Raw genomic sequence first — 72089 nt, forward strand, 5'->3', positions numbered from 1 at the left:
GGGTATGAGACAAATGGTCAACCATGTAATGCTGCTTTTCTTTACGCACCACCATGGAGAAGTCAAACTCCAAAAGTAGAAGAAATCATCTAGTGATGCATCCTATAGCACATAGTTTGTTAACAAGATACAACAAAGCTTGATGGTCAACAAACAAAGTAAAAGGTGTAGCCAAAAGATAATGTCAATATTTCTTCACAGCAAACACCATGGCCAAGCCCTCTCTCTCCGTTGTTGAGTAATTTATTTTGGTATCAGTGAGTTGTCTGCTAGAGCAAATCTCATCGGGTAACGCAGGTTGTGTTCACCGGGTTGGCACAACACAGCTCCTATGGTGAATTTCAAAGCGTCGATGTGCACATAAAAGGTGAGTATTCAATGTGGGGCTCATAGAATTAGTGTCGTGGTCATAGCCTTTTTCAGTTCCTCATATGCACGTTTGCATTCCTCAGTCCATTCGAATATGATCAACAGCTTGTATAGAGGTCTAGCAATCAATGCATAATTCAACATGAACCGTCGATAATACCCTGTGTCTCCTAAGAAGCACTGAACACCCTTGAAATCAGCTAGGGTTGAAAGATCGACAATGATCTTGATCTTCGAGAAATCTGTGGCAATGCCATTCTTTGACACCATATGTCCTAGGATACATCCATGCTTCACCCAAAATTGGCACTTCAAGGGGTTCAAGGAGATTGGGCACATTGGTCATCTCATCATCTCCTGTAGTTTGGTTATGTCCATCCTAATCTCTACTAGCTCTTGTTCCGAATCAGTGCCCTTCCCTTTGTCCTGCGCACTTGGGCTTGCTCTCTCACTCAGCGTTGAGGCTCTCTCATAACTCCTAGTACTGGACTCTTCTCGATTCGAGCCCCTAGATCTTCTTTCCTTGAGCTGGTCATCCACTCTAATAGCTTCCTCAAAGACCCTTGCCAGTGTGTCTCGCTACAAGCTCGAGTTGCCGGCCAACGCTTTGTAGAGCTATTCACTTTGTATTCTATTGATGAATACCATGGATACCGCTCTTTTGGTTGGTCTCTCGCCCATTGGGATTCTCTTAAAGAGGCTCCTCACGTGGGTCACGTAATCTCGAATATCCTCTTTCTCTCTCTGCCTAATGTTCATGAGTGACACTAGCAGGTTATCGAAGTACCCAGGTTCAGAAAATCTCTTAATGAAGATATTTTTCAAGCCATTTAAATTAGCACGCTCTGCAGCATCCAAACTCATGTACCAAGTCTAGTCCTTGTCACCTAAGCACAGTCTGAAAGCTTGGGAGCATTGAGTAGGATCGGTAAGGTCGTTGGCCTCGCAAACCTGCTCAAACTATTCCACAAAATCGTATGGGTCATCATTTGCTTGGTATTTGTCCAGCTGCTTCACTACAACATGAATTTTTAATTAGCTCTTAGAGCCTTGGTTAACCCCTAGCCCTGCTAGCATTGATGTTGCTAATGTTGCAGCACTTTGCTCTAATGTTGTGTTATCTAGCAGTCACTTCATTAGAAGCTCGCTCAGTATGAGGTCTCCCTCTAGTGCTCTCTCACTCTTAATCGATTTCTGCATGCTAGGGCTAGCACTCTATGGATCTCTCACATTTCCATGCTCTGGCACAAGCTCCTAGTTTGCTTATCCTAGTTATATGCGGCTAGGCCGTCTTGTAGAGCTTTGCGTGCCAACTTCCTCTCCTCCTCGAGATCTACTCTAATGTCCTCTACAGGTCTACCTCAGTGTTCTAGGCGGGTTTGAACATCATATTTGTGCAATAAATGTTGGATGGTTGTGCAATAAATGTTGGATGGCCTCAGGAAATTTGCCTAGGTCCAGCTCTTCATTGCTTCTACGGCCTAAGCTACCCTCTTCCATGTACAAAGCTTTCTATTCTGCCAAGTTGTCGATCAATTTGATAAGGCCACGTAGATCCACTTCCACGATAGTGCCTATCCTTGTTGCGTCCATCTTTTTGGATGTGTTCTTCGCTTGGGCCTACCTTTGGGGATTCGATCACCCTTCTATGTCTTTGGGGATTCTCTTACTGGTGGGTTCCTTCAAGTTCTTAAGTCTATGTGAGTTCCTTGTTCATTACAACCAGTCCTCAACTTACCCTCACTCTATGCGTGTGTACGTGTGTGTGTTCTTTTCCATGCACTATGCGAAATCAGGCTTTTAGCTCTTTTCAAGTGTGCTTTGAGGGCTCGAAATCACAGTGAGTGAAAAAGCAAAGTATCTGGATGGTTGTAGCACTCTCGCCGTGGGTTTAGCTTGATAGGCTTGTACACTCATCCTCGTTGGTTCATAGGGTTCGCTACTATGCCCTACACTCAGTCACAATTCGTTAGCGCTCTACAACTCCGCTTCATGTGGCTGATAAGCTCAACTTATTTTCCTTTAACAGACACGATATGACCTAAATATTAAATTTTTATTTGAAAGAAAGTTCTATTTTTTGGGTTAGTAAAAAGATGATTTTATTTTAGTAAACTAAAGATTAAAGATAAATGATGTTCATGTTCGCTTTTAGTTTTACTAAAAACAAGGATATCGTCGAAAAAGACAATAACACAATGCTAAAAATTTAGAAGTATTTGATTCATCATCCTCCTGAAAGTAATAAGTGTATTAGTAAGACCGAAGGGCATTACTAAAAATTTGTAGTGACTAAATTGGATCCTAAAGGTGGTTTTAAAAATGTTAGGTGTAGCCATGCGGACTTGATAAGAGTCAGACTTAAGACCAATCTTGTTAAGCATAGTAACACATTGCAATTTGTCTAACAGGTCATCCACACACATGAGGAATTGGATTAACAATAATTTTATTTAAAGCTCATTAGTGTATGCACATATGATAGGTTTAATTCTTTTTCTTTACTAAAAGAATGGGAGATCCAAAAGATGAACTGCTAGGTCAGATTAATTTTTTATTTAATAGTTCTTCAACTTATTTTTGGATTTATTTTTGTTCTACTTAATTATGGCGATAGGGAGCTTTACAAGGAGGTTGACTGCCACGTAGAAGGTCGATTTGATGATCCTCGGATCGTGATGGAGGAAGTTGAAGAGGCAAGTCAAAGAAAAACAATAATAAAATTTTGTGGTATTATGGTTAACTTAGACTTAGAGACTTCGACTTCATTAATTAATACATGAAAAGCTTTAGATTGTTTTTGAATGGCACGCTTTGCCTAAGTGTAACTAATTAATGGATATAGCTTAGTGCCTATTAGTTCTTCAAGAAAAAGAAATTTAGCTTCATGTTGAATATGTATCGAATGTGTGTCATAATCAATGTTAGGATTAAATTGATGCCACCAAAGTATACCTAAAATTACATCAATAGATTGTAATGGTGCTACTAAAAAGTTTTATTTTTTCCTATAAGATCCAATACAAATTTCTAATCCATATACTTCTTTAGTTCCATTACATTGTTGTCCTAAAAATACAGCCTTTATTTTATAAGTGGACAGAATAATTTGAAGTTGCAATTTTCTGACTACCTTTTCTGAAATGAAGTCATGCACATGCTAGTCATTTCATTATTATGGATTTTACATCTCATTTTCAATAAAGCGTGGATAGAAATTTTATCGACAAGTTCATTAGTGTTGTTAGAGTTTTCTCCCATGAGTGTGGCTTCATCAAAATCATGTATCACTTGGTTTTCAGTTGCTTCATCATCTCCAAGATAATTTAAATGTGTAGTACGCTTTTTCAATCACACAAGTGTTGCTCATAGAACAACGACTCATAATGTCATTAGAGGCATTGCATTTATAACAAACTACATTCTTGGAATTAGTATTTGAGACACTTGGATTAACATGTTTAGGTTTAGACAACTTAGGCACATTAGAAGGCCAAGTACAAATCTTGGGATTAGAATTTGAAGTAGAGTGGCCTACATTATTATAAAAATTTCTCATCCAAGGTCGGTGAGTAAGACGATTCTTTCCAAATTGATAGTTGGAAGAACTAAACGAATTAAAATGAGAGTTGTTGTTATCCATATTATTTCCCATGGTGGCTGAAAGTTGTAGCCGATCTTTAGTTTGTTTCTCTTTAGTGTAATGTGCCAAAGAGATAGCCTCATCCAATGTATTGGGTTTAAACATATTGACTTCAGCTTGGAAAAACGGAAGAAGGCCAAGCATATACTTTCTTTTAAAAGTCGATTCGGCTACATGCTCAACCATTTAAAGTTGCAGCAAAGTGCTCCAGAATCTTTCAGTATACAGAGGAATTGTCTCTTGCTCTCACTACATAAAGACATCCCATTGTTGTTATATGCGAAGCTCGAATTGGGTAGGAAGAAAATTAGTGGGAACCTTCTTATGGAATGCCTCCCACATAAGAGGACGGTCAGTGCTATTGTGCGTAACATCCCACCATAAAGAAGCTTTGTCACAATAAAATAATATGAAACACACTTGATTTTATCATTTTCATCATAACTTTCATTATCAAAATATGAGCCGAATTAACTTAGCCATGATAGAACCTTACGACTATCTTTAATACCATCGTAAGTATTAAATTTAAAGGTATGTTTGCTTATCTTCACCTCTTTGCAGGTGGATTGTGCTTCAAGGGTGGCATTGATGGTATGGATCATAGTGTCATCAATAGAGGAAATTTGGGATGCAAGATGCTTGAGAGATCGCATCTCTTGCTCTAGTTGGGCTTGATGTTGGCTCTCTTCTTCTAGTTGCATGGCCAATAAATCCATACATTGCTCCATGGTTGGTTCAGGTTACTCAATACGGTGGCCAAAAACGGGCCCCTCTCCCCCCGCCCCCCAAAAAATTTTGATAAAAGCTTCTTAAATCTTAAACTAAGCTTTAAACAAAAAGCTTAATCTTTAGTTTGCGACAAAAGCTCTAGTATGATGGTGCCATGGTAAGGGGATATGATTTTTCAATGTTGGACTAGATTGAGAAATTTCTAGGCAAAGATAGGTGGTTTGGGGTTTTGAAGCCCTAGGAATCTAGCTATGAAGTCGATTTGGACAGAGATGGATCATAGAGCATGTTTGCTCCAAAGAGCTCGCCTTCGTATAAGAGGATAGGTGATTGGAAGCCTAGATGTAGGTTGGGCCACTTTGATACTATTGTTGCATAGATCGGATGCAAGGCTTTGCACGTAGCAAGCAGAAGAAGCTCTCCCTCACGCTCTTTTACTCATAAAAATGAAAGCACGACTCATAAAACTCAAAATAGACTTAAAGAAGAGTAAATTTGGGCAACACACTACCCTCGAACATGGAGTGGGCATCTCCTCCATGCCATATTTATATATGCATCCTCTAGAATCTAGAAGAGGAGCAACTAGAATCTATGGCGGCCTTGGACATCCCACAAGTCAAGGAGTTGCAACTCAGATTGGTCTAGAGCAAGCTTGGAGGGTTATGTCATAACTGTGGCAAATAGGGACATTATATCAAAGAATGTATAGAGCTCAAGAGCAAAGAGGACAAAGATAACCAAGCAAGGAATCCCTCATGGGTGGATGTGGCCACCTATACCTCTGGCAAAAAAAGGCAAAGACCCATTAGGGCAAGTAGGCAATGATGGAGATAGTTTGGCAACAAATCAAGAGGAGAAAAGGCAAGTACTCCCCACCACAATCCAATAATCACAACTCAGAGGCTACTATCTCTAATCTCAATAGTATTTTAAGGGGTTTAGGTATAAGGCATCCATCCCAAAGAAATTGACATGCAAGGCTAGCTTTTTGGCCCAACTCAACAAAATACCTCTGGAGGAGCTGGCAAAGGAATACTTTGGATTGGATGCAAAGATCCGAGCCACCTTTGGGGGGGAGGGGGGGGGATATAGAGACCAATTGTCAAACAAGAACAACGACTAGTTTATGGCAAAGCTCCAATCACAACACAAGACAACTAGAGACACCAACACCAATGGACTGCTTGAGGAGCTAGCCAACTAGACTCTAGGGAGCAAGGGAAGGAGGCTACTCAAATTTGTCACAACTGCATTGATGGAGATAAACAAAAAGGAAATTAAACTTCTAGCAATCAATTTCAAGGGCCTAAATGTAGGCCAAAAGACATTTCTTCTAGAGCTAGGTATACAAAAATGATTTTGATGTTGTCTTGGCACAAGAGCATAAACTTCACAAGTGGGGGGCTCATGGTTTTCCTACAAATACTACAAATGCTTTGTGAGTGGAGGCACAAGTATTTATTCAAGGTGCATGAAAATAGTAAAAAGCATTTGGAACTCATTCCCTAGCCTTTCAATCATAAGAGGCTAGCATATTGGAAATCTCGATTGAATGGGACAAGGAGCCCCTAACTTTGATCAACATCTACAGGGAAAATGACCGAAGAATAAGAAATCTCCAATGGGAGCAATTGGATGACATCAAAGTAGGTACCAACCTAGATCAAAGGGGACTTCAACATGGTGGCCAACCACAAGGATGCCTTCATTGACCCAGCAGTAACACATGGGGAGGAGTTAGTAGATTGGCACTTGGTAGTTGTTGACAATAAGGGTTTGATAGACATGGTGGATTATCTCGACTCTCTATGTCCAGCATTCACCTATAGTTCACTCTCACATAAGGAATACTCATCCCAACTACCCATGGTATTGCTCGCAAATGGGGGAGTGGCCGTCCGATGTGGTAATAGGGGATTGATGCCAACTACTTCCTCTCAAACCACCTCCATGTCACCATCAATTTGAGATCATTTTCTCACTCTAGAATGATGGGCAACCACCCCACAAGCATCTAATAGCAAACCCCAAGCATTCTAACCAAATTCCATTCCAATAAATGCTTCTTGGTGTTATGACCAAGCTGGTGACAACTTGAATGCTAACAACCAAGACCCATATGGGGATTTCATAAATATGATACAACATTCAATCACTCTCGAGGGAGTCTGGTTAGCATCCAAGGAGCACAAGGAGGAGGAGTGGGAAAATGAAGCAATAGCCACTCTATCTATTGTTGCATGTCACCGGCCTATGCTACAGGAAGAGATCAAGTCATTGGCCAAGGCTCAAAAGATAAGAAATGCTACTCTAGAGAGGGAGATGGAAAAGATCAAGAATATTTGGTAGGAAACTCATGATGGATCCAGACTGCACCTCCCCCCATTTTATCAAAAGCCTTTATAAGATAGGAAGGCAAGGCTAGCTAGACAATGGCCTCTAGGTCTATGACCAAATGCAAATCCATGACCTATGTAGATCTATGTAGATCCACGAGGGTATTCTACCCACCAAGATTCCAACCTTGTAACTAGTATTTAGGGTTCGAGGATCCCATCCTCAATCACGAAGGGACTCGTCAAATTCTAGGAACAATGCTGGATTTACAGCCAGAGCCCCCCTTAGCACCCACATTTCCTACTACCCGAGACTATCCCTACGGACAAACCTTTCGCACAGAGCCGATCTAAGCCTCTCGACGTGATAACCATGACCCCCTTAGAGTAGGGTCTCACAGCTAGCTTGCAGGTAGCCTAGCACAACCTTTCCTTTTATCCTATTTTTAATTAGAGATCTAGATTTTAGCAAACACAAACAGTCCTTTTGAACGTATATCAAATGATGCAATGACAATCACACCATTGTGCATCTCACAGCTTCCATAGCCAAGGTAGACCTTATCCTAAGGCAACCTTACATTCTAATGAGGACTCTCCTCACATAAAGAAGTGTTGAGTACATCTCTTACAACACATTAAGCAAGGCATAGATCTCTTACAACACGTCAAGAAATACCAAGAAATTATAAGTAAATTCAACATTGAGAAAATCCACAAACTGCTAGATGTAATCTCTTCACTCACTGATCTCGAAGAAGGAGAATAGCCAAGTGACCTATCCCTTCATGGTAGATGAGCTAGAAGGGGCTTTCAAAAGCATGGATACCAAGGAATTTCCAAGTCCCAACACCAAGATTATAGTCAAATTCCTACACTCCAACTGGGAGGCTCTCATGCAAAGTGTATATACTATGATAAACAAATACTAGAAAAGGGGGAGTTTCTTGACTCCTAGCTAGAGAGTACAATCACATTGGTCCCAAAATAAAAGCATTGTCCACACAGCTTAAGGATTGGAACCCAATCTCTCTACTCAACTTGGTCTACAAAACTTTTGCCAAGGCCATGGCAAACAAATTGATGCCCCTGCTAAGCAAGCACACCAACAAGCACCAATTTGGATTTATTAAGGGTAGGAGCCTAATAAACAATGTGTGTAATGCCACGATCACCTTGGACTGGAGAAGATCCTCTATGTAGGAGGTAGTGCTACTCCAACTAGACATTGAAAAGCATTTGACTGAATTAGCTGGCTACACATTGAGATGGTGCTAAAGAAGATGGGTTTTGCTCAAGAAATTTATAAACTTCCAAAGTTGGTGGTCAATCAAGCCTAGAAAGATATCTCTCTTAATGGCCTATTACTAGACCACCCTTTTTGAGTCTCCTATGGTGTTCAGCAAGGATTTCCCTTTAGCCCCCTATTGTTTATTGTAGCCACTCATCCCCTATTTTGCACCTTGGAGAAGTTGGCAGAGGAAGGGGAGTTTCATGGCATCCACTATAGAGGTAAGCAATTGTTAGGTCAAGGGCTTGTTGATGACCTTTTGATGTCACTGAAGGACCAAAAGGAGAATCCAGAGAAGGCCATGGATGTTTTATGCACCTATGAGCATGCTACCACGTTTGCTGTTAACATCAACAAATCCAAGTTAATTGATGTGTCAAAAATTGATATTTTTAGTCTCCAATGGAAAGGCAACACTCTGGGGAGGGGTAACAAATACAGATATTTGGGAGTACCTTTGAGGTTGGACACCCACAAGTCAAGTAGATCCTCCTAGGTGCTCAACAAAGTTCAAGAGAAAGTAAGTAGTTGGGAAACTACTAATTGGCCCTTTCATGTTTGGCTCAAGATTCTCTCTAGTTTTGTCTATCCAATGGTCACTTTCTAGCTGCCTTTCATTTAATAGGACTTAATAATCTAAAAATTTCTTTGGGGGGAACAAGGTAAGGCTAGGTACTCCACACCCATTGCTCTTGATAAGATCAAGACTCTTCTCTCAAAAGGGGTCCTAAGCGTTTGGGACCCTTCACGGGAGGTCCATGCTCTAAGGGCCAAGTTCCTGAGAGGATGTTGGCTCAAGGATCTACTTGGACATGGTTTCTGGGTGGACATGCTTAAATCAAGAGATTCCAAATTTTGTAGCACCTGGGGGCTATCAGTCCCCTGATTTGGTGCACTCACATGCCTTAACCAAGATTAAAGCCCACGGCCTCACTCTAGAATTGATGAAGTCCATTAAAAAAGAGTGGCATATCCAGTTTCCTTTGCTTTGTGGAAGGGAGGAGCCTCTCCAACATGTTTTCTGGGATGCCTGCCTCTCTAGTAAAATTTGGGCACTTGCTCTTAACCACTTCCCTTAGGTCAAAGAGAGAGAAAAATGCTTTCAATTTTGCGCGTTGGGCCTCATTGACCCCACTAAGAAGCAAAGATATCTTATTGCCCAATCAATCAAGTCGGTGGTGTTGAGCTCCATATGGATTGCTAGAAACTAGTCGATCTTCCAAGGCTCCATTAGTTCTCCCTCCTAGACTAAGATGATCTCCAAAGTTTGTAGTTTTTGGGAACAAGTAGGTATTCTTAGAATACCATGTAGTTATGATGTGGCCACAATATTATCCTTTGTAAGGCCCTAAGGTTTTGTTACATAGGCTATTCCTTTGTTGTCAATGCAAATTATTTTCACATGTAAAATCTATGGCATTCTTAAATAGCTTATCAAGATGCTCAAAATATTGTTCCCACCAATGGTCTAGTGCACAATGGTATCAAGTCAAATAGAGTAAATTTGTGGTGTCTAGAAATTCCTCTATCATTTTGTGCTAAAGCGAGACTCACCTTTTCCTTGTGACTTACTAAAGTCACTAGTTTTTAGACAATAATGAGTTTTTGGTTTCTATTATGAAATTTTTGATCGACCATGTAAATGTTGTCCATCACCAGAAGCTTATCAAAGAAACCTATCAAGGGATATGGGATTGTAAATTTTTGTTTCAATACATTTTGGTCTCAATGCTAGCTAGACCACTTCTAGCAATGTTTTTACAATATTGGGTTATTTGTTAAGCATTGATGTCTCTTCTTTTGAATAAAGTAAATGAATATTGCACAAATTTGAACAATATGAATAATTTGAATTGTCTAGCTTGGTGTTATACATACATTAGAAAATTATAACAACTTACTTTTGGATTAGTCTTGAAGTGCAAATGTTAGAATTATGGCAACTTACATTATTCAATTATTTATTTATTATCATATTTCAATGGAATGGCCTATACCTATATTAAACATACTTTATGTTGCCACGAGTTCTACCTTTACATTGTCCAAGGCAAAGCTAGGTGATCTCATTTATACATTTCTTCCTCACTCTTTTTATTATCCTCTAGCCTACTAAAAAGAAGAGACCAATGCTGAAATTATATTCCAAACATGTAAAAGTGCTACAACTTTGTGCTAGAAGGGTTTTAACTTGGACACATGAATTGTTTTTTGCTTCTTTCTGTTGAAAGTGATATGTGAATGTAATACAATTAGCCATAAAATTTATTAAATTGGTTGTTTACCCAAAGTGTCAATCTCAATAAATCTTCTCTCATAAGCATCATGGAAGAGCATTTGGTAAGTATTGGAAGGAAAGATAGCATCATAAATAGAGGTAAGATCTTCCAATATCTATGCATCCTCATTGATGTAGATGTTACGGAATCTCTCAAACTAGCATGGATCCTAGATAAAATCAGAGACAAAATTAGTTGTTGGAAACTCACCAATTGGAGACTACATGTGAAAATGAAGATCTTGAATCTCTTCTATTCCCTATGCTTTCATTCTAGCTACCTCTAATCGAGTGGGGTAGGCCTGAAAGAACAAAAGCAATGGGGTTCTATTATTTGGGACTTCTTATGGGGCAAGATAGGCAACAACAAGTATCTTGCACCAATTGCAACCAAGACACTCACACTCCCACATGTTCTGAAGATCTAAATCTACTCAATCACATTGAAGAAAGCTACCTTAAGAGCTAAGCTATTAAAAAGGTGTTGGATGCATGATACTTCATGGGCTTGCACGCTTGTCAAAAGTTTTGCAAAGGCACTTTTAGGACTAGAAGTCCTTCAGTCACACACATAATCAACAAGTTTAAAGCATCATGGCTTTTGAATTTCCTTTTAGAAGATCGAGCATTAATCTTAAGCAAATCCAAAAGAAAACCAACGCCTAAATGCATAGTCATGGAAGAGAGTGTCTTCCATTGAAGCACATTGACCCCCCACTAGCAATAGTACTAGGTAGAAGGGGGATCCACTTTGTCAATGCTCGTTTCTCTTAATTTAAGCATTGGATGTAGGGAAGGCCATGCATTCAAGTCATCTAACCTCTCTAAGGCACTCATATTTGTTATAGAAATTACATAAAAACAAGATGATGATTTCTTTTATCATTTATTTTGTGGATTTTTAGCATTGTTTAGTTTTTGCATGATTATAACTTGTTGTACATAGGCCTACGTATATGACACCAGTTGCTCATTCTTGATAGTTAAATGGTAGGGACTAATGTGATGTGTGCTTGTTATGGCATATTACTAGGAGAATGTTTTATTTTTGAAGAGTGCTTATGGTGTGCAAACGATAATTAATTATTTACCTTGAAGGCCACAAAATCACTCTAATCATCTTCTCAAACTTCAAGCCTGCAACAACAACGATAATGTCACCATGTCTGCAACCTCAAAGGCTCCAAAATTTCTACCAGGCTACACAAACAGGAAAAAAAAAAGATGTACTATGCCTATGATCAACAAAGGCATAGTCACTGAAATCTTGGATAAAGGCCTCATTCGTCCTAGCTCATTACCGTTTGGATCACCTATAGTTCTTGTGAAGAAGAAAAACAAAACATACCACATGTGTATCGACTATAGGGCACTCAACAAAGTCACCATCAAAAATTTATATCCTATATCCTATGTCAATGATTTGTTGCATAAATTAAAGGGAGCCTCAATTTTTAGTAAAATTGACTTAAAATTAGAATACCATCGAATTAGGATGGACTTTGTTAATGTTGTTAAATTTACTTTTTGCACACAATTTGGTTATTATGAATTTGTTGTCATGCCTTTTGGTTAACAAATGTAGTCGCCACTTTTGCTAGGCTTATTCATAAAAATTTTATTGACTATTAGCATTTTCTCATTGTGTTTCTCAATGACATTTTAGCTTTTAGTAAATCAAAGGCTAAACATAAAGAACAACTAAAAAAGTTTTTGATTTGCTAAAAGTTAATCACCTTTATGCTAACCCTATGCTAAACATGTTTTCTTTCAAGATCAAAGTGAATACCTAGGTCATATTGTTCACAAGGCATTAGTATAGATCCAAAAGAAAGTGCATACTATTAATTAATGGCCTATTCTTAGAAATGTGCATGAAGTTTGTTATTTTCTAAGATTAGCTAGTTTTTACAAAAAAAATGGTGTGCAATTTCTCTTTGATTACTTTACCTTTAGCACTCTTGATGCATTAAAATGTTACTTTTCATTAGGGGGCTAGTCAACAAAAATCTTTCAATTCTTTAAAATATTTCTTAACTCATGCTCCTGTCATGCAATTGTCTGATTTTAACCAACCTTTCTTTTTTATTATCACTATGCCAATGGATTAGGAATAGGTATTGTCCTCATGCAAAATGACCACCCTATTACCTACAAAAGCCACAAGCTAAAACCTTTCAAGTAGAATTATAGTACATGTGATAGAGAGTTATTAGTTGTTGTCCATGCCTTAAATATTTGGAAGCATTACCTTATGGGTTCAGAAGTCTTAATCAAAAGCGATCAGCAGGTCATAAACACATTTTGTCTCAATCATTAACACATTTTGTCTCAATCCTAAATTTCTAATAGGCACATTACATGGGCTTTCTTTATCCAGAGTTTCCATCCTGTGATTTAGTATCAACCCAAGCATGCTAATGTTAAAGCTAATGCCCTTAGCCATCACCCTTATGATCGTCTTTCTTCTCATCATCTCCTTGATTTTGATGAAAAAAAAATGGTTATTTAAATCATGTTTCTTTGGTAATCATTTAATCTTTTGATTCCATGGATTCTACTTATGCTATTGGCCCTAATTTTAGTGATATACGGCACCATATGCATGACTCTAATATTACTATTTCTAAAGCTTATACTTTTATCAATTGATTTTTATATTTCTACAAGAAGGTGTGTGTATTTGTACCATTTAGAGTCATGGCTATACACGAAATGATGCACCACTCTATATGGGCCATAAAGGTATTCAATCCACTTTAATTACTTGCAAAGAATATTTTTATTGGTCCAATTTAAAACATGATGCAGCTCAATTTGTGTTTGAATGTTTGATTTGACAAAGGGTTAAATGGCATCATGGAAAAACATTTGGTTTACTTATGCCTTTACCCATCCCTATCGCTCCATGGGATCAATGGTTGCGCATAGGAAAGCATTGATTAAAATCTATAGACAAGCATCCATAGATCAAGTTGACTCCTCATTATTACAGCCTATTCCGTATTATGCACAAGATTAATGATAATGCTTTTTGATTGGGTATACCACCAGATTGGCAAATCCATAACTCTTTTCATATTAGTCTATTGAAACCTTTTAAGGTACACCTCCCATAACTCTTCTTGAGGATCCTCCTTTGTTAGATGATTATATTGATATTTTAGTTCCTAAAAAGATAATAGATCATGATTTGAATGCTATCTGAACCGCTAATCAACAGCATAGATATTAAGTCTAATGTAAAAACCATTCTGTCAAATAATCCCAGTGGGTTCAAACTCTTCTTTATCTCCAACTTATGATTCCTTAATAGCTGTGTATTATACACATTCACGTTAAATGTCTGAAGGTCACAGATTCACTAAGGCAATGACCTATGAAAATCCATCATTGTCTTATTTTCCTTTGGGAGAATGTACCAATTTGTCGTATTGAGACAATACATACTTTTTTTTTTCCCTCATAGATTTAAGTGACGCTTTGCCGCATTGAGACAACACTGGCATGTAGTCAACCATCCCTGCATTTATTTGTAGATTTTTTAAAATCAATTGAGGACGATTACTTTTTAACTCTCAATAATATTATACAAATTACATGAAAATAAGACAATTTCTTTTATTATCTATTTTGTGGATTTTCAACAGTGCTTAATTGCTACACAATTATAACTTGTTGTGTGTAGACTTGCATATGACACCAGTTACTCATATTTGGTTATTAAACAACTGGTACTAATGTGATTTGTAATTGGTATGGCAATTTATTAGAAGAATTAATTTTTGAAGAGTGCTTATAATGCACAATGGATATTCAATTATTAAGCACTTGAGTAGCACAAAATAATTATATTTGAATGAATGTTTTGTGGGGTAATGATTGTATGCACACAAGCATTAGTGAACTATTTAAATACTAAATTATAAAAAGCTTAGAAACCTTACTTTATTATTATTTTCATGTATATTTTAAAATAGATTAAAATTATCTTTTTTTAATGTTACATTTAGAAAAAGTTAGTAAACCATGCAAAATAAAGAAATGTATGAGCTTATTTTGAGATGTCTTTTGTATTTTGAGCACCAAGATAATCAAATTAACATAAATATATACATGGAAAATGTGCTCACCCATGCATTAGGGAAAATTATACCCAATTGGTCTCTTGTGCATAGTCTTTCAAGTCTTCTCTTGCAATTAGGTGGTTTTCTCAAATTCCTTCAATTTTGGTTTAAGCTATGGTGAACATATACAACAAGATTGATTAACTTGGGATTGGATAACCCTACAATGCATGCAACTAAGCTCCTCTCAACACATGACAAGGTCACGATATCTTTATACTTCAACAACAAGAGGGCAATAATGCTTTGAACATTGAGTCTTGCTATGTAGGCCTAATGAGTACTCATGGATCAATTAGGATTGGGAAAGTAATTTCAGCAATGAGATATTCTTGGATTGCTTTGGCAAAAACTGGACTTGGAACACAAGCAACCACATTTCGAGTCATCAAACATATGACTCTAAAAGCATTGTGTCGAAGCAAGAAATACAAAATTCTTCTCAAGAGCCACTTTTGGAATTACTTGGACCAATATAGCTTTTAAAGCTACATGGTTCTTAGAAATGTCGTGTAAATTTGGTGATCTAAGCAAGACTGATATGGCCACAATTTCAGCCCATATGAAGTAGCCCTCGATATTTAGTAATTTATCTATATCTTTTCACGTCTAAAATTTGAGACGCCTAGCCAAGGATGAAGCATCTCTCGATTGCATGCGCAGATGCCTCTATTGCAATTGCATGGCGCGTCTGTCATGCATGGTTGATTCTGCACGAGTTAGGCTCGAATCACCAGTCGAGCATGAAGCTTGAGTGTCAGATTTTTGTATTTCTACCTCGAATAGAATTTTTTTGATTCGATGTCATCACGTAATCACGGTTATTGTGAACTCACCTAATTTGGCACGGAAAGATTCAGTGTAATCAGTGCGTAATGATACTAATGAGGCATGGCAACCTTCTTGGCAAGAAACATTGCTCTTTATCAGCTCAAAAGACTACCCCTAAGCTCCTTCAACGGACTTGACAGGAACGTATCACCTTTAGTTTGAGAACGCACAATCAATTTTGTTCACGAGTTAGGTTCGAATGACGCATTCATATTTGCTGGAATGCGAAAAAAATTGGTAGTATGTTGGGCAGATGGATGAAGTTAATTTATTTCAATACTTACAAACGCCTTTCTTTTTACACTCACCTCAAATGTGGAGGTACAAATGCCTGATTGACCAAAATCATCAGGGATATATCATGGTACAAAAGCTCTATACTCTCTCAGGAACTAGAGGAGCCTCTACAACAGATGTCTCTTCTGTAAATAGCAGCGGGGCTTACATTCAGTTGATTCTTGCAAGCGGAGCTCGTGGTATTAGAGACTCAGTCAATGGCAACTGCTTGCTCGCAAGATCCCTGCTTATAATATTTTCCTGCTGAATGATCTTTTCTTCTCTAGCACTAACCCTCTCCAAGTATTTCCGCGTCATGGTTTCTCCTTTAGAAGCACATAATCCTTCTATTGAAGCTTTGCTGGGGACATAGACTTCACGTCTTTTAGGGGTACAATGGGTGGGATAATCGTCCTGTCAATCAGATAAAGAAGAACAGTTAAATGTCTTGAGAAGAGCTTGGTTTTGACTGCTGGGTGAATTAGATGTACTAGATCCCTTAACCTACTTTGATATCGTCTAGGCAACGAGTTGAAGATCTTTGCATCTCTTCAACTTTAGTGTAGTGGGAACTCCGTAAATGGGCAAGTAACTGTGCCTGAGTTGCAATGCTGCTCTGTAATCCAGACTCTGCTTGGTTATCAAGGTTTGAAGCAACTGCAGTCCACAAAAGACAGTAAACATCAAACATTAACCAATCGCTTTAAGGTCTCGGGATTTTCTCAGTAAATTATGGCTCTTTTTTGAAGGGCAAGACTTAGTTACCCTGCATGTGAGCAAATAGACCAGCATGAAAGGCGTCGATTTCTGCTTGAGCTGCAGTGCTTTTCCGATTTAGATCAGTTCTCAAACTTGCATTCAGCTCCTTTGCCTCTCTGCACAAAGTAACCACCACCAGCAATATAAGTGGAGCATGCATTGAGATATGCAGTTCTAAAGGTGCAGTACACAGGCACGCAGCTTACTTCTATTAAACGCAAAAGAAGAATGGAAATGTGAGAGTACAAACAATGGAAATCTTGCAAGACACACTATCGAATTGAACTAAGTATGATTCAACATCTATTCTAGTGTATTTGCGTATGTAAGCATGCCAGTGCACAAATGTAGAGTGTTCATCAACCAGGCTTGTACGCATGTGTGCATCTGAACTGATCAATTTCAGGAGGATATATTCAAGTATTCGGACTCGATGGGAAGACCTGATGGTGGGAATATTCTCAGGATTGAAATTTCCGATGTAATTAGGTATTTTCCGTGGCCAAGCCTTCTCATCTAGTATGCCGTTACATTTATAATTGTGAAAACGTTTTGAATCCTAATGGTGTCTGTGTATGCATGCGTGTGTTAGGACTTCCCCAAAATCATGCAGTGTCGAAGAAGGGTTGTTTCCAAAACTGCCTCTGCCTTCCCAACCAACCCACATTCGTACAATGATAGATTTTTCATTGTCAATCTCACATTCCTATTGTGCTTAAATCTATTTCAACATCCCAAGTGGTTGTGTTAAACATAAGTACCAACAAAAATAAAGTTATGAATGAACCTGATGATAGCTTCGATCTCTGGGATCTGCTTCTTGGTGCACTGCTCTAAAGAACTTTGAGCCAATCTCCATTGCTCCGAAGCACATGCTGTCCCCTGAATACTGCAATTGAGAAAGATAAACAAGATTAACTGGTCATGTCCAATTGAGAAATATGTCAGCTTTTAAATTCAGGGCATATGTATATTCCCTTAGTATACTAAGCAAAAAAAATATTGGCTCCGAATTCGCTTGTTAATACATTAAACGTCTTACCCGGGTGTGGGTTAGGAGCCTTGCGAGGCCGTGGGTTTCGATTCCTAGGTTGCGCTCTCTATTTAGGTACCCTCTTAATACTGTTCAAGCATCTAGAATACAGTAAGATTCTGGAAGCTCGAAAGTCCCCCCCACCCAAAAAAACCAGAGTGGGGAGTAGTGGGATTAATCATTTAGCAAGATTTACAAGGTTAGAAGGGCCATGACAGGGCTGTAACCCGTCTAAGGCGCTGTTGCACGCAAAAAGAACATAATCTGTACATGAAATCTATATGGAGCACAAGAACGAACCACGAAACGCGGAGCCTAAAAATATTGCCAATTTATGCTGGGTATTTATCTTTTCCGCAAATGTGGTGGAAAATCCATTATAAATCCGATCGTTGGCCTACCCTGTACAACTGGTAAAATCCTACGACAAATGCCACAAAGGCCCTGGCCAAGAGCCTGGCATTGTACTCGAAGAGAATGGCCCAAAGGGCCGTCAGAGAGGCAGAGGCTCACTTTGTAAGTGTTAACCAATCAAAGTACTTGGGGGGCATTCGCAGTCGTCCGGATGGGACTTCCTACACGGGCATGCGGCTGTCGTGTCGTATGGAGGTTTCGTTAAACAGGTATCCGCAAATGGAAAAGTTGACCGGCCTATCTTCCTTGCCCAAACTATAGGAGAACTACTTTCAAATTACAGAATTTGAACCCTCACAGAAACCTATTATAAGTAGCGCAGCTAATTCACCAAGCCTATTTTAGGGTTGGTAATTCAATAAGACGAAGAATTTAATTGTGATATTTCATCCGGACATGTGTGAATACGAAGGTACCCTTTTTCAAGGAACTTCTGCCCACCTGGGCGTTACACACCAAAGAAGACACAACCTGTTGTTTAGATGTTTAATAGGTGAACTCCCCACCTACTTTCGGTCGGGAATCTCCCCCGCCTGATTTGTAAAGTGATAAACAAAGATACACTTTTTGCATTTTGCAACCAATCAAAATAATTATAAACATATTTTTTTTACTTTTTTACAAAATGTATCCTTCTGGTGTGTAAAGGCTTTGTGCTCATGTCTGCAACCAATTTCAAACATTGCATGCCCACACTCTAGGTAGGGGTTGTCAAAATATGGGACAAAACAAACAGGTGGTAGGGTCTGTGGGGTATACGGCAAACAGTGTATGGAGTGTCCACCGAAGCCAAACCAAAGCAGAGAAAAGTGTCCACTGACAACTGCAAAACACAGCCAACAGACTGACACCTAGCACAAGGAGACTGCCACCTAGTGGAGAGGAGCCTCTGAATCTGCAAATGCGAGCAAAGAGCTAATGCCAGATGCTATGGATGTTGACACCAAGAGAAGGAGGTGATGCCAAAACACAGATGTCTATAGCCCAAAACCTGACACCAACAATGGAGGATGGTCACCAAGCAAATGATGCTGATGCTGGCAAGAGCTGCCACCAAAACGCAGGCCTGAAGCAAGGCGCCTAGCAAAAGCAGAAGGGAAGAAGAGCCAACCACGAACTGTAATATCCGCTTGGCAAGGGTACGAACAATAGTGGAGAGGCTGAGGAGAAAATAGGTGTCTGATGAATGAGTAAAAATGTGGGATGGTGCGTGAATGGGTGGAGAGGTGGGCTATAAATAGACCTCAGCCAATCTAGAGTGGCTCTCCATTGTATAGGCACCCCACTAAAAACATGCCCATAATATAGGCACCCGCCCGTTTTGGGGCTCAGTATGAAACCCTAAATGAAGTGACTACACTGAATAAGTCTCAACACCCCTCTCTAGCCCAAAAAGAAATAAAAAAAGAGAAGTGAGGAGAGGTGAGGAGGAAGAGCAAAAGATTCCTCAGATCCAAAATTTCCACCTAAAAGGTGACATGTACAAAGAACAGTAGACATGATGAATTGTAGAATCTCACTCCATCTCAAGAGAGAAGCCACTAGCTCCGTTACTCCGTGCTAGAAGGAATTCCAAGGCCTCGTCACCAGGTCACAACTGAACCTCCAAGGCCTCAATCTAGGTGGTACCGGAAGATCCTAGGTATCAATAAGAGAAATGATTCCTCAAAGATAGCCATCCCCAAAGAGTAAATAGTGTATGAAGAACTTCAAGATAAGGAGATACCCCTTTTGAGGCTAGATATGTATGGGCCCCCTCTAAAGTCAAAAAAGAAGTAAAAGCCCTTACGAAGGGCTATAACAATCTCCAAGAGGTCATAGCACCAATCAATACTCCTTACACTCGGAAGGATTTAGTGCGCATCGAATGCATCTTATTACCTTGAGCATAAAAATCTGATAGCCAATGCAAAATAAACTTTGTGGCCCCAAAGGAAGAGGTGGCAAGAGAGCCTAGGGGTAGACGATGTCAACGAGCATCTCTGGTCTGTCTGATGCTGCCACAATAGGAGCAGCCAATGGTCTGTCCATCTGCCTACTGTAAAAAGAGAGGGTGGAAGGGAGAAGAGAAGGATATCTCTCGGTGATACAACGGGAATACGGGGAAAATCAATAGATTATGCTAAACCCACAACCTATCTTTGCCTTCTCCAATGTAGAGGATCTTCACAGCTCTCTAAGCACTTCTAGCTCTGATACCGTGTCAAAATTGCGACAAACCAAAGAGATAGCAAGGTTTATGAGAAGAAACACTGTGTACAGCAAACACTGAGAAAGAAGAGAAACTCAAAAAACACAAAAGAAGAAGATGATGAAGCACCGAATCATGCTATGTAAAGAAACATTGATACAATGAACCCCAAGCTCAAAAGATGATTGCACTATCTTGTCTAAATCAAGTGGCAACACCTAAGGGAAAAGTATACAGCGAAGGGAGCGAATCGCAATCCTCTGAGCGAAGGGGTAAAGGACAATTGTCGAGGGAGTAGAACATAGTCCTCTGATGCCTTCGAAGAAGAGAAAGATGATCACCAACAACAGTCGATCTCTGGTGTGCATTAGACAAACATAAAGACAGCCAATAGGAAGAGTAAATGCAGCAAATAGTAGCCTACTAGCTGCAAAACGCAGCCTCCAAAAGGGAATGGAGATGTCCGCCGAAGCCAAACCAGGAAGAGCATAGCTGCAAAACACAACCAACTAACACCTAGTACAGAGGGAGCGCCGCCTAGTGGAGAGGAGCCTTTGAATCTGCAAATGCAAGCAAAGAGCCAACAACAGATGTTGTAGATACTAATGCCAAGTGATCCCAAGCTGTCAAAGTGTCTATTCATCCAAACCTACTCGAATAAGGCTCTCAAAGGTGCAACCAAGTGAGTTGCATTAGTCTCAAAGAACTCATTAGTGATACCATCCCACCCCAAGCTCGTCTTTAGGCAGACGCAACAAAATATCCATCACCTCATCTTGTGTAATGTCCATATCTAACCTATCAACAACATCTGGTGGGACTTGATCTTTAACCAAGTCCAAAACAATGAGCAAGCCACACCGACTATATGAGAAACAAAGGATTGTGATCCAAGAAAGTCCATGAAATAGGTCTTGCATACTTGCACAATTGCTTGAGGACCTGTGACCATTTCACCCTCAAAGTTACTCGAGAGAACCACATTTTCCCTAGCAAAGGAAGCGGCAAACCCTCATAAAATTTATGCAACTAACAATTATTGTCTTGCAATCCCTTTAAAATTGCAGCAAGTTTAGCGTACTAATATAATCTCTTTTGAAAAATATCAAGCTATGTCAATTTTGTAGAGAGAGAAAGTAAAAGGGGATCTTGTGGTGCATCCATCAAAATAGAGTGTGTCTAAGCTAAGAGTTGCTTGATAGCTTCCTCTAATAGTAGGATATCAAAGGTAAATGTTAAAGGGCAAAGGAAACAACGGCCAACTGTAGAGGGAGCAAAACACAATCCTCAAGAGCTATCAGATATGAAGGATATGCAAAAACCTCTCCGAGATGATGGCTGCTATCAAGGCAACTACTAGGCAGCCAACTAGAAAAGAAAATGCAAGAATATCTAATGAAGGTCTCTCTATGTAAGTGGCTGCAAACATGCAACTACTTGACAGCCCTTTAAGGGTGAAGAAAACACAAAAACACAAGTATAAAAAGCCACGAACCGGAACATCCTCCTCGTAGCTTGTGAATAGCAATGGAGAGAATGGAGAAAGGAGAGAAGAATATGGAAGAGTGACAAAGTGCCTGGAAGAATGAATGTGTGGGATGAAGAATGAGGTGATAGAGTGTCTGAAGGAATGAATGTAAGGGATGAAAAATGAGGGAAGTCAATGCCATATTTATAGGCACAAACTATCTTGAGTGGTGCCCTAACTCTTTCAAGTGGCACCCATTGAAGTCTCTCCAATGGTGCCCCAACTCTCTCAAGTGATGCCCTAACACTAAATAATGATCCAAATAAAGTTTTTTTGGGGTTGTGAATGGAAATCAAAATAGGAATGAAGTAAGAGAAATGTACCAAAAGACTTGGTTTCTCAATACCCCCTCTCAAGGCCCAAAAAGGAGTGAAAAAGAGGAGTGTGCAAGAGAAGAATATCAACCCAAGGAGTCCAATGCTCCACTTGTAAGGTAACATGTAGTGAAGAACAATAGACATGATCAACTGATAGAACCCAAAACTTAACCTCAAGAGAGAAGCGAGAAGCTCCGTTACTACATGTTGGAAGGTATATGCAAACCTATAGATCCTAGGTATGAATGGTAAAAAGAGGATGAGTAAATAGATCAAGAAATGGGGGATGAAATGGATGATGTGGCATAGAGATGCCAACCACACCAACAAGGGTTGTCGATAAGGTGGGTAAAGAACTATAGGATGAGAAAGAATCCCCTCTAAAGCCGAAGGAATGGGATCCCCCTTTGAAGTAGAACAAAGATGAACCCCCTGAGAATCCCCCTAAGAATCCCTTGCTGAAAGAGATAGGGAATCAAGAAACTCATGGATCACAAGCTCCAAACATCAAAAGAAGGAAATGCTGCCAACAGTGCCAAAGAAAGTAATGGAACATAAGTCAAAGAACTCCCAAATGTGGCCTCTCAAACATGAGTAGAAGAGGGTGGGGAGCAAAGGTCAAAATGTGCCAACACAACAAAGGCATTCGTTCCATTACCAAGTGCTTTAGAAATCAAGGGCTAATCCACATCCACTGTACTACAGTGCAAGTATCTACGATCCAATGGAGAAATGACTTTACCATGCTTATCAAAGGCCAAATGCTTGGGGATAGCATGGAATGGCTCCTATTGAGCCTAGCTCTTGTCGAGCCTTAGGATTAGAGATAACCTTAGTGCTCAAAGGTGTAATACTAGCACCTTGGGACAAAGACTTAACCTTGAGGCATGTATAGATACACAAGACATTCTATGCATCCTCCAAGGATCCAATGTTCTCAATATCATTTCACTTTTATCCCCTTTTTTAACACACCTCTTGCCAAGCATAAGCACCATCAATGTGAGATGAAAGCAATTGTTTGCCTTTGTCCAAGTTACCTCCCACAAGTTGGGCATCTATATGCACGTGCGAGGCAAAACCATCCTGTCGTACAAGAACATTTGCATGTATTGTCTCTTCTTTACTTTTAATACATTCTATCATAAAGTGACCTAATTGTCCACAATTGAAGCAATGTCTCACAAAAGCTCCCCTTTTGAGACAAAAGTACAATGTGTGCATACCAAGGGAATTTACACGTTGCCAAATGGGATGCTTGCGAGAGGTATCCCAAAGCATGCATATTTTTTTTCTATTGGTGGCTTGCGTATTCAAGGGTATCAGCACTTTACCGACCCTTGTAATGGCATCAAGCAAAAGAGGCCAATACACAACTGGGCAACCCTCCACTTCCACCTAAACCAAGCACTCTAGCTTTAGCAATTCTATGAAGTCCACCATTGGCCGCGATGGAACAACATGCACTAGTTTGTGATCATGAAGCAAAGGCATCTTGCTTAAAAGCACATCACACTGATGAGGGGATTGGAGCAGGACCTCATGAAACCCCCTTGAGCCCACAAAAATATCCTCCACAAAGTCTTCTTACAAAAGACTCATCAAAGGAGAAAAACGAGCGCAGTACCTTCTTTGTATCCACAATAGTGACGATTACATCACTCTTCAAAGTCACAACAATTATTATAATTATGTTGCACATATTCTCTGACCAACATGTTGGCAAAATCCAAAAGATGCTCCCAATCCAAGACTAGACTAGTGCTTAAGCATAGGACAAAGTGTGACCCATTTTTGAAGCACGAGGCAATGTTTGTGATTCCCCGCAAGGCAATGCATTTGTCCTGCTCACAAGGGAGGCTTAAACAAACTTGGAGCACTTGGCAACAGGCTCAACATGTTCCATATCAAATTTGAGACCATTTCATCCTCACGCATTATTCTCAGTCCTACATGAGCCTGTATTGTGTTGCACAACCTTATTGTTGAGGACAAGATCTCTCATTGGGTGCAAGTATGTTGGTTGCTCAATCGCAACTACCATTCTGATCCAAACAAGGCTTGAGGCCTAACAGGTGGCGCACTAGCAAGCTTTGATCTGAAAGAGGCACACAGGTGAATAGGAACACCCACGGGCAGGGACAGCAAGCGAACAAGACTGCAAACCCTAGATCTACACAATTCATAGTTCCTCTCCCTCCCTCCCTCCCTCCCTCCCTCCCTCCCTCTCTCTCTCTCTTTTTGCCGACAATCAGCCCCCGTCACTGCCAGCCACATCAGCCCCCGTCATTGCCGATCACCCCCTGTCACGTTAGACATATTGCCGCCCGTCGCATCACTGCCCCGTCAATGATCACTGCGCATGCCACCTATTACCGTTGCCACTACCCCATCACAATCGATGTCACTGCCCCGTCAGTTCACCACATCACTTGGCTGAACGTCCAATCATGTCACTATCGAGAGACCACGTCACTGCCCCGGCTCGTCTCTGCCACGTCATTGTTTCTCACATACACTGAAATGGTTACCCTCTATTCTGAACTCTGAATCGAGCTCCCCCACAAGCCCAACACAACAAGACAGAGTTTGCCCCCAAAGTGGAGAAGGTCCAGATAGAGCAAATGATTACCAATGCCATCAACAAAGTCAAGGAGTATGACAACTGACTGAGCATAGTGAACAGGCAGCTGAACGATAAGATTAAAAAGCTGGAATTGAAGATAGAAGCCCAAGATGGGGAGATTCAATCACTTAGGTAGCTACTGACTGACATTCAGCTCAGCCCCAAGCTAGAGGAAGGAGAAATTCAAACTAGCATGACCGAGGAGCTCACCCGCCTCAAAGAGGAAGTACAACAACTCCAAAAAAAGGAGGAGACGACGAAGGAGGCTGTTTCTTGGGCAAAGATGCTCAAGAAAACCCAATAGCAAGTAGAGGAGGCAAAGCAATGGATTCAAATTGCAAAGAAGAGGAAACACCTAGCACACGCACCTACAACAACCATAATCAATGACACATTAGAGGAACAAAAAAGGAAAATGAGAGCACTCCATGTTCGGGTGACGGGGCTGAAGATGCATGAAAAAGTAGATGAGGACACCAAGGTGCTGTACACGTTAATGAATATTAAGAAAGACACACATGTCTCCGCTTGGAGAGTGGGCAAGAAAAGCACAAAAGGGAGAGCTCAAAAGAGCGTGAACTCATTCTCCGCTTCCCCACCATGGAGGCTAGGAGAGACTTCCTAGCCCAACACCGTACATTGAAGGGAACCAATGTGTTTTTGGGTGACGATCTCACACCAACCCAACTAGTCCACATGAGTGAGTGCATGCCAAAAATTAAGGCAACCACAGAGGAGGGCAAACTCGCCTTCTACAAAGGAGGAAGAGTGGTAGTCATGTAGAAGCGCCACAAATGACGGCGTGAGACCTATGGGACCAACCTTGCAGTGGCAGTTTGGAACTGTAATGGAGCCCTCCGATTGGATGTGGGAACTTTTGAGGAGACATTCAGAGGGAGAGATATAGTATTCTACTCAAAGACACATCAAGGGCCACATACTACACTTCCACGGATGACAGGTTATAGGTGGGAGTCAACTTGCAGGAAGGAGACATGCATAGACCACAGTAATTGCAGATCAAGAGAAGTGGCAGTGTTAATCAAGGAGGAGCTACAACAGATGATCCAAGTAGTCCACAAAGATGAACAGGCCAGATACATGTGGGTGAGAGTACACGGTGAGGAACGCACTTTGTATGTTGCCATATGCTATTTCCCCCCTATGACGTCCCGATATGCCCCACCTAAGGGACAATCACCATATGTGGCTTTGGATGAGGATATTTGAAAGTTCTCAAAGGAGGGAGAGGTTATCTTACTAGGAGACTTTAATGCCAAGATAGCCTCCCATTAGGTGTCTTTCTTTAATGCATTTGAGGAGATGCTAAAGAAGCATGATGTGTCAGAGCTACAGCTGGAGAGGACATCTCAAGATATAGAGGAAGTCACCGAATATGGGAGATACCTTGTGGAGATGGGCACAGCACACAGGTTGGCCATTCTCAATGACCTGGTTATATACCCCCTATCCGGCGCCTTCACATGTTATTCTCATCGACACGATGCCAGCACAGTGTTCTTGCCATAGTGACAGGAAACGGACGGAACAATCCCCCCAACACGTGGAATCGCCGTCCCCAACACAAATCCGTCGTGGATCGCATTTTGAATTGATGGAACGTTCCCTAGCACACAGGTTGGCCATTCTCAATGGCCTAGCTATATACCCCCTATCCGGTGCCTTCACATGTTATCATCATCGACACGGTGCCAGCACAATGTTCTTGCCATAGTGACAGGAAACGGACGGAACAGTCCCCCCAACACGTGGAATCGCCGTCCCCGACACAAATCCATCGTGAATCGCGTTTTGAATTGGTGGAACGTTCCCTGTCCCGTTTTAGACAAGGAACGCAGCAAGCAGCAAACGCGTTCCCTGCTGCGTTCCCTGTCTGAAACGGGACAGGGAACACCACGTGGCACCACTTATCTGCGGCCGGCCGCCCATTGATCCCACCAATGATCTGCAATTGCGTCCTGCTCCCGCTCCAAATCGCTTGTGCCCACTCTAGTTCGCCTACGCCCAGTGCCGCTGCTTCCGCTCCAGATCGCCTGCGCCCCCCCGTTCCGTGCTGCACTACAGCCTGTGCCAATCCCAACCGCCTTCTTTCTCTTCCTTCTTCTATCTTCTCTTCCTTCTCTTCCTTCTTCTTCTTTTTCCTCCCACCTCCAACCTCTTCCTTCTTCTTTCTCTTCCTTCTCTACCTTCTCTTCACTTCTCCCTTCTCTTCTTCCTTCTTCCTTGAACCTTCTCCCTTCTCTTCCTTCTTCTCCTCTTCTCTTGAGTCTTCCTTCTCCAAGTTTCAAGTTCTTTTTTCTTCTTCTTCTTCCTTCTCTCCTTTTCCCTTCTCTCTCGACTCTTGAGTGAGTCTTGACTCTTCAATCTTCTCCCTTCTCTTGAGCCTTCAATTTTTCCTTCTCTGGACTCTTGAGCCTTCAATTTTCAGCCTAAAATGGCTTCATCTTCCCACCCCGCTCGTCGGGTTGGTGGTCGAGAAAGGTCTAATGATTAGTCATGGTGGGAAGAAGTAAATGTTGACCGCCCATTGAGTGCTGGAGGATCTCGACCATGGACTTGCAAGCTTTGCCCATACAAGCGAACTAGTGGAGCAAACAAGGTAATCCATTGAGCCAAGCATTTGTATTTCAAAATTTTATTGATTTTAATTTTTCAAAGTTACTTAAATATTAGAATATGGAATACCAATTGTCACTTGTTCCATTTTAATATTTATGCATAATCAGGTACGAGCTCATCTCCTACATGAGCCAAATTCGGAGGTACAGTTTTGTCCGAATGTGACCTTGGAAAAGCAAAGGAAGCTTCGTGACCGTGTAGCAAGTCAACAAGCTTATCTTGCATCTAGACCACGACATGTTGCAGTTAACCCTGCAACTTTTGTGACAACATCCCCATCAGATGTATCTAGAGCAAGGTCAGTATCAAGAAGTGCTACCTCCACACCTACTGCAGGCATTGCATCGGCCATTGCATCAACAACGCAACATCTTGCATGTAGACAGAGCACACTTGATGCTAGTTGAGATCCCAAGAAAAAGGAAGAGATGGATACATCAGTGGCACGCTTTTTTTATCATGACCACATTCAGTTTCGTGCAGCCAGGTCAAAGTATTTTAAATTGATGTAAAAGAAGATTTGTGAGTATGGCCCTACATATGTACCTCCATCATCAGAGACCTTATACACCACTTTGCTCGACAAGGAAAAGCGCCTTGTTGAGCAAGCAGTAGTGACTAGAAAGAGCATGTGGGCTAAAAATGGAGTTTCCTTGATTGTTGATTGTTGGAGTGATACACGCAAGCGATCCATTCATGATATGGTTGCTTATTCTCGTGGGAAAATGTATTTCATATCTTCACATGATGCATCAGGGATAGGAAAGTCAACAAATGTACTTGCAGCAGAGTGGGTTATAGGTGTTGAGCTTATTGGCCCATAGCATGTTGTGGGATTTATTGCTGATGGAGAGCCCGCAAATAGGGCAACAAGTGCTATTATCCATGGATATTATCCGCATATCACAATTTCATATTGTATGGCTCATTGCTTGAACAACCTACTAAAGGATATTAGTAACCTGTCATGGATTGCACTTATCATAGAGCAAGGAGCTCAAATGGTTAGCTTTGTTTTGAATCACCATTTTCTTCGCCATCACTTCTCTTTGCGGTCGAAGAAGACACTTTTAAAATACTCTAATACTGGATTTGCCTTTAACTTCTTGATGCTAGGCAGGTTAAGAGAATGCAGTGATGCCTTGAGGCAATTATTTCTTAGTGATGAGTTTACCTCATCAACATTGGCAGATACTCCTACAGGTATCTTATGCTTGGAGAAAGCAAATAACTCCACTTTTTGGGATGATGTAAAGCGAATAGATGCTATGGTATCACCTATTGTGCATTTACTGAGGGTTATGGATGCTATGCAACCTTGCATTGACAAGGTATATGAGGCTATGGATAGGCTGAATGAAAAGTTGCAAGAGTTAGCACCAAATGATGAGGCGTATGAGGAGATACGCCATTTAGTTGTGACGAGGTGGAACTCCTATAGCTCACCCATGCATGCAGCTGCATTTGTTGTGGATCCTGAGTTCCAAGGCAAGGGTCAAGAGAATGGCACTGAGGTTATGGATGCATGGAGACTTATATTGTCTCGTCTAGTGCCTAATTATGGCACTAGACGAAAGATCAGAGATCAGCTTTCATGTTATAGGACCTTTCGGGGTTCTTTTGATGGAGATGCTCAGGAGGATCGTTGTAAGATTGGGACAGCTTTGTGGTGGGAGGACTATGGTTCGGATGGTCCTGAGTTGCAGCAACTAGCCATCTGTATTTTGAGTCAATCAGTCAGCTCCTCTTGTTTGAAGCAATTGTGAAGTACATACGCTCACATTGCTTCAAAGAAGAGAAACCGTCTTGGTGTGGAGAGGGCAAATGATCTAGTATTTGTTAGTGGTAATTTGAGGATGTTATGTAACAGTATGACAACAAAGCCCGATCCATTCACAGAGTGGGAGATGCAACAAGAAGAGGAGATACATACTGATGTTGAGGAAATGCAACAATTCATGGTACACATGATGATGAGGCTGACACTTCAGAAGTAGCTAGTCCTCCTTCCCCGTTTCATGTTTCTATGGTTCTTGCCCCACCGACGCTGATATACCACATCCAAGACCTCTCAGTATCCCCATGCCTTCTAGGAGTTGTAGTGGATCATGCCTATCTATCATTCACCATCGACCTCCGATTCACTGACATGCAAACCCATCGTGCAACTCACCAACACCCGAGATACCTCTTTTCTAGAGAGACAGGATATCTATGAGATGAAGATCCTTAGATTGTTACATGATGCAGACCCCGACGTTCCATTACAGGAGGTGACTCAGTAGTTCAATGAGGCCCTACACATCACTGCAGGTGTAGCCTTCCCATACTCATGACCCACACAGAGAGCCTCCACCGGGGGGACACCTTGGACCAGCTAGTATGATGATGAGTGCCATGAGACCAGAGAACGGCTACAAAGAGAGATAGCATTGAGATCCACTACCCACAGAGAAGCACAGATACTCTTTAGACGCCTCACACCGTGGAAGAGAACATTCTTGGCCCAACAGGAGCAAGACCTATATCAGTTATTCTTGAGCCAGGACTCTAGAGAGGCTTGGAGGCTTTTCAGAGAGCATTGCCCGACCACACCTATTACGTCCACTGTTGTATGGAAAGAGTATGCAGCTAGTCTCTATGTTGTAGAGGGTCAACCACCTCTTCTTGACCCACTTGAGCCTTGTCCAAAGACCACCACTTTCTTTACAAAAAGTAGGGCCTAAGAGGCCATTGACAGACTTGGCAAAGGAAAGGCACAAGATCATGATGGACTAGTGGCTGAGCACTTGATCCATGCTAGAGATTTGGTGGTAGGATTCCTAGCTTACATATTTAAGAGAGCCATGTGTGAAGGCCTACCACAAAGCTAGAGCACGAACACTATTGTGCTTATCCTCAAGTCAAGGGACCCTACTCTACCCAGCAACTATCGGACTATCATGGTTAGGCATACATTGGCTAAGTTATATGCTTCCATCCTTGAGCATGAGTTAAGCAGGTGGGCAGAGAGGTGGGATCTTAGAGCAGAAGGATAGGCTGGCTTTAGGAGAGGCTTCTCCACATTGGATCACATCCTCACACTCAAGGCGATCATTGAGGAGGGAAGGAACCATGGTCAATGGACCTACTGCTGCTTTGCAGACTTCCGCAAAACCTTTGACAGAGTACTGAGATACACGTTGATACATAGATTCCATGCCATGGGAGTACCGAAAGAGCTCAGTTGGGGTATTTTGGCACTGTATGAGAGAGTTGTGGGCAGAGACGGAACACTTAAGGGCCTTTCGACACCTATTTACTCCATCATTGGGGTGAAGCAGGGATGCCCCCTCTCTTCAACATTATTTGACCTGTACATTGATGGGATTGCTAATTACATTTCACATGAAGGAGATAGAGAAGCTCCACTAGCTAGCAATTGGATACCTCTCCTATTGTATGTAAATGACATTGTATTGATAGCTGACTCTCTAGAGGGTCTACAAAGACACTTGGATGCATTACACTCTTATACTTTGGATAGTGGGCCTTTAGTGAACCTTGGAAAAACCAAGGTGATGGTATTTAATACTACACCACAATGGGTCAAGAGATCAGCACCTAAATTCACATATGGATCTGAGGAGCTGAAGTATGTGGATTTTTATACATACCGAGGAGTCTTATTCACAAGGCCCACCTTTTCTATGCAAGAGGCAACATACAGTAGACTGACTCGAGGATACAAAGCACTAGGTGGTTTGAAGAGAATGTGCTCACAGGTGCAATTCCAAGAACCCCGCGCCAAGCTATGGCTCTTCGATACACTAGTCACATCACACTACTTTATGGAGTACAGATATGGGGGCCCAATCTTGACCACCATAGCAAACCAAGGCGCACTTATGACAGATGGAGGTCGATGGAGAAACCCCTAGTATCCATGATATCCAGGATGATCAGATGTAAGGTCTCAACGCCACATGAGATCATCAGAGCCAAGCTAGCAACTACACCGATTGTGGTACAGGCCCTCACCTGATCGATCACATACATACATAGCCTATGGGACTTACCCACACACAGGTATGCACGGTTGGCCCTTGAGTCCTCCAAGCAACTTGCCAGAGAGGATGATACTTCATGTTGGTATACACAGATGTCGGCTTGGTTTGAGTTGCATGGCTTTAGCATGGACAAGCTACCCCCCTTCCAGTACTCCCTTGATGTGCCATCTCTTGATCTGAGCAGGTTAGAGATTCGCAAGATCATCAGAATGGATCTTACCTAGTTGGATATTAGGTGGACATGGTTGATGCCAAGGCAAGAGCTAGGGACAAAGATGGCTTTCTACCGCGAGCATTTCCTTCATACTACAGATGACAAATTTATTGCTCGCCCAAGATACGTGGACACCCACCTTTCCCATGGAATCAGATGTACTATTGGCCAGTTAAACACCTCCTCACATCAGCTAGAGATTGAGACTGGCACATATAGATCCGTCCCATCAAAGGAGCGCATATGCCAAATATACCAATTAGAGCAAGAGACAGAGGAGCATTATATCTGCCGCTGCCCAACGTATTATGAGGTCTGTGGTCGTTTCCATTGTCTTTTTAGAGACGGATTTGGACCACTATCCAAAATCATGGATTTTACTGATCAACGATGCATTGGCCTCCTTCTTCTTAAGATACGACAGCTTTGTGACATGCGCCTCAGGAGTACAACTGCTCCAAGACACCGAAACCCTCCACAAAGAAAGCTCACAGACTTCTTTGCAAAGGAGACTCAAAAGACTTCAATACAATTGCAGCCACAGTCCACACGAGAGCCTCTCTTACCACCATAGTCCACACACAAACAAGGAGTACTGATTGATCAAGCCATTCAGCTTAGTCAATCCAAAAATCCTAAGCCTCGACACAGACACCGACGACACCTTCATAGGCGGATACAAAGGATTATTGCTCGGGCTAGAGCTAGGCCCTCCATACCCACATGAGATTGTACCATTTGGAGCTCATTGTTACTAGATAGAGCTCTATGTTTTACACATAGCCATAGTTAGTTTTCTTTCTTATTTTGCTTTGTGCTACATATTTTGCCCAGACAGTTATACCATCATACACATGATTGTAACTCAAGGTCTCATAGGTCATTTTAGCCTTTTGTAGACGTTAATTTCTCATTTCTCATCTCCCCCCCCCCTCTCTCTCTCTCTCTCTCGTAATGGGTAATTTATATTGATTACAAAAGAAAAAGTACAAGATAACAAGATTATCAAGTGCAAGGTGACTCTAGACCATCATATATGAACCACATACAGTGGATTCAACAAACACAAAAGGACAGTGTTCAAGAGGCATCCCGAGACTAGACACACACAAAGCTTGAAGAGTGTTGACGAGATTTTTGTCACATGGACTTGGGTCTTTGCTACTAATGTCTCGACTTTTGAGATTCAATGCATAAGGAGGAAGGTTGATCTGCAAGGTGGGACATAGAACTTTGATACTTGCCATCCCATGGAGTGATGACTCAACCAACAACATCAAAGCCAGCTCAATTGGAGGGTCAAGAGCGCACTATTGTTGTTGTTGCTCTTTGTGAGACTACAAATCCTCGAGTGTAGTAGGAACTCGAGCAATAGGTGCATTAGAGGATTTGTCTCAACAACGTGAAATAAGTGCAAAGGAGGTCTACTGACAAAGAAGGGTCAACACGTACCATGGACACAAAAGACTCCTTGGCTTTTCCTTTTTTGTATCCCATCCTTATGTCTCCAAACCTAACGGAGGAGCTAGATGCTTGGGTTTAGACTCGTTGGGTTGAATAGGCTATTGCTCAACATAATGAGGGGGCGTATTTTGGTACTTATCCATAGGCTGGTCCACAAAGATACTCTTTCAATCTGGACATTCTACCAAGAAGTGACCTAGTTGATCACAAGAGAATCAATGTCCAACCAAAGTACCCCACTTGAGTCGAAACCAAAGAAGCCACATACCATTGCAATTGAGACGCAACCAATTGGGTCTCTTTCAAGCCATATTCCATAGCATGCACAACCAATTTATGTTGACTGCCTTCAGACTGGGAGGCACTAGCACATGATTGACTACAGCCATAGCATCCTTGAGGAGGGCCCAGTAAACAACAAGGCAACACTTCACTTCCACCCATACCAAACATGTCTACTTGAGCAAACCTTGAAAACCCACCATTGGATGCCATGAGACAATATGCACCAATTGTTTCTAAAGATGAAGGGCAACTAATGGAGGAGAAAATCCCATGCCGAAGGAGAGCGAGGCACAACCTCATAGAAGCCACACAAACCAACAAAAATATCCTCTACACCATCAATCTAAAAAAGAGATGTCGGCCACTATTAACAAATCCTGGTGAAAAAGGGAATGATACCTCAATCATGAAAGGCAAAAAAGGAGCAAAGAACCTCCTAAGTATCCACCTATGTGTTCAAGATCTCTTCCTCAATGCAAGCAAGGATAACTCGATGGTTATGCTCAACATACTCCGAGAGAGAGAGAGAGAGAGAGAGAGAGGAGAACTCTAGCAACTATTCCCAATTTGACTCTTGCAAATCCTACAAGGTAGAAGCCACTTGAGCATACAAGCATAGCTGAGAATCACTCAAGGCAAGGGCCTCAAGCAACAAAAAATCCTTCATGCTTGCTACATTTGACAAAAGAATAAACATCATGGGGTGACAAAGCCATCTCCTCAATACACGGCACTATATCTTCTTCCACTATGTCATCATCCACATCCATGGTCAAATCTTCGACCACAAGAGGTAAATCAGTGCAGTCCATGAGCCAGTATCAACAAGCCTATCACAAAGGCAAGCCTTGAATAGGAGCAATGCAACAGGCCCTCTAACAAATAGGGCTGCAAGGTGCAACACAGGATGGTAGGGCATCCAAGTAGGTGTCCAATGGGTCGGGGGCACAAGACAAGTAGCACAAGCCTCAGGCAATGACCAACAAGGTGGGAGGCCGAGGGAAATCAAGCCAGACCTAGGGCAGCTATGGCCACAATAACGATTGTGGCTAGGCGTGAAGGCAATAGGGGTGGCGGGAGATTGCAAAGCTGCACACCAACAATGGCCTAAGCAAGCAATGCCTTAGGGCAAGGCAATCTCTCTCTCTCTCTCTCTCTCTCTCTCTCTCTCTCTCTCTCTCTCTCTCTCTCTCTCTCTCTCTCTCTCTCTCTCTCTCTCTCTCTCTCTCTCTCTCTCTCTCTCTCTCTCTCTCTCTCTCTCTCTCTCTCTCTCTCTCTCTCTCTCTCTCTCTCTCTCTCTCTCTCTCTCTAATCATTCATGAGATGATAAACTTGGTTAGTTGAAGCCTTTTGATGGTTAAGACAACCAAGAATATCCCAACCCTACCAAAGACGATCATGAACAGATACAAGAAAGGGTTGCACAAATTGCAACATTCTATCTAGCTGACTCCACAACTCACAATATCCACAAGGAATCCGATAAGTCTCTTAGTTGCATGGAAGGATGAGAACCCCCCAGGGCTGACAAGGGTGGCATCAACAATAGAAGTCAAACCCAAATGCCTTGTACGATTGAATTGGGGGTGATCCTCCAACTTCCATCCCAAGAGAGCAGCCATGACACAACCAACAGCTCTAGCGGGAAAGAATTAGCCATTGAGTGATCCTCCATAGAATGCCACTATACTTTTCGAAGAACCAAGCACCAAGCACAAACCAATGATTAACCAAAGAGAAGGAAGATGTTGAAAAGTGGCATCAAAATTAAGAATCTGCCACCACAAAGCCCTCTCTCTCTCTCTCTCTCTCTCTCTCTCTCTCTCTCTCTCTCTCTCTCTCTCTCTCTCTCTCTCTCTCTCTCTCTCTCTCTCTCTCTCTCTCTCTCTCTCTCTCTCTCTCTCTCTCTCTCTCTCTCTCTCTAAAAGGTAATTGTATTAATTTTAAGAAAAGTACAAGATTACATGGTTACAAGAGACAGAATGGCTCTAGGTCATCATGCGTAAAAACTGAGATATCACAATGAAGGTACAAAGGAAGCAAAGTGACTAAAGGGAAGGCAAAAGAAACTGCAATGTACCAAGCAAGCAAATCCTGTCTAGAGAGAATATATGTTAACTCAATCAAGTCTAACTGCCAATAAAGAAGCCCTTTCAAGCGAGCTATATAACTTTGCACACCCGATGAATGCATTCCTCATGGTCCATATATGCCAACAACCCCAAAAGCATAACAAAGGAAAGAGCACTTTCATATCAGCCTGCATGGGGTCCACAAACTTGGGATATCCAAAGATGCAGCCCTTTGGAAGCATCAATAGCCCAATCACTCGAAACCAAATGGTCTTTAGTAGTGACCAAACCTTCCCCACAACTAAGCAAGGAGCTGATGGTAGGGGTGTTTCAATCGACGTCTGACAAAAAAAGTAACAACCATTGGAAATCTTTCGCTTGGAGAGCGCTGAGGCAAGAGGGAGAGCACCAATCCACATTCACCAAATAAAAACCTTGGATCAAAAATGCATTTTGTTAAGCCACCCTGTCATTATCACAGATTTCCACCATACTTGCCTTTTCTAGAGACTCCAAGCGGTATTACCTTTTTGGACAAACCAATCCTTATCACAAATAAGCAAATGATATATTTGATACACGAAAGCACGACCCAAAACTAACTGAGACTATTAATCAACCAATCTTGCCAAGGGGCCTCTTGATCCAAAGAGGCGAGAGCTTGCATGGATTGTAAAAAGTCACACCTTAGCAGTCGACCGCACAAACGACCTCCGAAAATGTTAGTGCTTGTACTTAGACATTATTTGATCTTTTTTCTCAAGGAACTAATTCAAGGAAAACACTTAATGCTTCAGGTTGAAAGCCTGGAGGAAGAGGCAGGAACAATTACCTCCGACTGTCTGCCTGGCCCTATCCAAGGGGGTTGTTAACCGCGTCGGGTATATGGACCTAACCCACCGCGAGAGGTCTCTCTATGAGTGCTACTTGGAGCAGGAGGATCCTTGGGTGCCAAGAGAGGCTCTGGCTGTACATCCCTTGCCTCCAGATCCCGTACAAGAGGCTGACGTGACTCGAGATGGGATCTCGAGGCCCGTGTACTAATCAACGCGGGCAAAACTTAAAGCAACAATCTTGTAGATTGCTAGGATAGCCTTCGGACATGATATTGGATGTAATCCGGAATTATGATGAATAAAGAACAGATACTTGAGAAAGAGGAACTTGCTTGACATTGTTTTTTTTTGTCAGTGCTTAAGTTACATGAAGGAACCCGTGATTAATTTGTTTAATTAAGGAAGCTGATTTTGCATGTCAAAACGTAATGTGTTAGATAATTAAATAACTAAAGCAAACTGAGGAAAGTGCGGTGGACGTAACTTAGGTCTGTCCTACGGAAGGGTGGCCCCGGTTAGCATATGCCGTTCAGCAGAGAGGTTGAGCTTCGCATCCCTCTCGTTTCCCATTCTCCATGAACCAAGTGCAGCATGAATCCGCATCAACTCTGTTGTTTCTACGCAAAGTGGTACAACTGGAGCTCAACGCTAGCTCCTTCCTAGAGACTTTGCTAATAGGAAAGGAACCCTGACCTCAGGTCGATTCCAAGTGGGAACGGCTGGACACTTCCACTCGGGGCAGACTCAGTAAAACCTAGATCGCAAACCCTGCGTCATTCCTTGCGAGTGCCAGGCGGAGCCTTCTAGACCCTCCTCCCGATGGGCTGCTAAGACGTGTCCCACAAGCGGACAAACGGGCACGTTACAAACACCCAATACCAAAGCACTCAGGAGAATAGGGAAAAGTTGTAGGTTACTATGGTAAGTGAAAATAACCTTTGCAAATCCAAAATTGAAGAAAATCTTACTTATAGGTGACCATAAGAATGCCAATGAACATGTATGTCTTGTCAATACCACTGCATACTCCAAAGGACAAACCCTTCTAAGTGTAGGACTGAAATAGATTACATTATACACTTTTTTTTTTCCCCTGCATTACACATGCCCATTGGAAAGTACAACTTGGTATGAATCCAATATCTCCATCCTTCTTGCCACAAAGCCATTAGACAAGCAGCTAACCAAAGAGAAAGAAAATGAAAATGCTACTGTGTGAACGGATAATAAAATGTAGCCGGATCAAGCAAAACCGTCACACAGATGGAAACATGTAGATTGTGCTAGCCACCCACCTTGGTGCACCACCACCACCATCGGAATTTCACCATCGGTTTTTGGGAGAAACCACATCCACACATGGTTGCTTTTGCTTGCCCTCCCTCTTTCCTACTTCTGGATATCACACCCCCATCTCTCCGACTAGAGACTGTTGGAGGCGTGATGGCCTATTCTGGTAACCAGCCCGGTGTTTTAATTCAAGTGTATGAAGGTGAGAGAACCAGGACAAGAGATAACAGTCTCCTTGGCAAATTCGAGCTGTCAAGGCATCCCTCTAGCCCCACAAATCATTGTGTGCTTCAATGTCGATGCCATTGGCATCTTGAATGTGTCTTCCAAATAGCGCAAGCCGAAGTCTCGAGATGTATCGTTTAGATTCCTGGTGCCTTATCAAGATTATTGCTCTGATCGTGCTTGTAGAGACTCCTACCAACATGCCTTCCTCTTCTCAACACACTAACGTCTCTTTCGCCTGTAGCAGACCCACCAACATGCCGAAGAACAAAGGAAAGGGATGCAAGAAGCAATCTCAGGAAGAAGCAATCTCAAAAGAAAGCTAAACATGAGGCAAAATAATGATAAAGCTAATCAAAAAGATAAAATAAAGACTGATCTTGGTAATATCAATACTGTTGATACGTAAGGTGAGCAAGCGAATGATGAAGCTTCTGCCAGTGACCTGTACCATTCTTGCTGCCCACAGAGATCTAGAGTATTAGCAAAAGAATGGAAGTACTTCCACTTCTAGAGATACCGGATTTGTCCACATGTTGAATCTTGGTGCTTTCTTGGATTTGTCCACATGTTGAATCTCTTTTTGTTGAGTGACTATGTGGAAGGGAATTTTGTGGGAGCACAAGATAATCTCCTAGTCAAAGTGTCTTTGTGTTTTACCGTTGCCTTCATGTCATGTTGGCGACATAGGTAGCTAGCAGCCTGCAAGGTATTCCGGTAATAGTTGCAAGCCCTAAGCCAGCACGACCTCAGAGAGCTTTGAGTGGGGGTGCCAAGCTCTTGTTGTCTCTCTGGTTGAGTGGCTATCAAGCACTACCATAGTCTAGTCCTGCACGAGGGCAGGGCGACTAGGCGACAACCAAAATGTAAACCGGAGCACAGGTCAACTCGTGGAAGCATAGGTCAAGGCACCAGCAATGGGAGGCCACCGCACAAGTCTCCGTCACACACACACACTCTCTCTCTCTCTCTCTCTCTCTCTCTCTCTCTCTCTCTCTCTCTCTCTCTCTCTCTCTCTCTCTCTAGTAATAGGTAATTGTATTAATTATGAAAAAAAGTACAAGATTAAACATGCAAGGTGTCTCTAGGACATCGTGTATAGACTAGATACAATAGATTCAACATATACAAAAGGGCAAGAGTGCAAGAGGCATGCCAGACCCAGATGGTCCACTTCACAAAGAATAAAGAGTTTCGACGAAATTTTGTTGTATGGGCTTGGGCCTTTGCTGCCAATGTCCCCAATACACCATTTCCAAAGAAATCTCCCAGTACCACAAAGGGATTAGGTCTCTAATGTTTGATGTGCAAGGAAGAAGGCATGTTTGTAGGGTGGAAGATAGAACCTAGATACTTGTGATCTCATGGAGTGATGATTGTAACAACAGCATCAAGGGCCAATTGAGCTAGAGGGTCATGGGTGTGCGACAATGACTGGCTCAATTGCTATTGTTGCAATTGCTGTTTGGGGGACGGTGGATCCTTGGCAAGAGTAGGAACGAGTAGCAGGCACATCAAAGGACTTATCCCAATGACGCAAAAGCTGTGGAGGGGGTCTTGTGAAAAAGAGGGTTCGGTGGGTCTCCTTTGCTTTTCCCTTATTGCATCGGCCATCCCTATGTTTTGGAGTTTGAAAAAGAAGCTGGCTACCTGCCTTTAGACTGATTGGGCTAAAGAATCCATTGTTGGGCAAAAGATGGAGCCATGTTTTGGCCCTTGTCCATGGGCTGATCCACCAAGATGCCGTTTTGGTCTGGATATTCAGCCATGAAATGATCCAACTAACCACACTAGAAACATTGACCAACAAAAGTACCGCACTTGGGTAATGGTCAAAAAGGACACGATGCCTCTCCTCCCTCATGTCATTCGCTACTGGAAGAAAGAAATCACTCTAGCAAATGTACATCCTATCCAATCTAGCTGGAGTGTCCTAATGTTGAAGACATCAGTATGTAAATTCAAACTCTTAAGGATGGAACTACGACCTATCCTATTCAAAGCCAAGGCTGCCATAACGTCCATGCTTGATGCTTAAGACCGTTCATAACATAGTGAGGCGAAGTCGCCTAATCCATAGACACATTAGCATTAGAGTCACCTATAACAAGCCCTTTACGCACCATGGAAAGGGATTGCAAATCTTCCCAAAGCTAATAACAATCTCAAGCTATATTAGAAGCACACACCCATCAACCACAAAAACTCCCCCTCGTACATAATCTCCATTGCTAGGAATCCACCCAAAGCATCCTAACGAACCAATGAAGGCTACAATGAAGATCAAACAACCTCCAAAATTATGAGGAACCAAGCCACTAAAGAACACCATAAAGTCCTTATAGACGTAGATGGAATCAGCCAACAAGTGGTATTTATGCTCTACTGCACAAAAAAGGTCCCAATCGTTGGCAAAAACGATCCTCCATAACCTATGTTGCTTACTGCTTGATGAAATCCCTTCGGCATTCCATAAAGCGAATCTGATGATAAACACAAAGGGAAAAATTTACTGGATCACTGCATGACACTATGAATCACATCCACAAGGTCAACCCTCTACAACCCAACAATTAATGCACAAGGACTCAAGAGGAAACTTTGCACTTATGCAATGCTACGTAGGTGTGGTGTGGCTTGGGCCCAATAAACCCTGTCCACCTGCCTCAATATTTGATACTAAGTTAGCACAACACCAACCAACAAAATATTTTACACGTGCAATAGCACCTATTGCTAATTGACGGGCTCGCACACAACCTATGAGTCCTACCCACAATCCGTTTGCCCTTCTTGTTTGTGCTTGCCCACCCCTATTGATCCATTTTTCCTTAACCAATCTACCTATCGCAAGCTGCCTCTTTGCCTACTTTTAATATGTTTGCCCCATGTCAAAATGCAACAAATCAAAGAAACAATAGGATTTGCAAGGAGAAACACAATGTATATGACAAACACTGAGAGAAGAGAAACTCAAAAAACACAAAAGAACAAGATGATGAAGCACTCAATCATGCTATGTGAAGGAAAGCTGATACAACAAAGTGGAAGCCCAAAAGATGACTGCACTGGCCTCTCTAAATCAAGTGACAACACTAATGGGAAATCTGCCCAATGAAGGGAGAAAAATGCAACCCCTTGAGCAATAGGCTATCAAAGTAATCACTACAAGGTGAAGAACAACTATCGAGGGAGCAAAGCACAATCCTTAGATGTCGTTGGGAGTGAAAAAGATTATCACCAACTATCAAGGAAGTGAAGCTCAATCCTCAGATGCCGAGAAGTGGATCGAGCTGCAAAATGCAGATGCCTAGAAGTGAGAGAGCTATCAAACACAAGGAGAGCAACCCAAATGCTGACGTTTGGATAAAGATGACGACGCTCGATGTGTGAAGTGTCCCCAAGTTGCAAAACACAAATGCTTGGGTTAGTGGGGATGATGTCCAATGTGTGGAGACTATGTCAAAAGTGGAGCAACAGTGGAAGCATAAACATGTGCTGAAATAAACTGCTGAAACACAAGACAAAAAGAGAAAAAAAAAGAACGCGATACAGATGAAAACTCAGATGTATGCACAGGAAATGAAATCCATATATCTGAACACGAGACAGTCGCATACAACATTGAGTCACTGGCTGCGTGGGCACTGGCACTGGCTGCGTGGGCACTGACACTGGCACTGGCTCCTCTCTCCACAGAGTCTGCAGATGGTGAAGATGATGATACTGACTGAGGAGGAGCACTGAGTATAAATAGGTTGAAAAAGTGGGGAGCAATAATGCTGGTCGGACAGCATTAATACTGGCCGACTGATGCATAAAAATGCTCCGCTGGCATAAAATGCCACACCAGAAAAAATACCTAAAATACCTAATAAAAATGCCCAACCCAAATCAAGCTCAGACTCACACATGAGCTGACAAATACTCTGCTAACACCCTCTCTCAGATCATGGGTGATCTGATACAATACAAATACAACATAGAACCACCAAGTAGAACCATGGATACCCAAGCAGTGGGTGATCAAGCCACCACCAAGGTGCCTCCGAGAGAACCTGATGTCGATGTCGATCATACCAAACACCTGAAAATAGAGATCATAGCATGGCTCTGTGTCCATCATCAATATCTCGCAGTAGCATACAAGACCATCCTGTCAAAAATGCCCCTGAACATAGGTGACCATGGATTCCCCGCCTTTGGCCAGACCGCCGCCAAAGTGTCCCCTCATGTGAGCTCCAGACGAAAGCCTCCCGCTCTCTGTCAAAAAACCAGCTCATCATGAACCTGGATGTCAATCCCAGCTCCAGGATTTGATTCCGTCAGACTGAAGTCGATGCGTCAAGGACGTCTCTCTCTAGAACCTGTGCACCTGTATAAAAGTAGAGATGAGGCACGGCTGCCCCATCTGAACACCCGCTCACACTCCCTCTGGCACAAGAGAGTCGTGAGGGATGACCTCATCACCACCACTAGAAAGCAACCGAGAAAGGGGCCACCAAGCCCTTCCCACGATCCGAAGAAGAGGATCCCTTCCGCGCCTTGGACTTCACCTGGGTCGGAGGATCTGAGTCAGAGTCTGACGAAGGAGAGAACTCATCGATAGAGTCAACATCCCACTTCGTCTTCTGCTCCTCCTTCCTGGAAGCCGCTAACTTCTTGCAGTCCTTCCGCAAATGCCCCTTCTTGCCACAATGGTAACACTAGGCCTTCGACTTCTTCTTCCCGTCACCCCTCTCTGAAGCTACATAAGCCTCGCCTCCATAATGTGCCGAAAGCCACCCCTATAATCTCAAGGATGTCTCATGCTCAAGAAGCATCGAGGTCATGTGTAAAACTGACAGGAGTCGATGATGTCTGCGCCCACAAAGCATTGGCCACTCCACCAAACTCCGGGGGAGCTTGTAGAGGACTGTCCCGACGAGATGCGCCTCGGGAAGAGCAAATTGCATGTGCCGAAGCTGGTCCTGTACCTGCATAACACGAAGAAAAAAAGACTGAATAGTATCTTTCGGCTCAAACTTCATCTGCTGGAGCTGGCCATAAAGTGTGACTGCCCGCATGGTGGAAGGTGCCTCATACATCTGTTGCAACTTCTGCCATACTTCAAGAGATGTCCTACAGGAGGTAACCGCCGGTAAGACCGCTTTAGAAATACACCGAAGCAACACCGAGTAAGCACGGGCATCGTCCGAGTCTCATGTGAGCACCGCTACCTCATGGTTGTCCTTATCAAAGTCTTCAAGTGGAAAAGGACAGAGAGAGCGAGGAAGAGCTCCACACACGATGTACCATAACCGCTTCTGCACAAACCAAGCTTTCGTGACAGCACTTCATGTGAGATAATCAGGTCCATGTAACTTATCATCAGCGGAAGTGCACGGAGGAGCCATATGGAGAGGATAAGAAGAGAAGTAGAGAAGAGATGGAATGTAGAGAGGAAACACAGCCAAAACACAAGCACATAATGCAGAAAATGAGAGTTCACATGCAATATAACCCAAAATTTGATCAATAGAAGACAAAATCTGCTGCAAAAAGTCAAAAAATCAATCAAAAACTGCCAAAAACAGCAAAAACGGCCTGAAGTAAGTCACCCAGCCACGAGAGACGCTGAATCAGCAAAACGCAGGCTGTAAACTGCAGAAAAACAGATAGAAAACTGTCGCCAGCAACTGCAGATGAAAAACGCAAGCAACAGAGGGTGCGTAGGCAGCAGACGATGGCAAAACTGCAAAAAACGCAGGCTGAAAACAGCCCCAAAATAGGTCGCCTGGCTACGACAACAATCGTCTGATCAGCAGGGGTACAAAACAGTCCTGAAATCAGCAAGAAAACACAGCAGAAACACAAAAAACACAAGACAAAAAGAGAAAAAAAAAGAACATGATACAAATGAGAACTCAAATGTATGCACGGGAAATGGAATCCATATATCTGAACATGAGACAGTCGCATACAACAGTGAGTCACTGGCTGCGTGGGCACTAGCACTGGCACTGGCTCCTCTCTCCACAGAGTCTGCAGATGGTGAAGATGATGATACTGACTGAGGAGGAGCACTGAGTATAAATAGGCTGAAAAAGTGGGGAGCAATAATGCTGGTCGGACAGCATTAATGCTGGTCGGACAGCATTAATGCTGGCCCACTGGTGCATAAAAATGCTCTAGTGGCATAAAATGCCACACGAGAAAAAATACCTAAAATACCTAATAAAAATGCCCAGCCTAGATCAAGCTCAGACTCACACATGAGCTGACAAATACTCTGCTAACAAACTAATGCCAAGATGGAGGATGTTGAAACCAAGGGAAGATGACACCAAGCCACTAAGAAACCTCCGAACCCACCAGACACATGCTAGGGTGACACCAACTGTGTGGGAGCTAACACGAGTTGGTGGAGATCCTCCTAAAGTGTAAACGTAAGCCTAAACCTTGTCATCAAATATCGGGAAGATGACGCTAGATAGAGGTGATAGAAGGTAGCCATAAACTGCAATGTCCTCCAATAGGGATATGAGAAATAGTGGCGAGAAGAGAAAAGAGTGTCCGAATGACAAAGTCAACACCCTACCCTGCCTTAAGAAAAAGGAAGATAAAGACAAGATAAATCCTACATAGTAGGAAAAGGAAGATAAAGACAAGATAAATCCTACATAGTAGGAAAAGGCTAAAAGATAAATGTCACTTAGAGAAGAGGTATAAATGCTCTTGCTAAATTGATTTACTCTCATTGAAACGATAGGACTTACATGTCTTGTATGGTGTTTGAAACCTTAGCATATGCCCTAGCCAAAGAAAAGGAGTGTTAGGTAAATTTCACATAGAACCGCTCCTGATTCCAAAGGGGAGAGCAAATATGCGATGGAAAGGTTATCGCGACAATTCTTGCAATGTTATGAAAAGAATACCATTGATTTTGTTGATTGATTGAACAACACCCTAAATGCTTTTACATTTAATTGTTTGTTGCATTGTGGTTGAATGATTATTCCAAGTGTTTGCGATTGATGGTAAATTCATGGCCGGGGTCTGTGATGACAAGTTGCCATGGAAATAAAGGAATGTTTTTTTGAAAAATTATATTAGAACTGATTGCCTTGATTGTGCTCGATTCTTAATTGTATTAATTAAGGAAATGATATTTTGCGAGGGTGGATCATCTCCAAAGTTGCACTGCAGATTAACCCGAAAAAGACACTGCTCAATTCACGAACCGAACGTCAAGTGGTAAAAAGCCCAACCATGAAAATTGTGTAGCTTGGGATCAAGTGAAGCTCTGGACACCCCTTACTTAGTCTAGAACGGAGCTGAAGATTGCCATGAGCCCAATGTCTGTGGCATTTAAAGATCCTATTCTAGATAAGGGATGAAAATTATGATGCCATGTGATTTGGACCAAGTACTTCTGTAGACCAGAAGAGATATATAATTCTCTTGTATAGACACAAGAGACAAAGATTAACTTGAAGATAAGTTTAGGAACTTGTTTGCCAAAAGGATTGCTTACTCTGTTTTCGTATCTGTGCCGTAAATTAAGCAAACAAACCCTATTCCCTAAAAGGCTTAATTAAGAAAGTTGATTTCAAATGTTCCACATAATTGTGGTACAATCTAATTAAATAACTAAAGAACATCTATTGAGAAAAGCGGATAGACGAAACCACCAACGGATCCATCCTACGGCAAGGTGATCCCAAAAAACTGGGAGACAGATAGGTTTTACCAATGTCTCTGCCCCTAAGGAATTGTTAGGTTAGAACCCGATTCATGCCATTTTAGGAGACCAGAATGGAACTATGTCCTACGAGCAAAGAGATTGAGCGACACATCCCTTTCGTTTCCCATTCTCTTTGAACCAAGTGTGACATGGGTCTACTTCGAATTGGGTATCTCTGCAAAAAGTAGGATATCCAAGACTTGACGCTAAAATGCTGTTAGAAAGCCTTAACCATTAGGCACCCAAGTTTTAAGTCGATCCTAATGGGTTTGGCCACGAACGTTCCATTGCAAGGTGGACCCGAGAAACCTTAGGCGACAACCCTCGTAACATTTCATAAAAGTGCTAGGCAATGTCGCTTAGATTCATCTCTCGATGGACCGCTAAAACGTGCATAGACAGCCAATAGATGGCACGTTTTTAAAAAAACCATATTTTTAACTCTCAAAAACGTTTCGTACTTTAAGAAAGGTTTCGTAAGTTTCAAACTAAAAGAAACATATTTCTTAGCTGCTATGGCATAATCTTCCTAAATCTTATCTTTGTCTATGCCAACAACAACATCCACCATATTCACCAAGTTAAACTAAAAAATCACACAAGTCATCCCTGCATGTATCCTTGAGTTTGTGTGCTACCAAAACTTGAAAAAACAAGATACTCATCTTCCTACAAGTCAACAATTAAACCATGACTTCCACACGCCTACCTGCAGTAGTTCCCAAGTCTCTGCGTTGTGTGAAAGCAAGGCACTCATCTTCCTAAAGGGTAACAAGTGATCTAAACAAGAGAAGAGAGATTCGACGCTTGGAAAGGGCCGAGGCAAGAGAAAGACCACCAATCATTACTTGCCAAAGAAAGACCTTGCATTTGAAAGGTGCCTTATTCAGCCAGCCCTCCATCAACGTTGCCTGCCACCATGACAGCGATTTCCGCAGCCCCCAAACAGTATTAGCTTTCACACCCAGCCATTGGTGATCTTGAATGAGAAGATGATACACCTGATTAGTAGAAGCCTTTTCCAGACTCAACCGGCCTGCAAGGTCCCAGTCCTGCCAAGGACGAGCAAGAAAGGGTTGCCTACCCTGAAGCTCCGACAAAAGCTTTCCTCATAAACCACGGTTCAAGCCTCTCTCTCTCTCTCTCTCTCTCTCTCTCTCTCTCTCTCTCTCTCTCTCTCTCTCTCTCTCTCTCTCTCTCTCTCTCTCTCTCTATCTCTCTACAAATGCAAGGCTAAGAAATTAGAAGGGGATCACAAAACAAGCACAACAAGGGTGGTGCAAATGATCTCCATCAATGGAACAGCCACCTCTCCAAGTATCACACCAATCGAAACCATGGAAGTAATTTGTCACAATAGCAAACCTCAAATATGGCCCACATAACCACAAATGCTTGAGACCAAATCAAAAATAAAAGCATTACAAGTTCGCCAAATGTGCCAAAGACCGATCCATTGCATAAAATGAAAAAAACAAGGATGCTATGACTGCATAGTGGCCATGGACAACATCTTGCCTAAGACCCAAGAATAAATAACTATCTTTGTTGATGTGTCACTGAGGCCCATAGCCACGAAATTAAATCCCGTTTATCTAGCAATTGGGCAAGAAAACAAGTCATCACATGTAGTACAAAGACACATCTAACACTAGAAGTCTTTATTGAGCTAAGAAATGCATTCCATGATGATTAGCCACTTAAACAATCCCGAAACAAGCTTAATTCATGAAAACCCTAAAACAATGAGTGGTTCGAGAGAGTTCAATGAAACCCTAATTTGGGAGGATCCATCCTCATCTATAAATAGACAAGCTATCCCCATTCAATATCATTCTCATCTATGCAAATTTCTCACCCTTGAGTGCAGATCCCAACCATCAATCCACACACACGTGGTTGTCCAACCCCGACGACTTTTGCCACACCTTCCTCTATATCTAGTGCTCCTCCATCAGCATTGGCGACAAGTTTCTAACCCTCCTCTACATACAATTGGAGTTGCTTGACATTGGTGACTGCATCTACAGCTTGCATTTGGTGTCCTCCAAATGAGGTGACAATTTCTTTCACCAACATTCTTTGACCCAAAAACATATCCACATTCTTTAACCTGAGTGAGATCCACACTCTAGAAATAAAGTCCCAAACCTATTTGGCAACCGGGCATGACTCTCTCTCTCTCTCTCTCTCTCTCTCTCTCTCTCTCTCTCTCTCTCTCTCTCTCTCTCTCTCTCTCTCTCTCTCTCTCTCTCTCTCTCTCTCTCTCTCTCTCTCTCTCTCTCTCTCTCTCTCTCTCTCTCTCTCTCTCTCTCTCTCTCTCTCTCTCTCTCTCTCTCTATCTCTCTATATATATATATATATATATATATATATATATATAAAAGGCTACAAAAATACAAGGCTAAGAAATTAGAAGGGGATCACAAAACAAGCACAACAAGGATAGTGCAAATGATCTCCATCAATGGAATAGCCACCTCTCCAAGTATCACACCAATCGAAACCATGGAAGTAATTTGTCACAATAGCAAACCTCAAATATGGCCCACATAACCACAAATGCTTGAGACCAAATCAAAAATAAAAGCATTACAAGTTTGCCAAATGTGCCAAAGACCGATCCATTGCATAAAATGAAAAAAAACAAGGATGCTATGACTGCATAGTGGCCATGGACAACATCTTGCCTAAGACCCAAGAATAAATAACTATCTTTGTTGATGTGTCATTGAGGTCCATAGCCAAGAAATTAAATCCCGTTTATCTAGCAGTTGGGAAAGAAAACAAGTCATCACATGTAGTACAAAGACACATGTAACACTAGAAGTCTTTATTGAGCTAAGAAATGCATTCCATGATGATTAGCCACTTAAACAATCCCAAAACAAGCTTAATTCATGAAAACCCTAAAACAAGGAGTGGTTCGAGAGAGTTCAATGAAACCCTAATTTGGGAGGATCCATCATCTATAAATAGACAAGCTACCCCCATTCAATATCATTCTCATCTATGCAAATTTCTCACCCTTGAGTGCAGATCCCAACCATCAATCCACACACACGTGGTTGTCCAACCCCAACGACTTTTGCCACACCTTCCTCTATATCTAGCACTCCTCCATCAGCATTGGCGACAAGTTTCTAACCCTCCTCTACATACGATTGGAGTTGCTTGACATTGGTGACTGCATCTCAGCTTGCATTTGGTGTCCTCCAAATGAGGTGACAGTTTCCTTCATCTGCCAACAACAACTCCACATCAAGCGACAACTGCGAACCCTCTTCCACACCTAGTCCTACTTGCGTTTGGTGGTCCAAGCCCTCTTGATACTTGCATTTGTTGCATCCTCTATCCTACACTTTGATTGGGGTTTACAAAATTGGGATCCATCTTCGGCGGACGTCACTCTCCGACACACTGCTTTGCCCTTGGGCACACTACATACTCTCACATTCATTTACAGCATTCATTCGCTTTAGAGTTGTGTTCTTTCTATCACATCTTCTATTTATATTTATGTTTCTGTATTTGAGTTTTGAGTTTTGTGTTTAGGTTTGAGTTTTGCTTTCTGTGTCTGTGTTTGTCTCGTTGTGCTTCTATCGTGGCCGTACACTCTGTGTTTCCCTTAGGCAAACCCTAGAGGAGCCTCCACACTTTTCTTCACACTCTTGTGACCACACATGTCCCCAATGGAAAGATCCCCAATAAAAAGCCTCCATATAAAACCTTTACCTTGGTAAAGAAGTTTAGACTTTCACAATTGAAGCAACCGATCACACCACTTAGCTTTGCTATCACAAACGAACCAAACTTTGTTTGCTTTCTCATCACTAGGGATTGATCATGCAAATTGCAACTTAACTTGCATCTTTGAGGATTGTTTTGATAGCTTGCTTGATATTTTAATGATATATTAACTATGGGCCTTGCCACTTGGGCCATGGCTCTTTAATAATATGACATACATTCTTCAACCTTAGATATTTATGGCTCGAGTCATTACTCTTTAGCCTTTTTTAGTAGTACATACTTATTTGGCAAAATCGACCAGTCTTATAATATGATGGACCATTCAATTTGTTTTCAATTGTGCAATATGATGTATAGAGTGGGCTTTTAGAGTGTCTTTAAATACTTGTGAAGATGCCTGTATCAGAATTATGACAAAATCCAAAAATGCCTAAATTTATCTATTCTTTAATGTCCTATTTTCAAGATGGGGTCTCCTTGTTCCTATGGCATTGCCCATCCTGTTCCCCATTCCATGTTGCTATGACATATGTACATAAACACATGATACAAGAGTAATATATGTGCAACAAAAGAGTTCAAGTACCAGTTTTGAATCAGCACTTCCATGTTACAGTGACTTGCTGCTATCTGACCAGATTCGGTGACACTATAGTCTTCCGCTTGTTTCATGTAGGATTCCCAATGGTTTTGGGCCTCACTTGCAAAATTTTCTACTCTTTTAATGTTGTCTTGCAGAAAAAATTTATCCGTCAAAGCTTGCTGTCTCAAACTTGAAACTGCAGCATGCACCTGTAAAAAGAGAACCATGAAACTACATGTATTCGACTTCCAAACAAAGTTCACACTGGAAAAGAGAATAAAGAGAACAGCACAAACCAGTGCCGATTTTCGCGCCTTTGCCTTCGCAAACATCTCGGTGATGCCTTTCAGCATTTGTTCTTCTTCTTCTCTAGCCTGTTCCTATACACCAAACCACATTAATTGATACAGTATCCTCCCATGCATTGTGCATCAGCAAAGCTGGTTGGCTTACGAACTGCTCAAGCACCTATTCTTTCAAACTCAAAAGTGCTACATAGATAGGGAGCCAAATGCTTGCAGTTTTATCCAAGCTGCCTCTGAAACATATGACGTATACAATACCTTTGGGAGAAGATTTTACATATGTAAGCATACATAACTATACACATATGCATGCTGTGTTGCACAAGTTCCATGCATGCATGCATATATAATATCACTAGGGAGCTTAGAAATTATATCTGAAAGTGGAACTCCAAAACTGTGCACAAAGCTTGAAACTGTTCAAATCCTGCTAAATTCTTTTTATGCTGCTAAGATACCACAAGCATTTCACAAGGCCCCCATATTGCAAACTGCGTTCAAATATTGACCAGAAAAATCCGAACATATAAAAACAGAAACTACAACCTTGCACACATTCTGTGACTACTCCACTGTGGAAAAGCCAAGAAATCATGAAATACCTCAAAGGTTCTTTCAAACTCTGCCAAGCTAGTCTCTTGTGCAAAGCTACTCTCGTCAATGCACTGACAAAGCTTTGCAGCTTGATGGCCAAGTTGATCAAAAGCCTCCAAAGTTACTGTTGAAATTGCTTTAGCAGACTGCATATTACTATGAGCTCTCTGCGGATCAGCCAGGTGAATCACTATGATTCTATTTATGAACCATAAAGTTACTCAACAACACAGAATTTGTCAGCACAATTTACTCGTTTTTCAGTTAATGAAGCAACTTGGTTCTGTACCTCCCTCTGTTGCTGGGCAAAAGCTGCTAACTCACTTTGTTGCTTGAGAAGAGTACCTTCAAGATCCCTTAGTACCAGCTCTGCCTCCAATACAGCATCTCTTAGCAACTAGTACATCAGAAAGACTGTCAAGTCATGTATAAATAACAACCACAACTACAGTGCTACAGTACAACTAGACTTTTCAAAGCTTGCTTACATTTTGAAGTGCTGATGCATTGTCAGAAGATGTTGAAGTGATCTTTTTATATATTGAATCTGATGCTGCTTCATGAGATTGAGCTAGTTCATGGAGCCCTTGGAGGCGAGCAAAGTACAAGAGCTTCAAATCTTCCACTTTCCTTTTCAATTCTCCTGCAGACTGCAATCAGCATTTTACACATCAGAGAACTGTGGCTCTTGTAGCTTCATGAAATTTAAGTAACCAGCTCAAACAAAAACTGCATCCTTCCCTATAAATAAAAATTAAAAAAAGAACAAAGGCATATGGTAGCAACACATAAGCAGCAAAGAAGTTACTAAGACATGGAGATAAAGTACAATGTTTGGAGATTGCAAAGGCAGTTGAATTAAGGTCAAAAGAATGTTGGAGTGCTTTTCATTCTAAGCTAAGATTGAACATACATTTAGCTTAGAGGACATAAACACTTGAATCTGCTCTTCAAAAGTTGTAAGCTGTTCTTGTTGTTGTTGTACAGATGTAGAAACTGTGCTTCTGAGAACATCCAACCATCTTACAAGTTCTGACTGAAAGTTGTGCACCAGCTTGATGTTTCCAGCTTCAACTTTTTCTTTCCTTTCTACAAGAAGATGATATTCCAATCTAGCATAAGTAATTACCAAAACATATAGCAACGCATACATCAAAGGGAGAATCACATTACCAATTTTAGCAAAAAGACCAGACACATCTTGAACAGTTTGTTCCAGATTTGAGTGCAGGAAAATTGTCCTCTCAAGTAGTGCAGCTTCTGCTTAAGAAAACCGGTTTACAAATTATACCTGATATTAACAAATGAGTCATGTGCTTGAGTGATTAGAACTAGCAGTTACCTGATTGTTGTTGATTTAATATAATAAGTTCTTTTTCGTGAATATTCTCTTTAGCAATACAGATTTCCTCTTGAGCTTCCCGAAGATTGTGCTTAGTATGTTCCAGATCTTTCTGTGCATGCAAAGGGATAACTAATAAGCTGTCTGAGGCACATGCTATATCTTCTATACAAGAGAACAATCCATACACAGGGATAACTACGTACCTGTTTTTGATCTAGTTTAGCACCCATATCCATACAGAGCTCATGCTCCAGGTCATACCTTGATTGCAACTCATCCAAATGCTGATACCAAATGGAAACCAGATTTAGAAGTTACAATGTCTCGCTAACATAAACCATTCATTGCAAGCTTGTAAACCACACCATTCAACTAAATTAAATAGTACTTGCATTATAAAATGGTACCAAAGGTGTAGATGTGCTAGCAATTTCTGTACCTTACGCTGGCAATCCAACTCATCCTCAACACGCTCAAGCTTTTCAGCCATTGCCTAATCAGCAGGATAGTAGTAAAGTAGGAGTAATGCAAGTGCCATATCATGGAAGAAACAATCCATGTGCAACATATTATACTGAGTAACACAAGTGCAAGGTTTCAGAACCAGGTAAATGAGCCTTTAATTACAATCAATTAAACCTTTTTCTCAGCTTCTTCCTGGTAAAAACGATCACGAGGAATGTATACCCCACTTTTCTCACGTGCTGCATGAACTTCTGCAGAATTTATCCACAAAAGTATGTAAGAAATAAAATTAAATGGATGCTGGTCATTGACATCCGAGGCTTTGGCAACAAAACAATTGCACAATTTACCAGCCTTCAGCCTGTCAATCTCTCCATAAAGCTCCTTGATGAGAGTTGCCTTCATCATCTTTTGATTCACCTGATAAATTTGTCACAGGGCAGGCAATGATGGGCATATTTTCAAAAAATTGATGCAAAAACACATTAATTGCATAAAATCCATACCTCTGGCTTGTTTTTTATGCTTTTTGCACGTTGAGCATAATCCAATGTGCTCAAAGTTTCCTCCAGACAGTGAACGGATGGAGAGACAGTAGCAATGATGCAAGTTTTCGTTCTTCCCCCCAATGAATCTCTTAACAATCTTGTCAGCTTGCTGTCTCTGTAAAATCAAGTGAGCTTAAGCAGTTGTGCATGCATGAGGCAGACATTATTTGAGTGCAGTACCAAAGGACCTTGATCACCTGTAAGGTACATGCCCAAGATGTTCAACCAGACTTGTAATGACACGACCAAGGGTAAGTAGACTCTTGTTGATTTCACCTGCTTCTCTTGCACGGCCCTGTAGATCAGATTATGGTCTGCTTTTTCTTCCATGAGATAAAAGAGGTAAAGGCAATAGATTGAGGGAAAATATTGAGCCAACCTCCTTAGCACCTGAACGGCAGATGTTTTCTGAACCAGCCAAATCCACCAGGTTTAGTTTCCCACATTTGATGAGCTCCTCACCTTCAGGTGTAGATTCTTTGATATGTATGGTTATAGAAAAAATTGAGTGTGACCGGCTGGTAAAATACAGCATTAGTAAGTCCAAGCATATCATCAATCAATTTATTCAAATGATATACGTGAAACAAGGAGCAGAAATTCTCCAGAGGAATCAGACTGAACTGAAATTTCATTTAGATACCTAGATTGTTTATTCAGGAGAGTTTCTGCAGTGCGTCTCTTGGCAGATCCCCTGTCAAGTAGGTTATATATCTCTGTGGAGTTTGTCACTATCTCCTCCTCAAGTCCGCGAACAATTACCCCACCCTTCCCATCTTCCATGAGTGTTAGAGGCCTTCGCTTGTCATCTGGCACTTTACAAAGCTCTTCAGGAGCCAACAAATCTGTTAATTCCTCATTGTACAGCTCAAGAAAAGTGACTTTCACACTATATTCTGCATTTTGCATCTCCAAAGTATCAAAAATCTGTTTAATAGCCCTGGGTATAACTCCAGCATCCAGTGGAAGCTCCCCTTTCTAGTTGAAGGATGCATCCATTGCAGCCATCAAACAACAGCAACAGTAAGTGACTGTCAGCTTGAGTGAGGCAGAAAAAGGCATACACTGATTCCGCAATAAAAACACCACCTGCTTACCCTTGCTTTCCTACCCGCACCTTCCATAGTGTAGGTCTTCCCTGTGCCAGTCTGACCGTATGCGAAAATTGTACAATTGAAGCCTTCAAGGACTTCATTAACTATAGGTACAATAGCTTGATCGTAAAGATCTTTCTGCAGTGATTGTGGCCCAAAAACCTAACAAGCGAGACCTCATGAGCAATAGCTTCATGTAGACTGAGCATAAAATGCCCTGTCACGTTATCTTCCTTGAAATTATAATAAGAACGATCTAATGAATCAGCTAACTAACGCAGTGGCATTGACGACAACTGCTTTTAAAATGCATGCGATAAGAAAAAGTCGAGGGCCGTCGAGGAGGAATTCACCTTATCAAAGGTAAAGGTCCGATCGAGCTGCTTGCCAGCAATGTTCTGAGAGACGGATACTTCGCGCTGAGGATCGTGGCAAGTGACGACCTGAGGAGCGTTCGACCGCAGCTCGTCATCGTTAAACGGTCTGGCAAAACAAACGGAGAGGATGAAGCCTACAAAACATACACGATCCAATACGGGGAGAGAGACAGGCAGACAGGCAGACACCTGCACCGGAGAAGAACTTGAACGTTGACGCCTTTTTCCTTCTCGTGGCGGAAGGCCATGGCGTACTAGGATAGAAAAGCAGCTTGACAGCTATTTAGGCAAGCAATGAATGTAATGACAGTTCTGAGAAAGACACGGGCATGAGAGAGAGAGAGAGAGAGAAGGGGGGGGAGGGGGAGCGGAAGGTGGAGGGGAGACGATTGGGAAAAGCCGAAGGAGGAGAAATGAAAAGAGTATCAATGTTTCACCCGCGAGTTTTTGAAGTTTTGGAGTTCCCGCTCGATTGAATCATATTTTTTTCCTTTGTTCTTGTAAGTTGTCAGGTTATCATACGAACACGAAATTTCTCGATGTTCCTTTTGCTACACCCCCGCGCCCTCACTCCGATGACCCATTCGGGATGAAATGTGCCATCTGTGAGACACTTTTGCAGCCTTCCGGTCATGGCTCTTCAGACTCCTGGATTTTGGAATTTTGGAACTTTGGAAGCAGCATAGGGCCTCTCGAGGATGACGTCTCAAAACGCTTCGCTCTCCTTCTCTCGTCATGGTACCAGGTATACATATAGCTTCTTCCAGCTATGCAAAGCATGGCTATGTCCGCAACAGCTCTGCCATAATGAATCCAGCATTTTTCCCTCCACTCGTTATTCAGGAATTGTTTCATCCCATACCAGCATCAGCAGGAAGCTTCCCTGTACTACGTACGCCTTCTGCCAGGACTCTTTCATTGAGTATCAGCATTTAGCAGGAATAGTCCCTCCAGTCGATCTGCCAGAATTCCCTCATCCAGTAACAGCATTAAGCGGGAGTTTTCTCTGTACTAGGTACGACTTTTGCTAGAATGCTTTCCAGTGACAGCACTTAGCAGGCATTTTCCACCGACTGGGTACACGTTGTGCCATCAATCCGAAAAGCTTTTCGTGCATATCTTGCAAGTTTTGTAAAACAAGGAATAGTCAAAGTGCGGTTTCTTTGAGCTCATCCGCTACCAAAGAGGATTCATGGAATCGTTGCTGCGAGGGCTAGCGGCACAAGTGAGAAGCTGGAATGTGTAGCATTGCTCTTCGGAATGAGGCCGAAGCCACGCCCACGTTGATTCGACTTGCTGAAGTCATCACAGTTGAATTCATCGATGTGTGGATGCGTAACAATAACTTTTCAAGGATTCATTGCTTTTCCTTTTTTGTCCAACTTGTATAAACACAACCCCATTTGCACCTGTCACTGAAGAACTTGCTATTGTTATGATTCAGTGAGGAAACATCAATACTCCAATGAGTCAAGCTAGTATCATTGAAATTAGAGATAAGTTATAGACCATTTGAAGTCCACATAACATGGCACAAAAGCATTGGTTGTACAAGATTCTAATTCTTCGGTAAGTCATTCTCTCCATTGTGTCTCTAATCAAAGTGTTGAATCTCTATGATTGCAAGGTTTGTCTTTCTCTACCATGACCATCCCACCTCAATGGCGACTTTGTGCAAGGCTGCTCCACCCAAGTTATTCTCAATTTTCGAGTCTCGATGCAAGTCAAAAGACCAATGCAAGGTGCATATTTGAAAGTGCATCACAAGGCCCCGATGATTCCACAACCACGTATAGTTGTGAAGCTTACTAGGTTGTCTCGGTCATTTCTTATTCTAGCACAATTGCTTTCTTTTGCTCATCAACTATCTATTAAACGATGCATTGCAAAGTTGCTTTCTTTTGCTCATTAAATATCTATGAGGTAGTTTGTGCCTAGAGTCTCCTAATGCTTCACACCGTTGTTCTCTTGGTGCTTTGCACCAAAGTTCAAAAGCATATTTCGTGTGGCACCAAGGTTTGAAAGTACACTTCATGCATCACTAAGATTCACACATAAACATCATATTTACATTTTGTAGCTCACATACTAAATCGTCCTATAGGCCCTCTTAGTTGTTACGAACTATTCTCTAGCAAATGTGTTCCATACATAGGTATCCTTTTGTTTTTGTGGGCTCATATACTACATCCTGCATTATTATAACCCATATCTAAACTTGAGAGATTAGGGCTACTAAAAGAGGGGCTAGTAAAAGACGTAAGGATAATAAATATTCAACTCTATAATCTTCATTCTTATTGTTCAAGAATCCTTAGTTTTATCTAAAAGGCTTCATAGTTTTGCCAATTTCCAATTTGTAAAATTGAAAGTGAAAATTCTATTTAATACGTTCTGAGAAATGTTGCAATCTCTCTCTCTCTCTCTCTCTCTCTCTCTCTCTCTCTCTCTCTCTCTCTCTCTCTCTCTCTCTCTCTCTCTCCATTAAGTCAAGACTTAGAGACACACACATAAATACATCTACATTTTGTTGAGATTTAGAATGTTTGGCAAACCCTCCTTGCAATTTAAACCCCATAATTAAAGGATAAAATGTTTTTTATGCTCACATGTTACGTATTTTACTAGAAATACATTCCAAATCAAAAAAACAATGGAAAGGAAAGATTAATACCCATGCTTGCTATTTATAGCTTCAACTTGATAAGATATTAAAATTTCATCACATGTGTACTTGCGAAATGCACCTCTCATCATCCACATTCACCATGCTCACAATCCATGCAACATTGATATTTAGAAAATACTAAAAGATAAAAATCTCAAATATGACAAAATGTTTAATGCTTCATGTTGTCAACTATTAAACTCAAAGCTATTTTTATTACAATTACTTATCCTTATCCCTTACCAATCTATCCCTATTCAAAAACTATAAAAGCATGCTTACCTTTTAGAAGTCAAAAGGGAAAAGCACAGTTTGAGACATGTAATGGTGGAATCCACTCTCTTTGTCCTTAGCAAACTAATTTATTCTAGTTAGCCACATTGTGGTACCCACCAAAGGAAGGCCCCACTTGTGTCGATCAAAAATAAATATTTCACCAAATAATCAAGTTGTGCAAACACCAGTACCATGGTTGCATCTTGAAGCTCATTTTGAAACTATTGGTAAGCCTTCCTAGAGCTCATGTATTGAGATTATGCAAGATATAACCCTAGTTGCCTAGACTACGCTTCATCAAACTAGAACAAATTGTAGTTCTTGCTCTAGTTTGCTTCCCCAAGGGTGGATGATGCACTTTATGTGACATGTTTGAAATGTGCTTCATGCCCAAAATTGCACTTTGATGCAATAAGCAACTCTCCAAATGTTCTCTCTCCTAGGCATGTGCTCTCTAGTTCACCTCTCTCTTTGTGCTTTTGCCATGTATAAAGGGAGAAACCCTTTGTACTATTTAGTATAGATAGATAGATAAATGGCTCTTATATCAAATTCAAAAGGTATAGCCAAAAACAACCATATGTGGTGGTGAGGGTTCCCACTATTTTGAAGGACTATAATGTATGTTCATCCCCTCTAAGAGCCTAACGGATTGTCATTTTCTATTGAGGTGTAGGTAGCATCCTCAATGCATGTAAGCCAATGGGGGCAATAACCTTATAAATGTGTGTGGTGGCCACTTTAAAGGAGATGTGCTAGAACAAAATAGTCGTGTTAGAGATACTATAGTGTGATATGCTTTTATATTATAGCATCAAAGCTTGCAAGAGTCTATTGAAGCATGTAATACTATTGTTCATGCAACATTAAGGATCCAAATATTTCACTATGGCCAGCATCTCCAATGAGTGTAAGCCATGGAAGCAATAGGATTGTGTGTGTCTATGTGTGTGGTGGCCATTTTGAAGGAGACTTTTTTTAATAGGATAGTCATCCAACTACTATTGAATGATAATCTTATATTATAGCACTTTGGGAAAACTTGTAGAAGGTCCATCAAAGTGTGCAGTACTTTCTCCTCGTGCAACATTGGAAACCCAACTAATTCGCCACTTAACAAAGCTTAGTATTGAGACAACATGTGTGTATGTGTCTTCTCTCTCTCTCTCTCTCTCTCTCTCTCTCTCTCTCTCTCTCTCTCTCTCTCTCTCTCTCTCTCTCTCTCTCTCTCTCTCTCTCTCTCTTTGTGGCAATCCACCGCCCTGCCCCTACTGCTCTAGTCATATGCCCAGCCCTCAAATTTGAAGGTTGCAACACCCTTCAAAGGGGTCTTGGCCCTTCTTTAGAATGTTAATTCTTTATGTGACATTCAGAGAAATGCTTTTCATGCATATGGCCTTCCATATTGAAAGTGTCAAATTTCAGTATCATGTCAAAAGAAATTTGAAAAAAAACTCTAAGTAGAAATACTAACTCAAATTTCAACTTTCAAAAGAAGGGCACATTTAAATAAAACCCTTCAAATATATTTTAATGTAAAAAATTAATATTTCAATTAAATATATAAATATAGTTAAATATTAAATATTCAACTATATTATTACTATATTATTTTAGCTATAGGTTCAAAAAGCCCTGAACCTCTAGAGGGCTTCCCGAACCTACCCCCTTTTCCAAACGTCCCTTTTTCAATCAAAACCCCCTCCCCTCCTCTCTTTCTCATGTGCAATATCTCATTTTCTCTTCCCCTTTCCTTTTTTCATTAAAGCCTTCCCCCCCCCCCCCCCTCCCTTTTTTTAATTAAAACCCCTTCCCCTCTCTCTCTCTTATAATCTCTCTCTTTCTTTTTCCCGTTCCCTTTTTAATTAAATTCTTTCCCCCTCCCCCCTCTCTCTCATGTATAGGGCCTAGGTTCTCTCTCTCTCTCTCTCTCTCTCTCTCTCTCTCTCTCTCTCTCTCTCTCTCTCTGTGTTAGATTAAGCTTTTTAATTTAAACTTTTTTAATTAAACATTTTAAAAGATTTTTTTAATTTAAAGTTTTTCAAACATAGTTTTTCACACACTTTGAGAAGGAGATAGAATAAAAGAGAGAGAGAAGAAGAAGAAGAAGACGAAGAGAGAAGGGGGAGAAAGAGGAAAGAGAATAGTCTTTTTTTAATTAAACATTTTTCTTCTCCTCCTCCCCCCTCTCTCTCATGTGTAGGGCCTAGGATTTTCTCTTCCTCTTTCCTTTTTTCGTTAAAGCCTTCCCCCCCCCCCCCCCAACCTCCATTTTTTAAATTAAAACCCCTTACCCTCTCTCTCACTTATAATCTCTCTCTTTCTTTTCCCCATCCCCTTTTTAATTAAATTCTTCCCCTCTCCCCCCTCCCCCCTCTCTCTCTCATGTATAGGGCTTAGGTTCTCTCTCTCTCTCTCTCTCTCTCTCTCTCTCTCTCTCTCTCTCTCTGTGTGTTAGATTAAGCTTTTTAATTTAAACTTTTCTTTAATTAAATATTTTAAAATCTTTTTTTAATTTAAAATTTTTCGAACATAGTTTTTCACACAATTTGAGAATGAGATAGAATAAAAGAGAGAGAGAGAGGAAGAAGAAGAAGAAGAAGAATGATAAAAAGAAGAAGACAAAGAGAGAAGGGGGAGAAAAAGGAATGAGAATAGTCTTTTTTAATTAAATATTTTTCTTCTCCCCCTCTCCCCTTTCTCTCATGCGTAGGGCCTAGGTTCTCTCTCTCTCTCTCTCTCTCTCTCTCTCTCTCTCTCTCTCTCACATTAAACTTTTTAATGTAAACGTTTTGTTTAATTAAAATAAGAAGAGAGAGAGAGAGAGCAAAAAAAAAGAAGAGGAGAGGGAGGGAGGGGGAACAGAGAGAAAGAGAATTATAGAGAGAGAAAATATAAAATTTAAGAGAGAGAGAGAGAGGGAAAAAGAACAAATGAAAAGAGAGGAGAGAGGGGGAGAGAGACAGAGAGAAGAAAATGAGAAGAAGAAGAGAAAGAAATTGAACACAGTGAGAGAATTATAGAGAGAGGAAAGATAAAATTTAAAAGGAAGATAAAAGAAAAAGAAAAGAAAAAACTAGAAACTTTCTTTTTAATTAAAATAAGGATATATATATATATATATATCAAAAAAGAAAGAAGAGGAGAGGAAGGGAGAGAGAGGGGGAACAGAGAAAAGAGAATTATAGAGAGAGAAAATATAAAATTTAAGAGAGAGAGAGAGAGAGAAAGAGAGAAAAAGAAAAAAGGAAAAGAGAGAAAAGAGGGGGACAGAGATAGAGAGAAGAAAATGAGAGAGAGAAAATAAGAAAATGAGAGAGAATTTGAACACAGAGAATTATAGAGAGAGGAAAGATAAAATTTAAAAGAAAAAAATGAAAACTTTTAAAGAGAAAAAAAAAGAAAAAAAGAGAAGAGAGAAGGAAAGGAGAGGAGAGGGGAGAGAGAGAGAATAAGAATAAGAAGAAGAAAGAGAAAAAGAGGAGGAGAGATGGGAAAAAAGAGAAAAGAGAATATTCTTTTTAAAATTTAAATATTTTTTGAGAGAGAGAGGAAGGGAGAGAGAAGGAGAGAGGGGGAAGAGAGAGGGAGAGAGAGAGAAGATAAAATCTAAAAGAGAGAAGGAAAGAAGGAAAGAAGAAAAAAAAGGAAAAAAGAGGAGAGGAAGAGAGAAGGAAAAGAGAGGAGAGAGGGTGGAGAATAAAAGGGGAGCGAGAGAGAGAGAAGAAAAGCGGGGAGAGAAAAGAGAGAGAGAGAGAGACAAGAGAAAAGAAAAAATAAACTAAAATAGAAGGCAAAGAAAGAGAGAGAAAGAAAAAAAAATAGACGTAGGGAATTTGGGGGAGAGAGAGAGAGGAAAAAGAGGAGAGAGAAATATGAGAAATGGATTGTTGAGCGAAGTTGCCGTAGCACGGCAACTTCCCTTGTCAAAGCGGCCTAGCGTTCTGTTTGCACGAAGTGCGCATGAAATGCTTTAATATTAAATAACCTAACTCTTTGGATTCATTGGAATTTGGATTCTAAATTTGTACGTGTGTGAAGCTAATGGACTTGTCACTTACCTACTAAATTCTAAAACTTAGCTCTCCCTCTCGTAACTTGTTTTTTGTTAAATTCATTAGTTATTAAGTTGTAAGGTCTTAAACTTTAAAGTTTAAAGACTCAAGTTTCAACATGTTACACTCGTGAGTCGTCCTCTCTCTCTCTCTCTCTCAAATTTGAGGGCTACAACCTGCTTCTAACACTCCAGTCTCCGGGTCCTGAGAGCGAACTCGTTCTCTCTCTCTCTCTCTCTCTCTCTCTCTCTCTCTCTCTCTCTCTCTCTCTCACACACACATCTCAGTGCTCACTCCTGACTCCTGCAGGTTGTGATTTTGCTGCTTGCGATTCTGCTCTTTCAACTTCACCTTTAGGCCACACGCTTCTTTGAGCTCCAGTAGCAGCAGAGCCTCTCACTCTGCCAGTCTGCACTCCTGCGGCCATGTTTGATGCCCCAGGGCCTACCAGTGGCCACCTCCTACAATCACCCATCTTTTTACAAGGGCAAGCTCATTTTTGCCCTTCAAAAAGAAAAGGCATAGTGCCCTTCAAACTTGAGGGCTACATATGCCCATGTTGTCCATATGCTACTTGTGAGTTACATACCCTAGTTGCCACCTTGCCCGTAGGCTACCATCCGTCCTTCATATACCCTACCTAGATGCCGAGTGCCCCCTAGCTATCATGCCCTTAAGTCGTGTGTCACTTGCCTATTGTGGCATGGCTTGTTAGCTAGCTCGTTTGATGAAGGGGCAAAGAGAGAGAGAGAGAGAGAGAGAGAGAGAGAGAGAGAGAGAGAGAGAGAGAGAGAGAGAGAGAGAGAGAGAGAGAGAGAGAGAGATCACTATTTGCGTCTGCTTGGCCTCTGTACTCACGGCGTGTTTGTGTGTGCTTGTGTCTGTGAGAGAGAGAGAGAGAATACTTTCTTGCAACTGTAGCTGCAACCCCGAGCAAGCACACATAAAGAACTATGAAGAGACCATCACTATTAGTTAGCCCACATAGAGATAAAGAGCCCGCGCAAATATGGAGAGAGAACTGCGAAAGAGAACATGACTATTAGTTCTCAACCCATAATGAGAGAGAGAGAGAGAGCATGTTCTGTGCGTGAGACAAAGCCTGTCACTGGGCATGTGCATAAAGAGAGAGAGAGAGAGAGAGAGAGAGAGAGAGAGAGAGAGAGAGAGAGAGAGAGAGAGAGAGAGAGAGAGAGAAAGAGAGAGAGAACACAAGGGGGGAGGGGGGAGGGAGAGAGGGAGAAGAGAGATACATTTGTAACACATTGCAAAGGGAGTAACTACAAAAACCTAGTGGTGAAAGAGAGAGAATGAGCTAATAGTTGCTATTGTATGCTATATGCATTGTGTGCCTATTGTTGCTCGGCAAGAAGAGAGAGAAACAAAGTTGGAGGTGGAGAGTGCATGTGCACAGAGAGGATAGGGAACAATGTGTGAGAGAAGCATTTTCTTTCTCAAGAGAGTGTGTGTGCATGCACAGGATGGAGGAGAGGGATGATGGAGGAGAGAAGTGTTTTCTTTCTCTTGCACTGAGTGCACTTTTTTCCTCTTTGTTGTGCCATTCAATAAATTAAATTTAAAAAATAAAAATTAAGAGCCTTTCTAGGTTTGCAAGCCTTCTTGTGCTTTGAAATAAGGTTTCATGAAGGTCTTCTTAATAGATAGAATAGATTAAATATAGTTTGCAATAAAAATGCACTTTGCATGTAATGAAACAATTTTTAGCTACTTAAGCATATTACACCAATGTTCAATGTGCTTAAATATGTGTTTTCACCATAAAAATAAGACACATCTAGATGCAAATAGATATATGTGCCACCAAGGAAGTGAAACCTATAGTTTAAACTCGCCCACTTAACTCGGCCTACACTCAAACTACTGGGCTACGATCCTATGGCAAAACAAAATACATTTCAAAGGATCACATTCAAACAATATCAAAGAATTGTACTTATAATAACATATGTAATTTGTAACCATATAAAGTTGAAATGTGAAGAGAAGCACTACAATGTTAAGCGAGCTCTATCGAAGTGCGAAAAAGTTACTTAACAAATACGTGAATCAATAAAATCACTTAAAGAGTTATTTATTTATAATATTTGCTTTTGTCAATCAGTATATCGAAGCACTTGTGGCATTATACATTAGGGATATTGACACACTTTTTTCACATGAATGGTGAGTACCATTGCTTTTTATAAACTTCTTTTACTTGAAAAGACATGCAAAATACTTTTAGTAGGGGACTTATCAACATAGAGAAATAAAAGTGAATTTCAAAAATAATACTTACTTGAATTAGAAATAGTACATGAATATCTATTCCATTGGCAATAAAGATAATATTGAGGTGCAATTAATGTATCTTGGCCAAGCACGATAAACCAATGAGCTCATGATGTTCCCAAAACTAATGGATAGGCAAAGGGTGGATTTTTGTACCTCAACTACATCCAAAGGGACTAATATGTGAAAGTACTAGACATAAGGTCTATATTACATCTCCATATATGCAGATTTGGTCACAGGGTTTGGTACAATTCAAATCGTGACTAGTCAAAGTTCTCTACAACAAGTTGGGACTAATTTTAAAGGCTTCTTGAAGAAGATCTTGAGGAAGATGGAGGTTCTTGGCTGAAATAGTAGGACGTGGTCAAATGGAGGTCCATTTTGAAGGCTTTTGTCCCTAACTGGAGTCTAAGTGGGGTTACATAGTTTAAACTGAGATTACTTTTTGGGGATAGTTTCTCTCTCTTCTTCCTCTGAAGCTTTTCTCCAAGAATCCATGGATTCAACTGCTAAAATCTTCTTCCAATTGCCATTTCCCCTGAAGAGACATCAAAACTTGATTCTTTGTGTCATAAGCTTCAGGTAGAGTAGGATATTACTCAAACTTGTTGAGCTTGATCAGCCAGGATAGAAGAATAGCTGGTGCAAATTGCGTTGATTTTCCAGCTCATCTTCTCCACGAAATCTTAGCCTATGAAGCTCGAGCAGGCTTTATCAAGGTTTCTTTTAGGTCTTCAACAAGCATACACGGTCTCTTACACTCCTTCATCATCCTTGATCACTCTTGAGCTTTCAAAACCCTGGCTATGGCAGATTCAGGACAACAGTGAATTTCTTCTAAAATTTCTTTCAAGATCAAAGGGCTTTTGTCGTAACAAGCATCCTGGAGCTTCTTCAACAATCAAGGGACCGACATTGATGCATTTTTGAACTTGAAGCTTCAAAGAGAATGGTGGCTATGGAGTCAAAATAGGGCAGCCACTTGAATTTTCAGAATTCTTAGACTTTGAAGGATGGTATCATGGGGCTTTTGGTTCTTGATACATCCTAAAGCTTCTATGCACGGGACTATATCAAGAATTCATGGTCTTGCCTCAATATTGCAAGAATAAGGCTTCTTCTTGTCATTACAAGTGTATGGATAGCATATGCAAGCTTCAAAGCTTCAATGGAAGAGTTTTTTATCAGGGATTGAAGTCTTCTACCTTTGTGGATGCTCATCATTGAATTCTTTCCAAGATTCCAGCCACATTTGGGCTACAAGGGTCACTTATATCAAAATTTTGGATATTGGAGCTCTCTTGAAGATAAATTGGAATCTATGAGCTACAATTTCATCATGGGAATTGCAATTTGAATGTATTCTTGGCTACGTCAAGCGGGAGTTCAAGAATTCCAAGTCTCATAAGGGCATTGGAGCTTCCATAAATTTTCACTTCAATAATATAAGAGGAAATTCTTAATTTTGCTCTCAATCCCTTAAAAATCCAATTGCTTAAGCCATCCATTTGTTGAAAAGGGATAATTAAGAGTAATCTCATCTAAAAATTACCATTTGAATTGTATGTAGACCCAACTTAGGGCTGAATGGTGTCATGATGAATTCTTTTCATTTTACTCAATAAAAATCAGTAGCCAATTGTTGTTAATCCCTTCCATTTGCTGAAAAATCATGCTAATCCTAACCTTGAATGGCTTGTTATGATGGAGTGCAATATGGCTATGAGTCACTGCTGTAGGTATTCCTTACCCATATCCATTTTAATTCAATCCTATTCCATTTTGTTCTTGCATATCATGAAATGGCAAGATCTTGATTCAGCCATGTATATCATACTTTGATTGATAGAATACTAGATCTACCATGTATATTCCGACCGAGGAAAAAGGTTGAAGCTAGACGAGATAGCAAGACAAAAAAGAGGTGACCCTCCCTTTCTATTTAAGACTCCGTAGGGGTGCACAACCTGGCCCGGAAGGAACTTTGCACACCTTCCGAAGTTTCAGAGTCCATTTAGGTGCCTGTCCTACCGTTTTATCCCTCACCACAAGTGGTGGACCACGAAAAACCACTTGGGAAAGAGTGGATGAAGATTTGGAGACTTGGGGTACGAACAGGGCAGTTTGTGACATCCTTGGGCAGATTTACAAGTCTTCCACACAGGTACCTATCAGTTACAAGTGTTTATTGGATACTCACAGGTGCCTTACACCCTATCATAGGTCTATTAATTGATTTAAAGGTCTACAAGTACTACAGGATTCATTTCAGGGTCGAATAGGGTTCCCACTGGGTGTTAACAGGTTGTAGGAATTCTATGGACAGGTACACAGTTCCTATTACAGAAAATTCTGTCGTGATTTGAATTGGAATCTCAATGGATTGCTTTGAAGAGGGGATGTTAAGCTTTCATTTGAACTAAAAATTTTAGTAATCGGACATCAGGAGAAAAAGTTATGGTCAATTTACTGACAGGGGGTTGAGTGGACACACCTAAACAGGGTGACTTGGATACATTGTTTGAGTTCATTCTACCCATATACCCTATGGCAAGTTGAGATATTACTAAATCTGGAATATCCTTGATATATAAGCTTCATTTGGGTCAATAAATCATTAGAATTGGTGCAATAATAAGTAGGTTATTGGCACTTTTCTTCTCCACAGTCATTTTGATAGCAACTATCCTTAATGGCCAAACACAAGAGAAAAGATCAAGTCATGGAGACCATTCAAGAATATATCAAAGATCAAAACAATACTAATGAAGCCCTCAATCATGACCAATAAGATGATGATTTAAGCATTGGTAATGCCCATAGTGCACAGTTGGGTAATGATGGAAATCCTTTGACTCACGATCTTTTTGAAGAGCACTTGCTTTTAAGAGAGATGCGTATGTTGAACACTGAAATGCATGATCAATATGAAAAACTTTCCATATCCTTGGGGAAGTTTGAGAATACATCAAACAAAGTGGAAGAAGGACTTCAACAGCTCGTCAAGTTCATGAAAAGGGGATTTGAGGATGTAGTTGCAGCTATCAAGGATTTGAAGACTCAACCCACATATTCTACACCAAATGAACCCACTATTCATATTGAAAATACTTCAGTTCACCATCCAATATTAAAGAAAAGGGGATTGATTTGCCTATTATGTCAACCTTTGAGAGAGGAGAGCCATCTACAATGAGGAGTACTCATTACCAGCCACCAATATCATCAAAGCACAATGCTTGTCCTCAATTCAATCCAAGACGTGAAGCTACTTATGAAGAAGAGGAGGATATAAGAAGAGAGGAGAATGAGGAGTTTCATGGATGTGACCCCTTCTACAAATCTTTTCCCTCTCAATCTTCCATCAAGCAAAAAGAATTGGAGTTTCATTATAAGAGTGGAAGATGTGATGAAAGAAGGTCATTTCATGATATCACCAACAAAGATAAGTCATTTTATGGTCAGCCCACTAATGGACATCATAATTCTTTTGGATTCGGACAATTGAATCATGATGGTAATAATCCTAGACCAAATTCCTTTGGAAGAGATTCAATGAATAGAGATTTTTTGAGACAATCATCTTTTGGGCAGCATTCCAATAACTTTCAGCCAACTTATAATGAATGGGAGTACAAGAGAAGATTACCATTTCCAACTTCGAAGGGGATAATGCATCTCCAACGGAGTGGGAAGAATGTACTTCACACTTTTTCCTCGCCATGATGAAGCCGAGATCTATTTTGCAGCACTCCATCTTGAAGGCTACACGCATACATGGTGGAGATATATGCAAAGAGTTGGTCACAGTTTTGCTTTTTGGGAGGATTTTAAGAAGGCAATGTTGGAAGTGTTTGTCTCTCCAATGGAAAAAGAAAGATTGCAAACAAGATGATATGGTCTTCAACAAAGGGGCATATCCATTTGTGATTATTCTAACATGTTCCTTAACCTTTCTATGTACATTGAAGGGATTGATGATTTGGCCAAATTAAACAAATAAATCTTTGGTTAGATTCAGCCCTCTCTTCGGAAGTAGGTGCAATGTAGCACAAGACAATTTATGAAGCCATTTTATATGCTGAAATATATGGGCAGAAATATAGAAGAGATTCAATGGGAGTTCAGCCAAAAAGTGTTGGGTATTCACTACCTAATTAGCCTTCAAAGATTGGAACACATTTCAGCCAGCAAAGGGATGTTTATAGGTAAAAAACCAAGGGAAATAGTAACTACAACAGTAATTACAACAAGTTGCCTATATATCCAACAGTCTATGGATCAAAACCAAGTGGAGGAAATGGTTATAGACTAATGGCCGAAGCAAAACAGAGCTTTGCAAGGGCTAAAAATGTACAAAAGGGATTTCAGAATGGCACTTATAGCAAAGTTCTTTCAAATGAACAAATTAGAGATATGAGGACAAAAGGGTTATGCTTCAAGTGTGGAGAAAAGTGGTCACAAGACCATAGGCTGAAATGCAAATCTAAAAACAACAAGCTCAACTTTGTCATCATTGATGAGACAAATGAGGATGAAAGTAAAGAGGGGAATGTATTTCAGGTAGAAGCAAACCCTATGATTGAAGATATGCATGATGAAGAGGAAGGAAATAATGATGAATTTTATGATATTGTGGAAGTTTTCCTTTTGATCTGGGTGGTTCTTTATGTGCAATTTCTCATGATACTTGGACCGATTGTAAATGAAAAAATACCCTCAGACTTGAAGGGCTGATCAATAACAGAAAGTTCATCTTTTGATTGATACGGGCAGCACCCACTCATTAATGCCAAATCTTTGCATGGGTTGAGACTGCTTCCTCAACAAATGCAAGTGCTATTGAAGATTCAAGTTGCTAATGGAGCTTATGAATTAAGTAATGAACTATGCCTACACACTCCTATTACCCTATCTCTTTCATGTGTTATGGAAGTGGACTTGATTACCTTGGAAATGGGTTCCATAGATATTGTCATTGGTTGCGATTGGTTGAAAACCATTGGAAAGTTTTCTTTGGATTTACAAAACATGCTGATGGAATTCCAATGGAATGGATAGCCTATGATATTGAAGGGCATTGGTCAAAAGTAAATGAAACTCATCTCTCAAAAGAAGATGCGTAAAGAAAGTAATGCATGTTCATGCATATTCACTCTTTTGCTTGCGAAAGTGGATGAAAAGTAGTCACCAAATAAGCCATCATCTTCTTCAAAACAAAAGGATCTAAGAATGGAAAAGTTATTGGAAGAATACAAATATTTATTTCAGCAACCATCATCTTTGCCTCCAAAGAGAGAGGTGGACCACCCTATTGACTTGTTGCCCAACACAAAACCCATCAACAAATCTCCCTATTGCCTGTCAAAGTTTGAAAGTTAAGAAGTGGAAAGACAAGTTAAATAATTGCTGCAAATGGGTTTAATTCAGCCAAGTCAATCTCTATTTGCCTCTTCTGTTCTTTTGGTAAAGAAGAAAGATGGATCTTTTCGTATGTGCATTGATTATAGGGAGCTTAACAAGTCCATGGTGAAGAATAGATACCCGATTCCTCGCATTGATGACCTTTTGGATGAGCTCAAAGATGCAAAGGACTTCGCCAAGATTAATGTTCGTTCGGGTTATCATCAAATTCGAATGAAGGAAGGGGATGAATATAAAACAGCCTTTAGGACTGAAAGAGGGTTATATTACTTCTTGGTTATGCCATTTGGGATTTCAAATGCACCTGGTACTTTTCAAGCACTCATGAATAAGATATTACAGCCTTTCTTATTCAAAACAGTCCTTGCATTAGGAAAAAAATGAACTCACAAATGGGCCTTTTAGCCCCCCCCCTCTTCTCCTTAAAACAAGGAAAAGAGGAGAGAAGAATAGTAAAACAATCCTCCTCTCTCTCCACTTTTGCAATCTCGTTTTGCCTTTTTTATATTATCTATAAAGATATACTCAAATTCCTTCTCTCTTCTCATTCAAGAAGTTTTTTTCAACCAAATTTTATATTAAAAAATGAGTTAGTTATGGAAGTGTGGTGCTTCGTTTTCAATGCAAAATGATTAATAGATACGAGGTAATTGATTTTTTAATCAAGAATAAGGAAAATGAAATTTCGGAAGTTTCTATTAAGATCTTTTGGGGATTTTTTATCTTCTAGCTTTTGGTAAAAAAACAAACCAATTGGTCAAATTTCGTGTTTTTTGGAGATGTTTTTGGAGGGAAAATAGAAATATCTAAAATACAAAAAGTCTTGGGCATCCCTACCCTCTGAGCTATTTTCCCCCATATCTATACTCTCTTATGGCTCTATTGTGACCTCTTCTCTGTGTTTATGCAACCTTCATTAACAGAGTGAATTACTTACATCCTCCTTTCCCTTGGCACCTTTGTGTGCCTCTCTGTGCATCTCCACTCTACCTCTTGTGACAACCAAGTAGGCTCCCCGTTTCTATTAATAGTAAAATGAATACAGGAAAGAATGAGTTGCATATTGAGGTAGAGATTGAATATGCCCCATTATTCAAAAGAACCCAACGTACTAATGTCAATCCTCAAGTTTTGCAGAGTTACGAGCAAATGGGATTGGAACATGTGGATTTGTGGGTTGATGGGGGAATCTACCCAATTGACCCCTTAAACAATAGACCTCCAACTTTCTCAGGAATCACAAATTTATTGAAGTATGTGTGCGAGGGTGAAAATGGGTTACTCAGTTATACTAGGCAGTTCAACGATCAGGCATTCAAAGTATTTACAACTTGCCAACAACAATAAAAAATTGCCATGATGTGATCGTTGCACATCAACTTCATATACAATAGCTCATAGGACAAGTGGTACAATTGAATGATACTATAATTCAACAAAACAATCAAATTATTTCAATGCAAGACACTATCCATGACATTGGTATCTTATATGAGGAGGCAAAGGCACAATTGGATGACTTGAGAAAGATCAACAACAAGCTAACACAGGAGCGCAAATGAAAGAAGAAGCCAATCAATGAGTTAATCGTGAATAGCGGCTAGTGGAAGCGACGTATCAAAGCATGTAAGGTAGCTCAGAAAGAGAACCTAGGTGAGGGTGAGGTTGGATCATGTATTAGTAGATTGCAAGGCAAGTACATTGGAAAACGCTTTGAGCAATCCTAAGTTTAAGGCTGTGAAGGAAAAGGTGATTGAGTGCACATTAAAAGATGTGTCAAATGAGTTCTCAGCTGTGGATGCACAATCTATTTGTGACAGGGCCGGTATTAGCACAATGACTTACTCAAAGATATTCAAAGGTGTGAAGGCTGGGTTTGGTCGTGTGTTGAAGAGAAATAGAATCATGTCTCTTCCTCAACCTTCAACGTTAATAGAGGCCCGACGGTAACTTAATACAAAGGTTTTGGAGTTGACAGGAGATCCCATGCATGTTCTGTTGGGGGTAAATGCGCCTCCACCTAGTCGCCCCGTGTATTATTACACTGACAGTCACCACCACTGCATACTACAAGTGGCGGGCGCCCGTCACTGTCACTTTATTCTTTATTCTTTTAGTGACAGTTTGAATAAAGGAAGGCCCGGTCACACATTGTGACTGTTGGAGTTCCCATTTCTTGTCTCTCTCTTTCTTGCTCTTGCTCTCCCACCATAGCTCTTGCGTGCAAGCTTTGATCCTTCTCACCTTTCAACTAGTATCAGAGCTCGGCTTCCCGACTCTTGAGCTTGGCTCGTGGCATTCTCAACTTCCCATTGACCCCCCACTCGCATTGGGTCTCTTTCTCAGCAGCCATAGCTCATTCTCTTGAGCTCCTGTCACTCCCCGGCTTCCCGAGCTTCTTCCCGGCCTATTGAGGCACCATCAGGGCATTGACATTGAGGTATTGCTTCATTATTTTAGAGATTTATCTCAGTCCACAAGTCTAGATAAACAGGGCAGCCACCATTGAAGCTTCCAATCTTCATATCTCTTTGCCACTGGTTGTGGGCTGCTAGAGGCTTGTTCCAAGGCCTCTTTGGCTCATGTTTGAGCCCTCCAATCTCTCCAGACTTACCACGTGGACCAGTAGGAGCAGTAGCATCATCATGCTAATTTGCAACTGATTCTGGACAGATTTCATTCAGCCACCTGCTAGTTACTTTAGCTCTAGCTCCAGCTTGGCATTAAGCACTTGTTTGGGCTCCATTTCAAG

The 72089-nt window shown here is 41.1% G+C and overlaps 1 protein-coding gene across 4 annotated transcripts; it reads right to left on the reverse strand.

Annotated features, from left to right (window-relative positions):
• Positions 1–15866: 15866 nt before the first annotated feature.
• Positions 15867–55846, reverse strand: LOC148023431 (kinesin-like protein KIN-5C). 4 transcript variants are annotated; one of them, XM_087696396.1, is made up of 23 exons: positions 54809–55843; positions 54596–54725; positions 54246–54404; positions 53792–54126; positions 53539–53666; positions 53346–53424; positions 53107–53263; positions 52951–53020; positions 52775–52851; positions 52575–52628; positions 52339–52419; positions 52133–52244; positions 51964–52050; positions 51704–51879; positions 51279–51440; positions 51080–51187; positions 50799–50957; positions 50188–50271; positions 49895–50100; positions 17433–17534; positions 16652–16761; positions 16395–16543; positions 15867–16300 (listed from the first exon to the last, which is right to left on the reverse strand). In XM_087696396.1, the coding sequence occupies exons 1-23, from the start codon at positions 54865–54867 to the stop codon at positions 16058–16060; spliced, it is 3027 nt and encodes a 1008-aa protein (XP_087552522.1). In that variant the 5' UTR covers positions 54868–55843; the 3' UTR covers positions 15867–16057. The 4 variants fall into 4 exon arrangements, with proteins under 4 accessions (XP_087552522.1, XP_087552521.1, XP_087552519.1 ...); XM_087696395.1 differs by having other exon boundaries at positions 53346–53443; positions 53528–53666; positions 54809–55842; XM_087696393.1 differs by having other exon boundaries at positions 50188–50265; positions 52775–53020; positions 53346–53443; positions 53528–53666; positions 54809–55846.
• Positions 55847–72089: the final 16243 nt, after the last annotated feature.

Source organism: Lygodium microphyllum, chromosome 16 (assembly GCF_053477565.2).
Source record: "Lygodium microphyllum isolate KBCC chromosome 16, Lygodium_microphyllum_v1.1.10, whole genome shotgun sequence".
NCBI classification, from domain to species: domain Eukaryota; kingdom Viridiplantae; phylum Streptophyta; class Polypodiopsida; order Schizaeales; family Lygodiaceae; genus Lygodium; species Lygodium microphyllum.

Excerpts from the sequence above, each read along its gene's own strand:
- LOC148023431 (XM_087696392.1), bottom strand. The coding sequence starts at position 54,867 with ATGGCCTTCCGCCACGAGAAGGAAAAAGGCGTCAACGTTCAAGTTCTT. Across the intron at positions 53,021-53,106 it reads GCATAAAAAACAAGCCAGAG|GTGAATCAAAAGATGATGAA; the intron begins GTATGGATTTTA and ends CAAATTTATCAG. Across the intron at positions 16,762-17,432 it reads GAGATCGAAGCTATCATCAG|AGAGGCAAAGGAGCTGAATG; the intron begins GTTCATTCATAA and ends TACTTTGTGCAG.